Source organism: Zingiber officinale, chromosome 6A, assembly GCF_018446385.1.
Source record: "Zingiber officinale cultivar Zhangliang chromosome 6A, Zo_v1.1, whole genome shotgun sequence".
In the NCBI taxonomy this organism is placed as follows: domain Eukaryota; kingdom Viridiplantae; phylum Streptophyta; class Magnoliopsida; order Zingiberales; family Zingiberaceae; genus Zingiber; species Zingiber officinale.
In genome coordinates, this window is record NC_055997.1 from 67,569,729 (window position 1) to 67,641,817 (window position 72,089).

General features: G+C 39.7%; 3 protein-coding genes across 4 annotated transcripts; 1 reads left to right on the plus strand and 2 right to left on the minus strand.

The window, feature by feature from the left end:
• The first annotated feature begins 4,074 nt into the window (after nucleotides 1–4,074).
• On the plus strand, nucleotides 4,075–35,880 carry LOC121996482 (transcription termination factor MTERF8, chloroplastic-like). Of its 2 annotated transcripts, none has more exons than XM_042550469.1 (2): nucleotides 4,075–5,323; nucleotides 35,747–35,880. In XM_042550469.1, the coding sequence occupies exon 1, from the start codon at nucleotides 4,150–4,152 to the stop codon at nucleotides 5,320–5,322; it is 1,173 nt and encodes a 390-aa protein (XP_042406403.1). In that variant the 5' UTR covers nucleotides 4,075–4,149; the 3' UTR covers nucleotide 5,323; nucleotides 35,747–35,880. The 2 variants fall into 2 exon arrangements, with proteins under 2 accessions (XP_042406403.1, XP_042406405.1); XM_042550471.1 differs by lacking the exon at nucleotides 35,747–35,880 and adding an exon at nucleotides 5,404–5,608.
• On the minus strand, nucleotides 35,686–38,706 carry LOC121996483 (RHOMBOID-like protein 10, chloroplastic). The gene is made up of 9 exons (XM_042550472.1): nucleotides 38,427–38,706; nucleotides 38,088–38,335; nucleotides 37,152–37,206; nucleotides 37,001–37,081; nucleotides 36,835–36,931; nucleotides 36,648–36,715; nucleotides 36,159–36,257; nucleotides 36,035–36,076; nucleotides 35,686–35,954 (listed from the first exon to the last, which is right to left on the minus strand). The coding sequence occupies exons 1-9, from the start codon at nucleotides 38,592–38,594 to the stop codon at nucleotides 35,814–35,816; spliced, it is 999 nt and encodes a 332-aa protein (XP_042406406.1). The 5' UTR covers nucleotides 38,595–38,706; the 3' UTR covers nucleotides 35,686–35,813.
• Nucleotides 38,707–38,987: 281 nt separating this feature from the next.
• LOC121994031 (probable E3 ubiquitin-protein ligase RHC1A) lies at nucleotides 38,988–40,042 on the minus strand. The gene has a single exon (XM_042548219.1). The coding sequence runs from the start codon at nucleotides 40,015–40,017 to the stop codon at nucleotides 39,073–39,075; it is 945 nt and encodes a 314-aa protein (XP_042404153.1). The 5' UTR covers nucleotides 40,018–40,042; the 3' UTR covers nucleotides 38,988–39,072.
• Between the last annotated feature and the right edge of the window lie 32,047 nt (nucleotides 40,043–72,089).

The following is a 72,089-nucleotide window of genomic DNA, read 5'->3' on the forward strand; positions in this document are numbered from 1 at the left end:
ATTTTAAATGTTCAGTAAAATTAACAAGTTGTTTTGATGTTGAAAATTATTATTTAGTATTTAATTTAAAAGATTGCTATTTCTATAAAGAAAAATATTTTCTAACAATAAGAAGACAGGTTTCCTATGAAACTTTTTTCTATGATAAGATTAATTATGTTTAACATTGATAAAAAAAAATTCAATATTTTTCAAAAGTTAAAAATAATTTTTAAATTATTTTTGAAAAATATGAAGTTTAATTCTTAAATATTATTTTATTTAAGAAATAATTACGATAAAAATACACAGACTTGCATCACTTATATACATCCCCTAGAAAAAATTTCAAATTTGTTTCTATTATTATTTTTAACCCATATTTTGATGTGATGAAAGGGGAGAATTAATAGGTGTTAAGTTAAGGGGATGACTTAATTGTAAATTTATGTTTCGATTGTAAAATTATTTTTCATATATAATTTCTTGTTTGATTTCTCGAACTTAACTCGGGTTGATGCATATCAAAAAGGAGAAGATTGTAAGTTCCTAGGGTTAATTTTGATGTTGATCAACCGAGTTAAATTAGACCATGTGCGTTTGATGCCTTGTGTCTGAGTGTGCAAGGAGTTAGGAATACAAGAAGTCGATCAGAAGACTTAGCGAGTGAGAAGGATGGCATGGGAAGGGAGCCAACAAGCTTGGTGCATCCGAGCGACTAGGAGCTACAAAAGATTACATCAATGGAGCGAGAAGGACACACGTGGTACATTTGAGGGACGAGAAGCCAAGAGAAAGACTGCACGAGGAGAAGGACGAAGTTGAGTTCGGGTGAGCTCAATTCTAGATGTCTGGAGCATCACTTGAGCTACCAGAATAAAGAATAGCCAACTTTTGAGTTCATCATTCTAAGCACTTGGAATGATTCCAGGTGTCGGGATTCCTAGCGTCTTGATCCATTCTAGGTGCCCTAAATGGACCACGTCACTGTGACCATTGCTAGTGGATGAGAGCAGGTTAAAGACTTGGCACCCGGATCAGTTCTAGGCACCCAGAATCACACTGAGTTAGCAGAGTTGTATGCAGTCTCTCGTATGATGTCACATCAGTAAAATGATCATATTCTACCAGTAGACTATAAATAAAGACTTTGTCCTCTAACTTTAGCAAACACACTTTGTATTTCAATTATGTAATTCAATTTTTAAGTCAGTACTCTCAATTATATAAGAGACTTCTCCACCACTGACCTTTGTCAATGAAGGAGGTTTTTAGTGAGTTGTCATTATCTTGGATTAACAACTTTCTCGATTATAAACCAAGTAAATTTCTGAGTCTTTACTTTATATTTTTATGTTATTTCTTTTTAACTAATGTGTGTATCCTTGCTAAGTTAGAAGTAAGAGAAGATAACATTGTTTGTAGATTATTCACCCTCTCTAACGGGTCCATCGATCCTAACACAGGTGACCATGCGCTGCCGCCTCGTGCTCACTGTGAGCAATGAGCAGACGCGCTCTCTCATGCTCGTTGTAAGCAGTAGATCATGTGTGTTTGATGCCTTGTGTCTGAATGTGCAAAGACTTAGAAACACAAGAAGTCGAGCAGAAGACTTAGCGAGTGAAAAGGATGGCACGGGAAGGGAGCCGACGAGCTCAGTGCATCCGAGCGATGAGGAGCTGCAGAAGAGTACATCAATGGAGCGAGAAGGACGCATGCGCACATTTGAGGGACGAGAAACCAAGAGGAAGACTGCACGAGGAGAAGGACAAAGTTGAGTTCGGGTAAGCTCAATTTTAGATGTCTGGAGCATCAGTTGAGCAACTAGAATGAAGAATAGTCAACTTTTGAGTTGATCATTCTAAGCGTCTGGAATGATTCCAGGTGTTTGGATTCCTGGTGCCTTGATCTATTCTAGGTGCCCTAAATGGGCTACCACGTCACTGTGACCATTGTTAGCGGATGAGAGCAGGTTGAGGACTAGGCACCCGGATCAATTCTAGGCACCTAGAATCGCACTGAGTTAGTAGAGCTGTTGGCAGAGATATTGCCAACGCGGATAGAGTTTGGTCAACTCCAAGCTCTCGTATGATGTCATATCAATAAAATAGTCATATTCGACCAGTAGATATAAATAAAGACTTTGCCCTCTAACTTCATAAAACACACTTTGTATTTCAATTATGTAATTCAGTTTTTAAGTCAGTACTCTCAATTGTATAAGAGACTTCTCCGCTTCCGACCTTTATCAATAAAGGAGGTCTTTAGTGAGTTGTCATTGTCTTGGATTAGCACTCCTCGATTATAAACTAAGTAAATCTTTGAGTCTTTACTTTCTATTTTTATGTTATTTCTTTTTAACTAATGTGTGTATCCTTACTAAGTTAGAAGCAAGAGAAGCTAACATTGTTAGTGGATTATTCACCCTCTCTAGTCGGTCCATCGATCCTAACACAGGCAACCGTGCGCTGTCGCCTCGTGCTCAACGTGAGCAACGGGCAGCCGCGCTCTCGCATGCTCGTTGCAAGTAGTAAAATAGTTTCCTATGGAGCTCTGTGTTGAATAACTGCTCCATCTCCTCGAAGTCCATCGTATAAAACCTTGGGGTCAGCGATGTCTCCTTGATCTCCATGGTCTTCCCGGACTTTTGCTTCTTTCTAGGGTCTTCTCGGACTTTCACTTCTTTGGCCTTGTGGTCAACGTGCCAACTCTGAAGGTCGAAGTAGAGATTTTGAAATGACGCTTAAAATTGTCAACTTCGGAGCTCGCCTTGCTGCGGAGCTTAGGCGAGGGGTGGAAGGGCTTTGCGAAGGTAAGTTCTGCTGCCACAACCATCGTTGTTGCTGGCAATTAGCTCCTTGATTGAGCACCAAGGGGGAAGATTTTGGAGGAAGTGGAAGAACGAGAGAGCGAGTTGGCGAAGAAGAGTGAACTTATATTTTTTCCTCATCCTAGCTCATATTTCTCTTCCATTCCATCTTCCTATTCCTCCTTCTCATTATTTTCCCTAGGGCTATAAATGAACCAAGCGTTCGTGAACAAGTTTGGTGTTCGTCTTGGTAAGAGTTTGTTTATGTTCGTTCAATATACATACGATTAATTAAACAAACAAGCTTGAACAACTCGTTAAGCTAAATAAACAAGCTTGAACACATATGTGTTCAGCTCGTTAATGTTCGTGAAAAATGTTTGTGAACAACGCTCGTGAACAATGTTCGTGAACAACATTCGTGAATTATATTCGTGAACAATGTTCACGAACCATATTTATTAATAAAACCCTTTTCAATATGATAAATAAACAATAAAATAAAAAAAATAAATAAATTTAAATTATCAATCTTAATAACCAATCAAATAATTAAAAGTTTCAAACAAACTTGAATCAAAAGCTTGATAACATCTAAACAAATCATACTCAAGGCAAGCTCAAGCCAAGCTTGCATTGAGAGCTTGATAACATCTAAACGAACCAAGCTGAAGCCAAGTTTTAAACAAGCTCAAGCTCATAAAAAATAAACCAAGCCAAGCGTGAACACTTATTTCAAAAGTTTGGTTCATTTTAAACTCGACTTGGTTCGGCTCGGCTATCTTATTAAACAAGCTTAAACACCCCAAAGTTCAGCTCGGCTCGGCCTGTTTACGACCCTAATTTTCCCTAATTTTTGATTTCGCTTTTGTTTCCACATGATTATTTTTTTTTCTCTTTAAGTTATTTCATTCTTCAATCTGTCAAATTTATATCTGATAAATTTTGATTTATACTAATTTAAATATGTAAAGAAATTACGAGTGTGATCTAAGTAACAATTATAATGGTTTTAAAATAATTTTAACCAATTTAAAATAATTTTAATAAAATTTAAATAATTTTAATTAAGTTGATAAAAAATATTTTGATATAATAGTATTCTTTGTATACTAATTGTGATAGTTGATTTTTTTTTATATTACATAGAGCGTTCTTTTATTTTTATTTTTTAAATATCATTTTCCTGATTTTCATAATTTATTTGATTTTTGCTTAACTTTCTTAACAATTTCACTGGTGGGTAAATGTAAATTATCAAACTATGAGTATAAATGACAACATTTGAAACATTTCACGGAACAATATAAACACGCTAGGGTTTTTGGGAAGAGAAGATCGAAATCTCCGAAGGAGAGACGATGAAGAGGCTATATCATGTCTCCATCTTCTGCAAAACCGTGTCTTCCACTCGTTCTCCTCTCTCCCACGATGCTGCCCTCCTCTTTGCCGTCTTCCCTTACTCGGCCTCTGCCACCGCCGCCGGCACCGCATCCACCACTGGGAATCACATGTTCATGGCCCAATACCTCATCGACTCATGTGGTTTCAACCAGGAGAAGGCCACTGAGGCCTCGAAGCTTCTCAACGGCATCCAATCCAGGCAGCAGCCCGACTCCGTCCTTGCTTTCCTCAAAAGTTACGGCTTCGATGACGCATCAGTAAAAAGGCTCCTACTTTACTTCCCCAAATGTCTTCTTTTGGACGTAGAGAAGGCACTTGCACCAAAATTCCGAGCTTTCGAAGATCTGGGTCTCTCCCCATCAGACATCGTCCACCTCGTCTGGTCGAATCCCTCCACTGTCAAATGCAAACACGAACGCACTGTATCTAAGATCGAATTTTGGCAAGGCCTTCTCAGGTCCAAGGCTGCGCTGGTGAAGTTGTTCAAGGAAAACCGAGGGATTCTTTCATGCAATATTGAGAAGAAGATCCAGCCCAACCTTGATTTGCTTCGGGAATGCGGCTTGGACGGCCCAAAGCTTGCCTCTATCTTGTGGCATCGCCCACTGATGGTGGCACAGAATGCTGATTTCTTGAAGTCGTTGATCAGTCGCGCTGAGGATTTGGGAGTGCCACGGACATCGGGGATGTTCCATCGCACTCTCTGTGCACTCTTCACGGTCAGTCCAGAGAAGTTCAAGAGGCAAATGGAATTGTTCCGGAGCTTTGGGTGGTCAGAGGATGATTTTGTTGTGGCATTCCGGAAATGTCCTACCTTCCTACAGAAGTCTTTGATGACTTTGCAGAGAAAAATGGAGTTCTTGATAAATGAGGCTGGATATGCCTCTTCTTACATAGCTATACGTCCAATTCTATTGGAGAGAAGGTTGATTCCGAGACATCGGATCTTGGCAACCTTGAAGTCTAGGGGGCACTGTGAAAGTGATTACAAAGTTGCAACATACATGGTGATTTCAGAGGCCAAATTCATAGAGAAGTACATTATGGTCTACAAGGACAGGTATCCAGATCTGAGTGAACTCTATGCAAGCTTAAAGCACTCTAATGCTTCTGATTCTGGACTTCAATGAGGTAAGTCATTTTTCCCGCTATGAGTTATAGTTCATGTTGTCATTTTTCACTGAATGGCTTCTCCTCTGTCAAACTGTAAGCTAATATTTATGCCAACAAGCATGAAGATAAGAAGTATTCACAGAATCATGATCTTGATTTTGCTTGTCAACATGCACGAAGATAAGAACAATTCATAGGATCATGATCTTGATTTTATGTGTCAATTGAGCCAAAAGCTCTCAGATTCATCACTTGCTATGTTAGACAATTGTTACTGCAAGAGACATCCTTCCTTTATGAACATTGAGTCATCTCTCCTTGTTTGAGTTGTGGTTACTCATTGATAGGCTCTGTTGAATGTTGCATGGTTGTCTCCTAACATAATTTTATTAAAGGGAGAGAAACCACTGCCACATTGATGAAATGATTCGAACAAGAATCGACACATTGGTTCTTTTTTCTCCATTTCATTTTGAATTTGAACTGTATTCATCCAAAGGTGCATGTACGGTTCCTAATGGACTAAAGAATAGGAATTTGGCCTAATCAACCGACTTTATTGAGAAAGATTATCTTTTTTAGGACAAGAGGTCAACGAGGAGATCTCGAATACTATTGTTGGTGTCATGGTATATCTGAGTAAAGAAGATTAGACTAGGGATCCTTATTTATTTATAAACTCTCCGATGAGTAATATTAGGAATAGCTATTTTTATATGTTTGATACTGAATAGCTCTAATCTTTTAGAACACTACACTACTTGTGAGTTTGTGACTTAACAATCCTAGATTAATAAAAGGCGACTTGGAACCCTTGGGAACACTACCCTACTTGCAATATGGATTAACTTAGTCAAATTACTGTTATAAATTCTAATGATGTTTTATGTTACCTAGCTGACCTTTTTTAGAAGGTTTTACTATTTTAACTCATTTAAAATTATTTAAAAATATATAATTGATAGTAATCAGATGATCTCCTGAGCACCCAACCTTGGTGCTCAGGTTTCAGGTTCCACCGAGCACCCAACCTGCACCCAACCTTGGTGCTCAGGTTTCAGGTTCAACCGAGCACCCAACCTTGGTGCTCAGGTTCCAAGATAGACTGAGCACCCAACCCTTATGCTAAGATTTCAGGTTCCACTTAACACTCAACGCCAGTGCACAGATTTTGAGTTCCACTTAACACCCAGCCTCGGTGCTCATATTCTAGGTTCCACTAAGAATCCAGTGTTAAGATTCTAAGTTAAACCAAACACCCGTATTATAGGAAAATGGTCTTTCTTCGTACAAGCAGAGGCGGCTCTTCTCTAAGAAGCTCTTATTTTCCAATCTTTTGCTTCTTATTCTTCTTCCCGTAAAATCTAGATTTCTCTCTTATCGATGATTAACTTGAGCATCGGAATGATCTTACTGATTGAGTCGGTTAATCCCTAATCTGTGTTATCTCTCACACTACCGGATTTCATCGGCAATCTCACTTCTCGAAGAGGAGCCCGAGCAATCAAGAAAGAGACACCATTAATAATTATTTTATATTAGAATTTATTGGCCTAAATGTGATATCATACCGTTACTTTGGATTTATAAGGTTTTTTTTCTCTCTTAATTGTTTATATATGTAGGGGATTTTTAAGTTCTCATATAATGAAAAAAAATGATACTTTTTCAAAGGTTAAATTGCAAAATGTAGTAAATTTGGAGAAAGCAAGGTAAGATGGAAGTTGGGACTTTGCTTTATAAGTTTTATAGACAATTAATTATAGATTTGTGGCCATAAATGTGAGTAATAATAATAATAATAATAATAATAATAATAATAATAATAATAATAATAGTAATAATAATAATAATTGATCCGGTGGTAAGGATGGAACCCGCCTTATAGAAGGTCATCGCCACATGGAGAGTCACAGTCAAAGTGGTCAACGTCCTGGGCACTCGTCCAATCGGGGGAACCAGCTTCTCGGTCGGCATGAAGAATAACCGATTTGACGCTTCGACAGCTCGTCCAAATATTGAGCTTCCGATGTTCAAAAAGCTCAAGCATGGAAGGACGAAGGTCGAGCGACCGTCTCGCTCGGTTAAACGGTAGACGCAACCCTGACCAAGCAGGCAGGGCTCCCTTCCTCGACAAGATGGAGCCGGACAGTAGACCATTGGCCGAGCGGACGCTCGGCCCGACCACGATATCGCCCGGACAACGGACTGGCCGAGCGACTCTCCCGCTCGACACAATAATGGACAAAAGGAGCAGTTGGGAATATCTTCCTAGGGTCCAGTGTCGCCGACAGACGGTATGGTTGACAGCATGGTCAGACAAAGAATCATACGGTGGAAGCTTCCATTGTCACGTCAGGGATATGCTTGGGCTGTTAAGGTATTGACGTCAGACACGTTTTTCTGACACATCTTTTCCAGGTATGCCCTGAGAAGCGTGCACGCTTAGGAAAGCATGCATGTGCCTATCGGGAGCCCTATATAAGGACTTCCGACTTCGACGGAGGTATGTTCACTTTGACTGTAGCTATAGTTACATTGCTGCTCTTTTTCATTCGCTTGTCGTTGGTGACTGACTTGAACGTTGGAGGGTCATCGCCGGGGAAGTCCTCCCAGGCTCGACACTAATGACTTGTGGTTGCAGGCTTAGCTCGTCGGAGGCCCACATCATTTTCAATCTACGTCCAGTCAACGTGAGCGCCATCTCCCCAACACCCGTCGAATCGACTCTCGGACAGGATTAAATTTGACATTGTCTGTGGGAAAGTGCCTGCATCCGAGTCCAGAAGATGGAAGAAGCTGGACAACTTCACACCGTGACGCTCACTCAGGAGGAGCTTGAAACACTCATACAAGCACGAGCGACAAAAATAGTCGAGCAGCGGTAGCAAAGAGCATTGGTCGATCGGCTAGTGCAATAGGCGATATCAGCCTCGGGAGGCCGAGCGGCGCAGGAAGACCGGTCGGAACAACTGTCCATCTGGGGACAGAATAAAGGGCCGACCGACACGCAAGGGGAGGCACCGCCCGCCCCGATTCCATTCCATCGGGCTTTGTTCCAGATACCCTCTGAGATCGCGCAAGCGAACCAAGAGCGAGGTTCTTCGTCAGATGAAGCGCCCGTTCGAGACGCGAGGAAAGGCAAAGCGCCGAAAGCTGATTTGTCCCCCGAGCGGATCAACCGTCAATTCTCCGAGGCGATACTGCAAGATCCGCTACCTAGACACTACGCTTCTCTGGCGTTTGGAGAGTATAACGGATCAACCGATCCAGACGACCATCTTGGTAAGTTCGACAACGCCGCTACTCTTTATTAATACACGGATGGAGTCAAATGTCGAGTCTTAATCACTACATTATCCGGCTCGACACAATGCTGGTTTCGGAGGTTGCCGGACGGGTCGATTCGGAGTTTTAGGAACTTCCGAACGACTTTCCTCCACCACTTTGCGAGCAGCAGGCGCTATCAGAAGACAAGCGTCAGTCTGTTCTCGATGAAGCAAGGGCCAAGAGTGACTCTTCGAGCCTACATCCAACACTTCAACCAGGTAGCGATGGATATTCCCTCAGTCTCGTCCGAGACCATGATGAATGCGTTCACGCAAGGGCTCGTGGGCGAGGACTTCTTCCGATCGCTCGTCAGGAAGCCGCCTCGAGACTATGACATATGTTGAAGAAGACCAACGAATATATAAACGTGGAGAAAGCCCAGACGATCAGAAGGAAGGAAATGCCATCAGAACCATCGGTGTCGGCCGAGCGAAGGCCGCCTACCAGCCACCAGTCGTCAAGAGGGCCTCGAGTCGAAAGAGCACTGCCACATCAGGAAGCAAGGCCACACGCCATCCAGCATGTGGCCTCTGAGTGGCTAAAGCCAAAGGGAAAGGTATGGACTCCTATGTTCTGTGCTTTCCATCAATCGGTAACCCACAACACCCGCGATTGTCGTGGATTCCCCTCGGTCGCTCAAACGACCCCTAGAAGTTATCATCGCCGATCGCCTTCCCCCGACTGACGACATAGGCGTCAGAGCACCAGACGGCGGGTGGAGACCAGATGATCACCCGAGCGGCAGCACCATCATCAACCAAGAGTGACGACCATCTCCGAGCATCACATGAACGAGGCAGATCATCTGCTCGGGAGGAGGAGAACAGAAACAATGCCGCTGGGGGGAGATCAACATCATAGTTGGTGGACCGACCAACGGAGATTCCAATCGAACCCGAAAATCATACACTTGGAGGCTGGAGATCCACGCCGTAGGTTGCTGTCAAGAGAGGGCAAGCGGACCCGAGATCAGCTTCGACCCCAGGGATCTCGAGGGAATTGAAGTGCCGCACGAAGACACCCTCGTTATCCGAGCAGTAATTTTCAACTATACTATTCACCACATATTCATTGACACAGGAAGCTCGGTCAACATCATTTTCAAGAAGGCGTTCAATCAGCTCTAGATCGACCGTGCCGAGTTGCTGCTGATGACGACCCCTCTGTACGGGTTCACCAGCAATGAGGTTCAGCTGATCGACCAAACAAGGTTGGCCATATCACTCGGAGAGGAGCCACTTCTGAGGACGCGTACTTCCAACTTCATCGTAGTAGACGCTCCCTCCGCCTACAATGTCATTCTGGGTTGATCGACCCTCAATGAGTTCCGAGCGGTAGTGTCAACCTACTGCTAGAAGATCAGGTTCCCAGTCGAAAACCAAGTCGGGGAAGTCAAAGGGGATCAGCTGGCTGCTCGACGCTGCTATGTGGAGATGGTCAAGACAGAAGCCAAGTCTGCTCGGAAGACACCCCGGCTAGAGGTATACGCCATAACTGAAAAACCTCCTAGTCTGGTTTATGAGGAAAAGGAAGAAGTGCAGATATATATTGGCCGAGCGGAGGCGACGACCATTATAGCGTCCGATCTGGGGGCCGAGCAAAAAGCCGAACTGATCAACTGCCTCAAGTAGAACCATGACGTTTTTGCATGGTCAACGCACGAGTTGCCCTGCATCTCTCCGAGCGTCGCGCAACATGAACTCCACGTTTGATCGGACGCTAGGCCGTTAAAGCAGAGAAAAAGAGACTTCAGTGCTGAACAGAACTTGATCATTCGGGCGGAAGTCGAGAAGCTCCTGGAGGTCGGCCACATACGAGATGTTCAGCTCCTGAGCTGGCTCGCGAATGTGGTGCTCGTCTCCAAGCCAGGCAACAAATGACAGGTTTGCATCGACTTCCGGGACTTAAACAAGGCATGCACGAAAGACTTCTATCCCTTGCCCTGGATCGATCAGATGGTAGACTCCACTGTCGGGTGCGAGCTGATATGTATATTGGACGCGTATCAGGGGTACCACCAAGTGCCGCTCGCCAAGGAGGATCAAGAGAAGATTAGCTTTATTATGGCTGATGGAACCTATTGTTATAACATGATGCCTTTCGGACTGAAGAACGCCGGAGCTACCTATCAGAGGCTGATGAACAAGGTGTTCTGGCGGCAGATCGGACGCAATATGGAGGTATATGTCGATGACATATTGATCAAATCCCTCTGTGCGGCTGACCTCTGCGTAGATATCAGGGAAACCTGCCAGACACTTAGGACTTACAGAATCAAGTTAAATTCGAACAAGTGTCTGTTCGGTGCAAGAAGCAGGCGTTTCTTGGGCTACATAGTCACCGAGCGGGACATTGAGACGAACCCTATCAAAGTAAATGCACTGCAAGATATGCCGCCTTCAAGAAATTTAAAGGAAGCTCAGCGTCTCATCGTTCTGATAACAACATTATCTCGGTTCATCTCCAAGTCATCCAATCGGAGCCTATCCTTCTTCAAGATATTACGTCGAGCCACCAAATTCCAGTGAAACGAAGAGTGCGACCGAGCCTTTGAGGAACTCAAGGCGTATCTGAACTCGCTGCCTGTACTGGCTAAGCCAACTGTCGGCGAGCCACTTCGAATCAATCTGTCCTCGACCGAGCATGCTGTTGGCTCGGCGTTGGTTCGGCAGAACGGCGAAGAACAATCAGTGTATTTCCTGAGTCATATTTTAAAAGATGTTGAATCCCGCTACACTGGTCTCGAGAATCTTGCCTTTGCGTTTGTTCTGGCCGCTCGAAGGCTCTGTCCATATTTCCTTGTGCACATAATCATCGTGATGACCAACAGTCCTCTGGGGAGAGTCCTCAATCCAGAAGCGTCAGGACAGCTGATCAAGTGGACAACAGAATTCAGCGAATTCGACATTCAGTATAAGACCCGAACGACCATTAAGGTGCAGTCCTTGGCGGACTTCGTTACTGAAGTACAGAATCCCGAGCCAGAAGCTACTTGGAGGATATATGTGGACGGATCGTCCACTCGGTAAGGAAGCGAGATTGATATACTACTGATCTCCCCCAGGAAGAGCGGATGCATTTGTTCGTTTGGCTGGATTATCGAGCGACCAACAAAGAGGCCGAATATGAAGCACTCATAGCAGGCTTGCAGGCCGCTCGACATGTTGGAGCCGTCAATGTTTTAATTCACTCGGATTCTCAATTAGCCGCTCAGCAGCTTATTGGGACATTCGAGATAAGTAACACTCGGCTCAAGCTCTACGTGGAGGCCTTCGAAAAGCTGAAGGCCAATTTCTGAGAGGTATTATACAAAAGATTCCCCGAGTAGAGAACCAAGCGGTGGACGAGCTGGCCAAACTAGCCAGCTCACTATCATCCATTGTTATCACAAAGCCGATCAAGCAGGTGTCTTTGGTGGCGCATATCGATCGGATGGAGGGACTTACTTTCCCAGGCGATTGGAGGACGACATTGATAGAGTTTTTGCGATCGGGAGCTACATCGTTCGATCAGGAGGAGGCCTGACTAAGAAAAAGGGTCGGTCGGTTCACACTGGTCGGGGACCAGCTCTACAAGAAGGCTTTTTCTAGGCCGCTGCTTAAGTGCGTTGGATCGGAAGACACCGATTACATACTACAAGAAGCACACCATGGCTCCTGTGGAGGACATCTGGGCGGTCGGTCGCTAGCGAGGAAGATCTTGCTGGTTGGATATTTCTGGCCGACCTTACAAGCAGACGCCGTTCGGACAGTGGTCACCTGCCCGTTCTGTCAGAAGTACCATAACCTTTCGCACCGACCTATTGAAGAAATGAAGGCTTCCAGTATTATGCCCGTTCGACTAATGAGGTATCGATATCGTGGGGCCCTTTCCCATGGCGATAGGGCAACGGAAGTTCTTGCTTGTCGCAGTGGATTATTTATCCAAATGGGTCGAAGTCGAGCCGCTGGCGAGAATAACCGAGCAGATGGTCCAGAAGTTTATTTGACATCACATCATCTGACGATTCGGGATTTCACATCGTCTCGTCTCAGATAATGGTAGACAGTTCGTCGGGCAGAAACTTAAAGAATGGTGCGAGGGGTATGACATTCAGCAGACCTTCACCTCCGTAGCATACCCTCAAAGCAACGAACATGCCGAAGTCGCCAATCGGGAGATCCTGCGGATCTTGCAGGTTCAGCTCGACCACGTCGGAGAAAGCTGGGTGGACGAGCTCCCCGATGTGCTATGGGCAATCCGCACGACTCCGAAGGAAGGTACGGGAGTAACCCCATTTCACTTGGTGTATGGAGGCAAAGCGGTCGTCCCCGTCGAGATCGGAGTCAAGTCCGACCGGATACAGAACTACAGCGAGGACAACGCCGAGCGGAGGCTATTGGAGCTGGACTTGGTGGATGAGGTGCGCGCTAAGGCCGTCGTTCGGTTGATAGCGTACAGGCAAAGAATGTGACAAAACTACAATAGGAGGGTGATTCTGAGGTCGTTCCAGGTCGGGGATCTTGTATGGAAGAAGGTAAAGTCGGTCGGCGATGCCACCAAACTGGAGGCTCCCTAGGCCGGGCCCTTCAAGGTCGTGGAAAAGCTCCGCTCGGGCGCATATTACCTAGAGGATGAGGGCGGGAGGCGACTTGAGCGTCTATGGAGCGCAAACCATCTTCAGTCGTACCGAGCCGGATGAGAGGTGCGCTGATGTAATTAATGTATTTTCCATATCCCTACGCCCTTTAAAATGTAGGGTTGAAATCAAAAGCAAATGCTTGCCAAAGTCTTTGTTGATCGGCAACACAAATCGTCGAGCGTCGACGTTAAACCCAGGTCTCCATCGACGGTCGAGCGGCGACCTTAAACTCCTACCTTAGAAGACCGTCGAGCGGCGACGTTAAATCTCAGAATCGAGCGGTGACTATAAACCCCAGAGGTGTGACCCTAATGAGTTCAATAATGGATATGTATCGTCCGTCCGGGATTGAAAAACCAAAAGCTTATGAGAAGGCAAGCAAATATGTGAAAAATCGCCAAACAACTTTATTGATAACGAGCAAAAAGCTGCCGAGTGGCAGTTAAACATGCAACACTTTGTTACAGAAGCCCTCCTCGAGTTACAGAAGCCCTCCTCACTCGATGTAATCAAAAGCTTCGTCAGGAATAGAGTTGAGGAGCTGGACGTGGTCGACAGCAAGGCTTCAGGGAGATGGTCGTTCGCCTTCAGCTGGGTGATCGTTGCGTCGATGGCCAGTTCAAACGATCAGACGATCCGTGTGGACGCCTTCACGAGGAACTGGTCTGAGCGGAGGTATCCCTGCTTCATGGCCGCGAAGCGGCTCAGCTCGACGTCCTGTTAAGTCTTCAGGGCCGCGCGGGAAGTCTCCAGAGAATCCTCAAGGGCCTTCACTTGCCCTTGTAGAGCGGTCTCCCGAGCTGAACGACTCTCTCGCTCGGCAGCCAAAAGGTTCTCTACCCTCTTGAGCTTCTCGGCTAAGTTTTGAACTTCCTGGTTCTTCAAATCCAGGTCAGCTATAACTCGATTTTTTTTGGTGGTGGCCAGCTTGATCTTCTGGTCATAGGATTTCACCTGGATCTCAAGCGACCCATCATGATCGCTCGGTCAGAGGAGATCTTTTGCTCGGCCTCTAGAAGCTTTTTGGTCTTGGCCAGATCGGGGCCTGCAGCTTGGCAATTGAAGGCCCTTAGGAGGAAGAAGTTCCACGAAAAATCTTGAGCTTCTTAAGCTCCTCCTCTACCAGCGCCAGGCGGTTGCACATCGCCACACTCTCCACCCAGTACTGCATTCGAACGGAAGAATGTTAGTGTTGAACGAAGGTAAATCATGAATAGATAGAAAACTTATGCCGGTGGCCATTTGCATGTGGCTGTTGCCAAGCAGCCCGGGAGGCATCGTCGCAGCACGCCTCCTGGCTTCCTCCCAGACCTTAGCGTGCGGCCCGTGGATGTGTATTTGATGTTCGGGAGTCTACGGTTAATCGCTGGTCGCTAGGAACTCCTCCGTTGGGAGGTGGAGAATGAACGTTACGGATCGGCGGCCACTCGGGGCTGACTGAGAAGAAACCGCGGGGCCAGAAGCTTGGGAGGTCGAGGCCGGAAGGATGCCGGATCGTAAGACCCTCCGTCGAGCCGGAGGAAGAGAGGAAAGTGGTTGGACTGCGATCGGTTCAGGCGGTAGATCGACAAACAAGGGGGTCCGATCGAAGGAAATGACCTCGACTGTCTCAGGAACGATTGGAGAGGAGGTGCCACCTCGCTCGGGAGAGCGCACCACCGAAGTAGCCGATCGGGATGGGGTGGTCGTGCGGCGTCTCTTGCGCCCAATCAAGGGAACATCGCCAGAAGACCCCAACCCTTCTTCCCGAGCGGCAGGCTGGGACTCAAAAGGAAGCGGAGCCTCGACTGGTTCTGTGTGGGGCGTCTGACCGGCGACACCCTCTTCTTCAGTTTGCGCTACCTCGCTCTCACCCTCGTGAGAGCCGACCGAAGTCAGACTGAGGCTTGCCATCTCTTTTGCTGTTGCTGCCTCGTTCTCGACCTGCTTGACCTTCATAATCTCGACGGCTAAGGAGCGCATCATGATATCGACTGCAAAAGAAAGAAAGAATCAGTTAGACTCGAAAGAAGAAAGAAGAGAAAATTTCATACCTAGGCTGCTCGGGGGTTTTGTCCGGATTGGACTCAGCCCGAATGTATACATCACCCCCTCTGGCAGCAACTAATGGATGTTGAATTTCTGGCCGACCAGCAGGTTGGCTGCATGGAGATAGTCTTGTAGGCTCTTATACTTCGGTAGTTTTGGTTGAGGCGGGAGCCCGACCTGTCACTTGGTCCGGAAGCTCAGCCGCTCAGGGAGACACATATAAAAAAAGTAATCTTTCCAATGTTTATTGGAAGATGACATTTTGTCGAAGAAGACCAAGCCGACCCGATATTGGAAGAGATAGGTGTCCATCTCGGACTGGTTAGGGTAATAGAAGTAGTGGAATACCTGAGGTGTGAGGGGAATACCATGCACCTTGAACTGTACGTCACCACACAAGAGGCGAAAAGAATTAGGGATGAGCTGCGCCAAAGGGACACGAAAATAATTGTAGACTTCGGTTATGAAAGGATGGATTAGGAAGCGCAGACCGACCACGAATTGGTCGTGGAAAAAACAGACAGTGCCGATCGGCGGGTCATTGGGCGATTGGATGGGGAGACTAGGATTATTTCATGGTCAGAAGGAATGTCAAAGGCGTTAACGAGGCTCGTAGCGTCGTCTGCGTTGAACAGAGTCTCCATGGTGTTGTATCAGAGATCGGTAGCGGGGTCGGACGACCGCGATGAACTAGCCATCGTCGGAAAACAAAAAAACAGGAAGATGGAAGGAAAAAGGGGGCGGGAAAACTCCAAAGCTGGAGCAAGGAAGCAACTGATGGAGCAAGAAAAAGAATCAGGCAGGAGCAAGGTCGAAGAGCTTACAGACGGGGATCACTAGGGGAAGAAGCCGAGGTTTGCCGGAGCACTGGACACGCGCAGTATCACCGGAGCACACGGGAAAGACGCCAACGATCGAGCACACAATCCAAAGTACAGATCCGACCGTTGAATTTGAAGTGTTGAACGTCACATCACCCCTGTCGCTTCGATCGTGCGGTGATGGCGGCAATACCACATGGCACCCACTTACAGGAAGGCTTTAATGGCGGGATTTGCATGAATTCCGAGGAGATTTGGACGACGTTAGCATTGACCGCGCGGGTCGCGCCCATCCGAAGACGCCGAAGGAGAAGTTTCCCAAGTGTAAATCCTCAGGGTGTCGAATGACCTAGGAGATCAGCCCTACGTGGGCCGATCGGGACGCAACCAACCCTTGGCCGATCGGGACGCAACCAACCCTTGGCCGATCGGCCAATCGACCACCAGACTACTTGTCCAGTCAGTCGGACTTACAACCTCCTTCGATTAGACTTGAGAGGGAGACACATGATCCGGTGGTAAGGGTGGGGTCTGCCTTGTAGAAGGTCATCGCCATATGGAGGGTCATAGTCAAAGTGGTCAACGTCCTGGGCACTCGTCCAATCGGGTGAACCACCTTCTCGGTCGGTATGAAGAATAGCCGATTCGACGCTTCGATAGCTCGACCAAATACCGAGCTTCCGACGCTCAAAAAGCTCAAGCATGGAAGGATGAAGGCCGAGCGACCGTCTCGCTCGGTTAAACGGTGGACGCAACCCTGACCATGCAGGCAGGGCTCCATTGGCCAAGCGGACGCTCGACCCGACCACGATATCGCCCGGACAACGGACTGGCCGAGCGGCTCTCCCGCTTGGTCCAATAACGGAGAAAAGGAGCAGTTGAGAATATCTTCCTAGGGACCAGTGTCGCCGACAGGCGGCATGGTCAGACAGAGAATCGTACGGTAGAAGCTTCTACTGTCACGTCAGGTATATGCTCGGGCTGATAAGGTATGACGTCAGACACGCTTTTATGACACATCCTTTTTAGGTATGCTTGAGAAGCGTGCATGCTTGGGGAAGCGTGTATGCCCCTCTCGGGAGCCCTTTATAAGGACCCCCAGACTTCGATGGAGGTATGTTCACTTTGACTGTAGCTATAGTTACATTGCTGTTCTTTTTCATTCGCTTACCGCCGGTGACTGACTTGAGCGTCGGAGGACCATCGTCAGGGAACCCTTCTCTGGCTCGGCATTAACGACTTGTGGTTCCAGGCTTAGCTCGTCGGAGGTTCACGTCATCTTCAGTCTATGCCCAGTTAACATGAGCGTCATCTTCTCAACATCCGTCGACTCGACTCTCGGACATGATCAATAATAATGAATAATTTTAAAGGGAGTTGTTATCAAAATTATCATTATTATTAGATAATCTTCCTCTGACTCGTTTAAATCTTGATTCTCATGGGCATAAAATATTAATTTTGACAGGGAAGAAATTGGAAATAAAAAATTACTACCTCCGTTTCGTCGAGATAAAGAAATAAACATAATTTTTATTTATGTAAAGGTGTAAGTAAGATTAAAGAAAAATAATTTCATCTTTGACCTCAACCCGCAGCATGCCAACCTAGGGTTTTGGAAGAATAAATCGAACTATGGAAATGGTAAATATTGATGGAGAAATATTAAAATAGTAAATATTGTAAATATTGATGGAGAAGCTGTATTACTTCTCCCTCTTCTCCGCAACCCTCGCTCCATCGTTCCACCAGCAGCGGCATCGCATCCTCCACCGCGAAGCACATGCAATATGACAGAAACTCATGCTATCTCGTGGACAATCTGCGAAAAGATGAGAATGAGAGGATAGGATGATCATTATGAGAGGATCAACTTCCAATAAAAATAGAATTGATTAACTAATGATATTACTTAATCATAAGAGTATGTTTAGTTCAAGGATATCACATGTAATCTAAGATATCCGTGTTTGTTTCGAGATTTTTCTTGATTTCAAATTTTTTTTCGAATTTGAAACGTTAGCAAAAATCATCGATTTTGGCATCAAATCTGGGATTAGAAAACCATGGGTCATCTAAAGTTTTTCTCGACTTGGAGGTTAAGTAATTTTTTTTTTTCTAAAATTACCCTCGGAAGGATTGGAGCACAACAAGACAGTGCGGTGCGAAGATTCGCTCCGAAGCTTCATGTGGCATGCGGTGGAGTGGTGGCCGGAGGTGGCGGTGGCGGGCGGCAGCAGTGGGTGGTGGGCTGTGTCAGATCGACAACGGGGTGGTGTGGAGGTGGCAGCAGGTAGCGGCGCTGCATTCCTTACGCGTGCAGATCGTTGCAAAGCTTTGTGGGGTCGGAGGTGGCAGCAACGGCAGTGGGCGGTAGGCGGTGGACGGTAGTGGCCCGTGGAAGTGGCAGGGGGCAACTGTGGGTAGCGACGGGCTGGCGGTGGGCAGTGGCAGCACAATGGCCGGAGGTGGCAACGGCGGACGATGGTGGGTGGCGAGCGACGGGCGACAGCAGGCGACGGGCAATAAGTGGGTGGTGAAGGGGCAGCGGAAGGGGAGGAAAATGACGATGATATTTTTTGTTTTTTTTTTATTTTTAAACTTAGGCATTTAATTAAAATTTTAGTTAATTAAATCAATCAACTTCTATCTATAATTGGTGATATGGGTTACGATAGGTCGACCTGTTAGATGACGTAGAGGTCACAATTGAGAGAGAAAGGAGAGACCCATAGTTGGGTGAATGTATGATTAATAGGATAATGACCGACCAAATAAAACGTTTTCCGCAGGTACTTGGTCGGACAAAGCCCGACCGAGCATAAAGACACTTAGCCTTATACAGCTTTTAATATATTACCGGTCGAGTAAAGATCGAGTGAGCATCAGTATACTTATATGCGCTCGATCGGATAAAGCTAGACTGAGCGTAAAGACACTTAGCCTTATACAACTTTTAGTATATTATCGGTCAAGTGAAGGTCAAGCAAGCACCAGTGTGCTTATATACGCTCGATCGGATAAAGCCAGATCGAGCGTAAAGCCACTTAGCCTTATACAGCTTTTAATATATTACTGGCCGAGTGAAGGACGAGCGAGCACCAGTGCGCTTATATGTGCTTGGCCGAGCAAACCCCGACTGAGCGTAAAGACACTTAGCCTTATATAACTTTTAGTATATTACCAATCGAAGACCGAGTGAGCACCAGTGTGCTTATATGCGCTCGACCGGACAAAACTTGACCAAGCACAAAAGCACTTAGCCTTATACAGATTTTAGTATATTACTGGCCAAGTGAAAGCTGAGCGAGTACTAATGTGCTTATATGTGCTCGGCCGAGCAAAGCTTGACTGAGTTTAAAGGCGCTCAGCCTTATAAAGCTTATAGTACATTCTCGGCCGAAACATGCTTAGCAGAATGTATTCTTAATATATACATGACTGGCTTGAATGACCGGCCGAAACATGATCAACAGAAGGTATTCTCAATATATACACGACCAACTTGAATGACCGGCCGAAACATGATCAACAGAAGGTATTTTCAATATATACACGATCGACTTGAATGATCGACCGAGACATGTTTAACAAAAGATAACATACAAGTACGACAGATTGACAAATTTGGCGGAAAATATTCTCTAGAAGTTTCTTCAGTTATAGTGGCGTGTTCCTATGCATACTTCATGAGGAATATGAATCATAAATGATAAAAGAGGTATATCTGGGGTAAAAAAAAGATTCTTTGAGGGATTATTGCATGAAGCCTAAAGTGGTACTTCATCTTCTAACAAACTCTAACAAATCGGGGGCCGTCTCATGACTACGGAGGTTATATGAGGTAGTATAAAAAGGGGGGTGCTCTCCATTGGCAAGGTATACAAACCCTAACATCCAAAACTCTGCTTCCAAGTACTTTCATTACTGTACTTCTTCTTCAACTTCGACCTTTGAGAGGAGAACTGACTTGAGCGTCGGATGGCCTAGCCAGGGATTCCCATCTCGGTCTTAGGTTGTTAACGCCTTGTTAGCTCGTCTCATTGTGCTCAGGATCATTGAGGAGCTCTTACAAATCTCCTGGAGTTCATGCTCTTACAAAACTCTCATTCATCGGAGGCAACACGACTTTTCGTAGATTTCAGACAGGATTAATTGGAATAGATTAATTAGATATAATCTAAAATCCAATAAAATTATCTAAAAAATTCTAAAATAATAAAAAATATATCCAATTATATTTATTTATATATGACTAATAATAATAATAATAATATTATTATTATTATTAAATCAAAGATAATACAGTGAAATATCACATTAAATTATGTACTACAACTTCCAAATAAATAAGATTTTATTACATTACCTAAATTGAACAAAATATTCTCTGGTTATGTTTCATTCCACATAATTTTGGTTATGTGATTATTAGATAATCACATAACTAACATTATACGTGATAACTTAAACTAAACACACAGTAAAAGATTATATAACGTCTCTTTAAATAGGTCCGTAAAGGTACCTTTTCAAAAAAAAAAAAAAACTAACAAATTATTCTAATAGAAAAGGGGAAAAAAAAATCAAATAACTTATTATGGAAAATTAAATATAAACCTATCCTAAAAAATGATAAAGATAAGGTTTTGAAAGATTTATTTGAATGGATTCCTTAAAGGATGATATTATTCCACCGTACTTCAAAATAACCTTATACTTATTTGGCAATAAGCTCTAAACAAATTCTTGAAGTGACATATGACTCTCATGTTGCATCATTAATAGGTAAGTTGTTCCACTGAATTAATACTTCTATTGTCGCTTGATTGTTTTTCTTCACATGTCTTCTTTCTAAAATAGCATGATGTTGAAACCTAATTTCACCATCAAAATTCACTTTAGGAAGATATTGTTGAGGAGTAGATTTGTCGTCTAATTTATTCTTTAAACAAGACACATAAATATAGGATGATTTTAGAATCTTGTGGACGCTTCAAGCGATAAGTAATAAGTCTAATATGCTCTAGCACCTTAAAAGGACCGTAAAATTTTGGTGACAACTTCATAGAGGATGGAAGTATGGATTGAAATCTACTTGTATAGTTGAATTCTTAGAAAAAAAATTCAATCTTTTATTGCAAATTCTATTTCAGAGCAATGTTTGTTTGTCAATTACTTCATTTTTGCTTATGCATTGCATAAGTTATTTTTCAAAATTACAATATTTGGTCCCTTGCACGTAAGCAAATATTTTTTAAAATTGTAATATTTGGTCCCTTGCATGTAGGTTTTGCTTGACTTGATGTATGTTTGTTAATCCATGTGTGTATGAGTTGATTAAGGGTGCTACACATTCATAAATGACCTCAAATTGTATAAACTTAGTAGTTAAGTGGTAGGTCATATTGTACAATCATTCTACCCATGGAAGCCATCGAATCCATTCCTTTGGTTTACCACCAGTTAAGCAACACAAACAATTCTCTAAACATTGAATAACCATCTTTATTTGTCCATTTGACTATAGGTGGTAGAATATGCTAAAATTAAGTTTAGTGCCCTGCAATTGAAATAATTCTTTCTAAAATTTATTCGTAAATACCGAATCTCTATTATTGATAAAAGATTTTGATAGCCCATGTAGTTTGATTATATGGTCAACAAATGCTAAAACAATATGGGCAGCTATATAAGGATGTGGTAACAAATAAAAATGAGATATTTTGTGAGGTGATCAATGACCACCGTGATAGTGGTTTGTCCTTGTGATGTTGGCAACCCATCTACAAAATCGATAGAAATGTTTGTTCAGGTACGAGGAGGGGTTGAAGAAGACCTAATCTTGCTATATTTTCTCCTTTATTTCTTTGACATACATCACATTTATCAACAAATTTTTTGATGTCTTTTTTTTTCATTCTTTTTCAATAGAAAACTCTTGAAATTCATTTATACGTGTATAGGAAGCCAGAATGTCCAACAATTATTGAATAATAAAATTCTTGTAATATTACTCTCTTTTTCACTGAGTTTGATGGAAAGAAGATTTTGTTATCTTTATATCGTAAAATTTCTCCATCTTAAGAATAGTGAGGCTCTTATCATGAATTTTGTAGTATGCTCTAAATGAGATCTTGGGCAGATGATTTTTCCTTTAGCTCTCTTTTATGTTGTCCAAGTTCTTGCAAATTATTAAAGATATAGCAACAAACTCCATTTGGTTAGAAAGCCAAGATCAAACATTAGCTACTGTATTATTCGTTCATATCTTCTAAATGATTTCATAATCATATCCCATGAACCTCTTGCTCCATTTCTATTAACCTATGCTTAAGATATATATATATCCAAGAGAAACTTAAGGTTGTTATGGTCAATTCATATTTTAAAGTGTCAGTTAAGAAGATAAAGTCTCAATTTTGTAATAAAATGCATGATAGCCAATATTTTTTTTTTGTCATAAATAGACATCTTTTGATGTAGAAGGCAATGCCTTGCTAGTAGAAGCTAATGGTCGTCCTTCTTGCATAAGAATTGCTCTGATTTCAACTATGAAGGAATCAACTTAAAAATGTAATTTTTAAGATAAATTTAGTATTTCAGTAGAATAGATGTAAATTATTAAATTCTTCAGATAAAATGATAAATTTTATCAAAGGAATGCCTCAATCCATTGCCTACAGCACCACTACTAGGGGGTTTGGAAGAAGAACAAATCAAAATTTGAAAAGAATAGATATTGAAGAAGCTACATTACTTCTCCCTCTTCTTCAAAACCCTCACTTCCAATCATTCTCCTCGCCCCCATGATGTTGCCTTTCTCTTCGCCATCTTTCCTTACTCTGTGTAGCCTAATAGCTGGGGCGCTGCATCCTCCACTAGGAAGCACATGTTCATGGTCCACTACCTCATTGACTCCTATGACTTTGATTAGATGAAGGTTGTGTAGGATTGATGTGCGCTATAGGAGAGGGGGGAGGGGGGAGGGGGGTGAATAACGCTCGTGACTTTTTCATACTTTTCAAAAAACATGATCGAAGATAAATGCAACGGAAGTAGAAAAATAGAGGAAGAAAAATAATTTCTAACATAATTTATTTTTACTTGTCTCGAAGTCTATGACGACTCCTATTCCAAGGCCCGCGATCGTTGATCGTTTTAGTTGGGAGTTCACCATTAGTCTGGGAAATATTTACAAAGACGAGTAGATTTATAATTTAAGTATTGTAATTTAAAGTATACCAACAACTTTTGAGGATCTAGAAGATTATGCTTTCGGTTGTTGGAGTCGTGTCACTTAGTCGTCGGAGTTGTGTTGCTCGGTCGTTGGAGCAATGCCACTTGGTCGTTGGAGTTGCGTCGTGGAGTCGCAGGAACATCTTTGGAGCAGCGCGTAAGAAAGTAATCGCGAATGAAAGTTTTGTTGTAGTCGAATGCTGCTTTTATAGGTTGTTCCGCCGCTTGGATTCCTTCCGAACGCCTGGACCGTAACGTAGGGCCGTCCAATCAGCATGCTCCAACGTGGCGAAGGGATGAACTTTGCGGTTTCGGGCGCTCAGACCGCGAAGGTGCTTGCCTAGGCGAATGGTCCCTAATCAAGTATCTCGGGCGCCCGGACCATCTTTGTTCAACCACTTAGTGTTCTGTAAAATAAAATGAGTCCAAGCAATAAATAGTATATAGAATATGAATTTGATAGCCTCTAACTGTCCGATTTTGACTTTGAGTTTCGTCGAAACTTTAGGTCGAACTGACGTCTACTGTTCCCTCTTCGGGGAACGCGTTCTCACCTACTCCTTTCAGGAGAGTTTACCTTTTGCCAGACCGGTCCTTCAGACCATCTAGACTTTTGCTCAGTGTCTGAAACTTCAGGTCTTCATACTGAATGCCCGCTTTATGACTCATCCAGACTTTCACCTCGTTTGCGACCACCAAGATTTTCACCTAGAGTTCCCAACTCTAGGATTTCGCCCAAAGTGTTCGACCCATCAAGACTTTGTCTTTGTCTAGCAGCAGTTAGGACTTTCAACCTGCCGAGAATCCACTAGGACTTTTGCCTAAGTACACTTAGGACTTTCCTGCAAGCTCATTCACACTTGGTAAATAACAAGTAACCTTAACTTTGGGCCATTTGTCATAATTAAAACTTAGGTTCAATCGTCTAGTACTCCCTACACCAATAATCTTTCCTTTTTTGATTATGACAACCTGCTTCAAAGTTAAATAAAATATACCAATAATTAATGTACTATAAGGAGTTTAAGTATGAGTATAAGTAGAAACAATTTGACATAATTTAAAGCATAAGTAGAAACAATTTGATATAGTTTAAACAAAACTACCCCTTTATGCTATCCTTTTAATAAAACTACCCCTTTATGCTCTCCTTTTAATAAAAATTACTATGTTTAACTTAACTCTAGCCTTTCTCTTCCCCTTTGACATAATAAAAAAGAATACTAAGAAAAAAAATTTAAATTTGAAAGACTATTTTAAGCTCTCCCTAAAAGTATCACTTTCTTTTTAAAAAGATGTTAAACTTAAAAAAATTACTTAGCTTTGAAAAGAATTTTTTGAAAAAAAATACTTACCTAAGAAAATGATTTATTTGAAAACACTTATACTTGGCCTTTTTGAAGGTATTCAAAAACTTAGTTAAAAAATACTTTTCTAAAATCTTATATTTCAGATAAAAAATATTTAAACATGCCCTTAAAAAATATTTTTCAAATAAAATATTTAAGGTTGGTTTTTCAAAAATAATTACACAAAAAAACTTCCTTTTAAAAATACTTCATACTTTGAAATTCTAAAAAATAATACTTTAACTTTTAGAAAAATATTTAATTCAGCTTAACTCCTGTCATTTTCCCTTGATTAATGTCAAAAAAAATTAATTAAGTGTTTTAATTTTAGGGTCCTAGAATCCAAACATGAAAAAAAGATTAAGAATCATTTATTTTTCTGATTTTCTATCTCACCATTTGTAAGTTATCAAACATGTTAGACTTATGAGTTTGTGTGAGATGGAGTTATTCTTAATTTTGAAGTTGATTTTGAAAATTAAAAATCTTTAACTTTAACTTTTGAATTTTCATATTGAATTTAATAAAAATATTTAAGTTTAGATTTTGAAAAATTTTTAAGTTTGAATTTCAAAAATACTTAAGTTTAAAAATTTTTAAATTTTAAAACTTTAAGATTTAAAAATTGTTAGGATTAATTAACATTATGAATTGAAAGTAATTAAGGGTGCGTTTGATTTGCCCCATTTTCATTTTCATTTTCTGAAAAACGCGCATTTTTCATTTTTTAGAAAATGACTTTTCCGCGTTTTTTATTTTCTTAGAAAACGCTCTCTCATTTTTTTAAAAATGAATGTGGAAAACGTAAACCAAACGCGTTTTTTATTTTCTCAGAAAATGAAAACAGAAAACATCGTGGAAAACGTAAACTGAACGTCCACTAAGATTTTAAAATTTAAAAATTAATTGAAAATAATTAAGATTTTGAATTTTGAAGATTAATTAAAAATAATTAAGATTTTGATTTTTGAAGATTAATTGAAATTTTGAATTTTGGAAATTAATTGAAAATAATTAAGATTTTGAATTTTGATAATTAATTGAAAATAATTAAGTTTTTGAATTTTGATTCGATTTAGTTAAGTTTAGGCTAAGTTTGATTAATTTAAATTATATTGCGTTGTTTTAAAGTGAAGTTTAAACTAATTTTGAAACTAAATCCATTTCACCCTTTTCTATATTATCAATCATCGAATCTTATAGATTTTGTGAGATGATTAATTTTATTCTTCAATTTAGAATTACATCTAAGGATTGATTTACATTTGAGTTAAGCTAAGGTTTTATAGGCGAGATCCTCTGGTCCGCAAATTGTGGACCAGAGGATGGTCCACTACTTGTGATTGGTGGATTATGATAGACCCCATCTATTTAAGTGATGGGGTCCATTGAAATAGACCAATCCACAAAGTGGACCATCCTCTGGTCTGCAAACTACGGATCAGAGGATCCGTGCTCAAGATTTTAACAGTTAGTCAATTAAATATTATTTTAATAATTAGCTTCCAAGCTGTGGCGAGGCATTAGACCTTTTTAAATATTGGAGCAACAATCACTTTCTAGACAAAAACTCTTAAAGAAATTAAATATTTAATTTTTTTTTCTGAAAATGCTAGGTCTAACAAGTCAAGTATGAATCAAGCCTAAGTTCTTATCTATCTTAATCTAAGCATATATAAAAAGAAAGCAATAAATCAAGCATCAATCAAGTTTATCTAATAAAAATGGTCTTTCTATTGGTTCTTCCTGGATTATAGCCTCGATAAGGTCCATCAAGGAAGTAAATTTGATCCTTGGGAATCCAATATTGATCAAGTCAAACTTGATTAGTCAAATTAGACTTGGGGACCCATGCTTGGACTAAGTTTCTATTTGATCGATTTAAAAGAGACAAGTAAGATCTAAATTTATGTTTAGCCATATACCCAAGTCCGGATCGACTGTATATGACTCCTTGTTGTCCAAGAATCAGATCAAGGTTCTTGGAACCCAAAGTGAATCATTTTAATGAGTCCTTGAGTTCTTTGACTTGATAGAGCCCGCTTAGACACCCCTTAAGAGAGCCCGCCTGGTCACCCCTTAAGGTCACCGATCGACTGAGAATGTTTAAAGTCTCTGGTCACCCCTTAAGGGAGCCCGCCTGGTTATCCCTTAAGGTCACCGATCGACTGAGAAGGTTTAAAGACTCCGGTCGCCTCTTAAGAGAGTTCACCTGACCATCCCTTAAGGTCACCGATCGACTGTTGAGGGAGAACCAATCCACTCACTCGGGAAAATGTGTATACTTTTTTAGATAACATTGCCTACACTTTTCATTAATTATATAAAAAAGTTGGACACAATGTATGAATGAGTTACAAGCGTACTTGCTGTTGGTGCCATCGACCTAAGTTTGATCGGTACGATTATGGTTTTGATGTGTGTGTCCAAGAGTTCAAGTTAGACTTTCATATTATTTCGATATGTGTTTAAGTCATGCAGGACTTGGTGTAACACATGAGGAACTTGGTGTGGCCAAGTTTGAGAATCTCATCCAAGGGCTTGGATCCTTGAGTTGGTGAAGGATGGTGTGGAAGATATTCGAGGGACTGTCGGACGAGGAGCAATGAAGTTGAACCGAGGAAAACAGACTTCAAGGCAACGTGAAGATGACACGGAGAGAAGCTGCGCGCTCGAGTGCATTTGAGGGACGAAGGCTGAGGAAGAGGGCTTCAAGGGTGACTCTGGAGAGGATGAGTGTTTAACCAGGACCAGTCGACTGATGGAAGTTGCAGTCGACTGGTCCAGTTGACTGTTCAGTCGACTGGGAGCAAACAAAAGCATTCTGTTCGCTCAACCAGCAATGACCAGTCGATTGGTACTTTCACCAGTCGACTGGTAAGTGACCATTGACGATCATTGGCAGAAACCTTGACTCTGCCAAGTAGTCGTTGGCTGTGTTCAACGGTTGCACCAGTCGACTGATGGAAGTGCCAGTCGACTGGTGTGCAGGAAATGAGTTGTCTTGTGATCAATTTTTTCCTCTCTATATATTGGAAGCTTAGGGTATTGAAAGAGATTACTGATCTTGTTGATAGACTCCTAGTCTTGGCCTCTAAGCTTCCAAAGTCTAATACTCTTCTTCTAATTCTTATTCTCAATTTTGTAAAGAAGAAGAGTGTCTTGTGAGAGGTTTGCTCTACCGAGAAGGAGAAAGCTTTAGATGGAGATTGCCGGGGACTAATCCATGGACGGATTAAGGGTTGGTCTACCTCAAGGACAAACTATAGAGTAGGAGCAAACAATCTTCGAACCACGTTATATCGATCGTGCATTAGAGTTTGTGTTATATTCTTATTGTTTTCTTTAGTTAGTAGTATTTCCACTTGCGCACTAATGACTTGTAGAGAACAAATCGATTTCGGAGGGGGGGGAGGTGCTGTCTATCCAATCCCCCTTCTAGCTGGCCATCCGATACCCAACACTTACTAGGTTTGATAAGGTTGTAAATGATTAACACTCCAAGGTCACTCAAGATCTCTCCCCTGTGTATCCTAGAGATAATAAGATTCTAGGTGAGTTTTCTCACCACCTTGTAAGGTCATTCCCATTGCGGTTCTAGTTTATTAACATCCCCAATCGGCTTGATGCGCTTCCAGACTAGATCACCCACTTAGAAGAATCTTGGTAAGACCTTTTTGTTATAATTTTGTCTTATTCTCTAGTGATATGATATGAGCCAAGTCGCCGCCTTGCCCCTCACTTCTTCTATCAGATCTAGTTCCATAAGACATCAACTAACATTATCTTCGTCATACAGACGTCTTCGATCGGATTCAACTCTAATTTCAATTGGGACCATTCCCTCACCATCATATACTAAATGAAAAGGAGTTATCCCTATTGCTTCTCGGGGAGTAGTACGATATGCCCATAATACGTTGTGTAACTCATCTACCCAACTATCACCAACATGATCTAATTTAGTTTTATGCCCTCTGATAATTTCTCAATTAGTTACTTCAGCTTGACCATTACTTTGTGGATATGCCACAGAGGTGAAAGCCTATGTAATATCATATTCTAAGCACCACTCTCTAATTTATATGAAATACCAAATCTATAGATAAAATGATGCCATAGAAACTTGATAACTGTCTATTCAGTAATCTTGACCAATGACTCAATTTCAAGGTTTCTGACTGCCTGTAGGTTTCTGATAATGGGAGGCAATTTCAAGACAGGAGGATAGAAGGGGGATTGGATAGACAACGCCCCCCCCCCCCCTAAATCGATTTGTTCTCTACAAGTAATTAGTGCGCAAGTGGAAATACTACTAACTAAAGAAAACAATAAGAATATAACACAAACTCTAACATGATCGATGTAACGTGGTTCGAAGATTGCTTGCTCCTACTCTACAGCTTGTTCTTGAGGTGGACCAACCCTTAATCCGTCTATGGATTAGTCCCCGACAATCTCCATCTAAAGCTTTCTCCTTCTCGGTAGAGCAAATCTCTCACAAGACACTCTTCTTCTTTACAAGTTTGAGAATAAGAATTGGAAGAAGAGTATTAGGCTTTGGAATCTAGGAGGCCAAGACTAGGAGTCTATCAACAAGATCAGTAATCTCCTTCAATGCCCCAAGCTTCCAATATATAGAGAGGAAAGAGTTGATCACAAGACAACTCATTTCCTGCGCACCAGTCGACTGGCACTTCCATCAGTCGACTGGTGCAACCGTTGAACACAACCAACGACTACTTGGCAGAGTCAAGGTTTCTGCCAATGATCGCCAATGGTCACTTACCAGTCGACTGGTGAAAGTACCAATCGACTGGTCGTTGTTGGTTGAGCGAACAGAATGCTTTTGTTTGCTCCCAGTCGATTGAACAGTCAACTGGACCAGTCGACTGGACCAGTCGACTGCAACTTCCATCAGTCGGCTGGTCCTGGTTACACACTCACACTCATCCTCTCCAGAGTCATCCTTGAAGCCCTCTTCCTCAGCCTTCGTCCCTTAAATGCACTCGAGCGCGCGACTTCTCTCCGTGTCATCCTTCACGTTGCCTTGAAGTCTGTTTTCCTCGGTTCAACTTCATTGCTCCTCGTCCGGCGGTCCCTCGAATATCTTCCACACCATCCTTCACCGACTCAAGGATCCAAGGTGTAGCCTTTTCCTGATCACCCTTATGGTCTGTTTGGGAGGAGGTGAGGGAAGGGGAAGGAAGGGGAAATAAGGGGAAGAGAAACTTTAAACCTTGTTTGGGAAGGAGTGAGGAAAGGGAAGGAAAGGTAAGGAAGGGTAAGCTTTAACCTTCGTTACCCATGGAAAGAGAGATTTTCTTACACCCCGAATTGGGGTGTAAGGAAGGGGAAGGGAAAACAAAAAAAAATTTATTCCAATTTTATCCCTGTTCTTAATAGTTTAAAAAATGTTCCAATTTCTAATTTTTCTATATCGTCGGGGTCCAATTTTCATGCCTTCTTCATAGCTCGCTTGCTTCCAGATCATTAGAGGGGATCTGACACGTCTTCTAACTGAATTGAAAGGAGAAATCATTTTTATCATTAAAATTTAATAGGATATTTACTATTTTTAAATTTTTCCATAAAAAATTAATAAGTTTTTAAAGAATAAGAATTCTCGTCGTTATCTTTCAAATTTTTTTATTTAAGATTTTTAAAATCATTATTTTCATTATTTCTCATTTAATTATTTGATTATCGATAATTCATTATTTTATTATAAATAGTATAAAAAGATTAATTTTTTATTAAAAAATAACTAATTTAAATGATAATATAAAAAAATTAATTTTATTATTAAAAATATCTAATTTATATTTATAAAAAAATATTAATATTATGAAAAATATCTAATTTAAAAAGTGAGGATATTTTTGTAACTTTATCTATTTAACCTTCATTCCCCTTCCTTTCCTCTCAAACAAAGTAACACATGTTACGTTAATGAACCTTCCCTTCCTCCCAAACAAGGAGAAGTTAAATACTTTACTTCCCCTCACTTCTCCTTCCTTCCCCTCCCTTCCCCTTCCGTTAATGAACCTTCCCTCACTCCATCCAAACAGAGGGTTAGTGAATTTCTCTTAGTGAATTTCTCAAGAATCTTGTTCACATAATGGGACTGACTAAGAACAAGTCCTTTTGTTGTTCTAAGAATTTTGATTCCTAGAATCACATCAACTAGACCCATGTCTTTCATGTCAAATCTTGAGTTCAATATATCTTTAGTGAATTTGATTATCTTATCATTACTCCTAATGATAAGTATGTCATCTACATATAGGTATAAGATGACGTAGTCATCTCCATGACTTTCATGTAGACACATTTATCACATTTATTAATCTTGAATCTATATTCCTTCATGGCATTATCAAATTTCTCATGCCGCTGCTTTTGGTTCTTATTTTAAGCCATATAATGATTTCACCAATCTACAAACCTTGTTTTCTGTCCTGCATAGAAAATCCCTCAGGTTGCTTCATGTAAATTTCCTCTTCTAAATTTCTATTTAAAAAGACAGTCTTTACATTCATTTGATGTATTTTGAGATTCCATAGAGCGATAATAGTCAACAGTACTCTAATGAAAGTTATTCTCGATATCAGAGAATACGTATCAAAGTAATCAAAGCCTTCTTGTTGTCAATATCCTTTGATTATCAATCTGGCCTTATACTTATCAATTGTGTCACTTAACTTCATTTTCTTCTTGAAGATCCATTTGCAACCTAGTGGCTTACTTCCCTGAGGAAGATCCACAAGTTCCCAAGTGTGATTTTGCAAGATAGAGTCTATCTCAGATGCAATTGCCTCTTTCTAGTGAGGTCCATCAGATGAGCTTACTGCTTCTGAGTAACTCAGGGGCTCACTTTCTAACATAAAAGTGATAAAATCTAATCCGTAAGATTTTTCTACCTGAGCTCTTTTTCTCCGTCTAAGCTCAACCTTGACTGGTTTATCATAATCTTCTTCGCATTGTGTTTCATATGCCCGTTTTGAGGAACTAACATCCTCTCGGGTTTTATACAGAAACACATGCTCGAAGAATGATGCATTTCTTGATTCTATTATCGAGTTCTTGTGTATCTTCGGTATCTGTGATTCATACACAACAAACTGATACACATTGCTATTTTGTGCATATCCAATAAATATACAATCAATAATCTTTGGTCCTTTCTTCATCTTTTTCAGATCAGACACCAACACTTTGGCAAGACACCACATTCGTAAATATTTATAGGACGATTGTCTTCCATTCCACAACTCATAAGGGCTCTTGTTTATTTTATTTCAGGGCACCTTATTTAAAAGGTAATTAGCTGTTAACACAACTTCCCCCCACATGAACTCTGGCAATCTAAAGCTCAATAGAAGAGCATTCATTATTTCCTTTAGAGTTTAATTTTTCTGCTCAACAACTCCATTTTAAGGAGCTGTTGTTTCATGTTTGATCTCATGTTCAACACACAACTCAGTAAATGGTGATACATATTCACCGTCTTGGTGACTTCGAACCACCTTAATCTTTCTACTAAGTTGGTTTTTAATCTCATTCATATAGAGAGCAAATTTTTCTATAGCTTCATCCTTACTTTTGAAAAGATACACATAATAGTATTTTGTGTTATCATCTATAAAAGTGATGAAGTATTTATTCCCATCACGTGTTGGTGTACCTTTGAGGTCGCACACATCAGTGTGAATTAGCCTGAGTGGTTCGTTGTTACTTTCAATATGTTGAAAGGATGACCTTGCTATTTTCGCTTCAACACAAATCTTATACTTGTGTTTTGGGTTAAGGTGGAATGTAGGTATGTTTTGCATGTTTATTAATCTATGTAACACATCGTAGTTAATATGTCCTGATCTACCATGTTACAAACATGAAGACTCAAGTATATAAGTGGAAGAACTTTCATTTTTATTTAGCTTAAGCCTAATAGTCATTACATTGAGCTTGAATAGTCCATCAGATACTAGCCCCTTCCTACAAACATTCAATTCTTGGACAATATAACTCTGTCCGACTCAAAAACAATACGAAAGCTATGCTTGCTTAACGGAGATCTGGACATTAGATTCTTTCGAATCTTCGGAACGTACAACACATTGTTCAGAGTAAGGTCCTTGCCCGATGCCATCTTCAACACCACTTTTCCTTGGCCCATGATGTCCGAAGTTGCTGAATTTCCCATGAATAGTTTGTCTCCAGTGATTTCTTCGAAGTTAAGGAGCAACTCCTTGTTGCAACACACATGTCTAGTGGCTCCAGTATCGATCCACCATTGTTGTGGGTTTGAACCCACTAGGTTCAACTTAGAGATCACACTGCAGAGATTGCCCATTTATGGTCTCTCTTTCAGGTTGGCCTTCTGCTTCTTCCTCGGCTTCCTATACTCTGAAGATTTGTTACCCACTCAGTTACAGTTGATGTACTTCCCAGAGAAATTCTTCTTGCTGATGCCTCCTCTGGGTCCCATCTTGGAAGACTTGGGGTTCTTCCGTTTCAAGATTTGACCATACTCGCCCATGTTGGCATTCACACTAGCCTGAGGAAACAACTTTCTCTCTGAACTCTTGTTATCTTCTTCAATGCGAAGTTTAACAATAAGTTTCTCCATATTCATCTCCTTCTACTTATGCTTTAGGCAGTTCTTGAAGTCCTTCCAGCTGGGAGGTAGCTTCTCAATGATAGGAGCCACCTGGAAGGTCTCACTCAGAACCATCCCTTCTGAGTGGATCTTGTGTAAGACCACCTGAAACTTATGGACTTGGATGATTATCATTTTGGAGTCAACCATCTTGTAGTTCAAGAATCAGCCCACGATGAACTTCTTGGCCCCTGCATCCTCCGTCTTGTACTTCTTGTCCAAGGACTCACACAACTCTTTAGCCATTCTCTTCATACTATACACAGCGTACAACGAGTCGACAAGACAGTTGAGGATGTAGTTTCGACAAAAGAACTCAGAATGAGTCCATGCCTCCACTGCACTGATGGTTTGCGCATCAATATCCTCAGCACGCTCGGGAGGGTCCTCGGTCAAGAACCGAGTCAGATTGAGCGTGGTCAAGTAGAAGAGCATCTTCTACTGCCACCTCTTGAAGTTCAGTCCGTTGAACTTCTCTGGCTTTTCCACATGATTGATTGGCACAGTTCCAATTGGGGTGGCGGGGCCTTCACGTGTTGAGTCTGTTGCGCCTCAACATTCCGTTCGGTGGCCATCTCAACAGAAGCGAATTTGTTTCAAGATTATTGGAGGAAACAATCTGCCGCCGGAGATTTACGGGGTATTAGCTAAATTTAAATACACTGAATTAAATTCACTTATTTGTTGAAATGACCCGAGCTCCGAGCAGCAAAGTCCAAGTGGACTTAATGACCGGGCGGGCAAGCAGTAGATTGGCCGATCGGGAAGAGTGCAGAGCGGCCGGCTGAGCAGTTAGGCCGAGCGGGTGAACAACCAACCCCGTGTCCGAGTCACACAGTAGAGAGGTCGACCGGGTAGTAAGGATGAGCAAGTTTGACTTGACAGAGAAGTCGACTGGGTTAGAGGCCGGTTGGGAGAGCAGAGAGGCTGAGCTATAGGTCGGTCGGGAAATAAAATAGGTCAAGCGAGAGGCCGGTCGAGCAATCAGACAGGCCGATCGTTAGGTCGGTAGGGCGAAGCAACCGAGAAAGTGATGCCGGTCGGGCGAGCTGGTGCCACCGGGCAAAGATGCCGAGCGGGCGAGCGGAGAGGCTAACCGGGCAGACGAAGAGGCCGACCGGGTGGACAAGGAGACCTACCGGGCGAGCAGACGTAGAGACCGAGCGAGCTGACAGAGGCTTGCGATTGACGCAGTTTCCTTAAAACATATTCGCCCTACCTCTGACTGTGTTTTGAGACTTTCTTGGGTGGTCTGTTTCCTAGGATACAACGGCTAACCGTGATTCCCACCAAGCACTGGTGGTCACGACGAACTGAGGGGTACCCGAACTATCACGGGAACTCCAGTCGAGCAAAAGTTGCACGATAGAGTAGGGAACGTATGTGGAGAGCTTCTGTTGCTTTTCTATGTGCGTAACTTTTTGTCTGTGGTCACAACCTCCTTATGTAGGAGCTCGTACCAATGAGCAATGTTAATGATCGTTTACTGATCATTATTTGCCAACTGTGTAACGCCAGCGTTTCACTCGGCTGCATTAGTCTTTCTTTAATGCATCCGTTACACAAGCAGCAAAAAGGTTTACGTGGCAAAATGTTGGTTGTTCCACTTGGGCAAAATAGTTTAGTACAATCCAGACCCTGAATTTGCACTCCCCCTGCGCACCCACGCATGAGAGAGAGTCTCTCCCTCTGCATTTGTTCACATCATCAATGCATGTGAATCAATATAAACCAACCAATATGTCATAAAACTCCCAATGTAGGACTAAAGTCCCATTCATAATGGAGCCTCTTTGCTCTTCCACCTCTTCTCCATTTACATCATTTATATCCAACATAGGCTAGGTGAGTTGAATGGGTTGATCAAGTCAAATGAGATAGACAAGAAGGGTGGGCCAACAAGCCTATTGGTCTCTTGAGCCAGTATAACAGGGTACATCTGTTAAGGCAAATTATACCCATGGTGCAAACTATAAGAGTCGGACAAAGTATTTTATATGGGATTTATTTCATTATTGTTATAATATTTATTCTCAATTTCCTAAAATATTCCTTCGAACCAACATATAAAAATACTTATTCATAACTATTTCATGAAATCGGATTAAGAACTATTATGGATTAAGAAATATTATTGTTTTACTGCTCTATTACGTTCTTTTGAAATGCAATTTCATTCCTTACAATTTTACTGCTCTATTACGTTCTTTAGGAATTCATGAACCAAATGTAATCAGCAAAAAAAGTCGGCTCAAATGAGTGACATTTTGGTTGGTGTTGAGTATAAGTCATCAGCACAAAGAAAGAAAAAAAGAATTATTACACATTTCTTCTGGAAAATAAATGAGGTCTTTTTCATATTTTTATTTATTTTGAACTATTTCTTTACAGATGGAAATGGCTATTACTGGATCCAGAATACAATCCTGTTATTTGTTCATGCAATCACAATCGTGTCCTATGACAACCTTCTCCTGTTGATGAACTGATAAATAGGAGCCCTGTCAGCAAGCACTACTTTTCCATCAGCCATTCGCGACATGTGCCATGCAGGGCCAAGAAACCATGATACCGCAGCCCCACCGAGCAATCCTCCCAGCTGAAACATGCAATATGGTTGTCTTATAATCGAGAATGATCAATTCAGACAGGATCGAAGAGTGCGATGCTGAAACATACATGACCCCAGTTGTCGATGCCCCGAGAAAGAAAACCAATAACCTGAGCAAATAGATAAGAAAAGGAAAAGGATATGTAGTATAAATCAAAGGGAAAGAATATGTGCTAGGAACTAATCAAGTACCATATTTAAGGCAATGACATGGGCAACATGAAGCAAATCCTCCTTTGCACCCCCGACAAGTTTTCTATGCCTCAAAACAAATACAGCATAGGAACCAACCTGTTCATATTCCCGGTGAAATGAGTTAGCAGACAGTAGAAGGTGTTCGGTCTGGCTTAAACAATGGTTGTTCATGGAGTAACTAATCCACTCATTGATATTTATTGCTATAGCTGCTAGCCTATAGTTGAACTTTTTTATTCCTGCAATATCATGTGAACCAAGAGTATCCATAGCAACTGTAGGTCAACTTAATCCATGATGCAATGAGGTGAAAAGATACTAGTTTACACTTTGATTAAGTTTTAAAGTTAGATTTAGTTAGATGCTGCAGTTTTATTATGACATACGAATGAGTCTTCTTTCACAAGTCATTTACAAAGAGAATGGTAAGTACCTTGTATTTGGTTATCTATGTAGAATATAAAACTACACATCAAAAATACTTACTAATCCAAATATAGCACCAGATGCACCAACAGAAGGTGATTGACTGAACCGGTAACTCATGACTGAACCTAGTTTCCTTGCCAAAAAGGGTCTAAAATTAAAAAATTTGCTAAAAAGGGAGTAAACTTAAAAAACCAAATGGGTGCTCAAAGATTTTGATATCAGAAGAGTGTAAAAGGATACTTACTTGCTATTGCTGAAGAGAAATATATCGCCAGAAATCGTCTAGAACCACTCATTTTCTCCACTGTAGGACCAACTGAGTTCAAAGAGTAACAATTAATCTGCACAACAATACTACTTAAGGACTTATCCATGAACTATGACGAGGAACAAAAGTTTTATGGACAAACCATAAGATGTCCAATGTTGGCATGAAGAAGAGCTGATGTTGCCAACCTCCATAGTTGTCCTTTATCAATCAAGCTATTCACCTATAAACATAATATATTGAACTTTAGGTATGTATTCCTCAATGTCTTAGGATTCTCTCAAGGTTCCAACCTTAGCTCCCCACAAAAGCAACTTCCCTTGTGTTGCAATTTGAGCTGCATAAACCCTAAAATGAAGATTTGAAACACTAAGTCGATCTCAAAAGTTGTATCACTATATTACACAGTAGATGAAAACAAATAACATCAAATAGACAATTACTCCTTTTAAATGCAAATCATACACAAGGGGACATTTTTCTACCGCACACTAGCAGCTCTGACATAGCAGTAAACAACAGTGAAATAAACAACATTTTTCTCGTAAGTCCTTGTCCCAGGAAAAAGTCTACAGTTTTCTTTACAAGAATGTACAGCCTGACAACTATCTCTTGTTGCAGAGATATATCTACCTTGTCTGATGTTCTCATATGAGGCTTAGCTTTCACGTAACTTTACCATTGCAACCCCTCGTTTGCCTTGAATAGATTAATTTAAGTTGTTAGCAAAATGACACCAGTTCTTTGTCATGGATACAAGTGAAACTCACTGTACAACTCAGATACTTTTTAATTCTGATCATAGCCTCTCAATCCCATTTTTTTTTTCAAAATTTTCACATCTAATTAGATAACTTTCAAGAAAATCATTGTACAAGCAAGTTCAGAAGAAAAACAGGTAGTATAGTGACTACAAAATAAAATAGAACAGGCAAAAACAATCAGACGACTCTTATCCGATGTAGGTCGAAAATGGAAAAGAACCACCCCTGGTATCAACAAATTGTATTAAAATGTATCTCATATTTAACATCAAAATGAATAAAACTAAAAGCAAGGCATCGAGTTTATACAATGCTAGAGTTGATCAAGGAATGTGCTCCATCAAAAACCATTGAATTCCTTATAAAAGAAATAGATTGTACGTTCGTTTATCTATGCAATTACTAAGATCATGAATTGAGACGTTCGAAACAGATACACTAAACAGAAATCGATATGGAACTCACAGCACGTTAACGACCAGAAGGACATTGGTCAGCATTCTTCCATTAACGGGCTTCCCTCCAGAATTCCTTATCTGCATTCTTCCTTCGTTCACATATCCCCTCCCAAATTCCTTTCCGGTAAAGAAAGAGAAGCATGATGAGCACGAGGCCGAAAAAGAATCAGAGAGTTTCTCGAGAAAGGAAAAACTCTTTGAGGAATATCTTTTCCTGCACGCAAAATCCCTTTTTTGGTCCAGACTATAGCCATCCTAGCGGCATAAAAGGCAGAAACAGTTAGGAATTCTATTCTAGCATAGAGAAAGGCGGCCGCTAACGGTCAGAAGCATAAGGAGATAGTACCGACGACGATGCGGGAGGATGAAAGACGACGTGGAGATTGGCGGAGTAGAGATCGCGGCAGTGCTTGCCCAAACGGAGAGAGGAGGCGACGACGAGGAGATGCGCCGGGGATGTGCTCCCGGAAGAATTGGAAGCTGGGAACCAGTGATGAGAAGAGTAGGCCGCCATAAAACGAAGATCGGAACCCAGCGCAACGCCGGCGAGTGGACGACGGACAATAAAAGAAGAAGACAGAGGTGTTCGAGATTAGGTTAGCTTTGGCCGCAAGAAATTGCGAGGAAAAATTTCATTTGAACCCCTCATACTTTGGCAAGTCATAGGGCAGGGCAGGGCCGGGTTCGGCTTGCAGACCTCGGTTTAGGCCGAACCCAACGTCTCAAATCGGCCGGATGAGCTCGAGATCAACCTTCCACGAACAATTAATCTCTCTAGCACATTTGAAAATTTATTGTATATAATGTCATAAATAATTATTACTTTTAGGTATTTTATACCCTTTAAACAAAGATTTTCTGGGTGGCTAAGCCAATGAATCCATTGGATGAACACATTATTGAATATATTTAATTACATATAAATATACAATCGGATAAACAATTGATCACAACGAGTTGAACCTTCCAACTTTTGAATCCATGTAGTTGTTTCAGAGAAAGAATGAGAAGAAGAGGAAACAGAGAGACACGAGAAAGAAAGCGGGAAGAACAGTGAAGTCGTTGCTCGTATTGTTGTCGTTCTCATCCCGTCTCCGATAAGGGAAGTTTCCCGCTCGCGATGGCTGCTCTCCGAAAGGCCACAGGGTGAAGAAGGTGTTCCAGTTCCATCTTCCCCCGGGATGTGAGCTGGCACCTCTGTTTGCGCCGGCGGCAGTTGCGTTGTTCTCTTGCTGCCGGCCGCCGGGAAGCTGAAACCGGCACACCGGGCAGGAGTTGTGTAGGTTAAGCCACGGCACGATGCAGTCGGAGTGGTAGACGTGCTTGCAGGGCATTTGCTTTGCCTCCTCGCCGAGGGAGAATTCTTCCTTGCAGACAGGGCATTGGGAGCCGTCGGTGAGGTGGGCGTCGGCGATGTTAACCGTCGGAAGGGCACTGATGGCGGTGGATGGCGCCGGCGGTGGCCCCGGGCGGTCGTTCTGGGTGAGATCCTCGATCAACTCGTTCAAATTAGGCCCGGTGTAGAAGTCCTCCGGTCGTGCAACTGGTACCGTAGTAGGTGGTCTGCGTGGATTAGGATGGACGGGCCTCGGAAGGGAGACCAGGTACGGGGGAGGATGGCCACCGCGGGCGGTGGGATCATTGGAGTTGAGGCGGGGGAGGCGGTCGAGGTCAGAGTAACCGCGTCGATTGGGCGGGGGGAAGAGGGGGTGGTGGTGGAAGTGGTGGGGCTGCTGAGGAGGGAAGGGGTGTACGGGTGTGAACTCGATGACTAGACGAGGGCGGGGGAGATCGATCTCGTGGAGGAAGCGGCCGTAGCAGCGGGGGCAAAGGATGTCAGAGGAAGGAGAGCAGATGAGGCGGACGGCGCGGTGGCACTGGTAGCACCAAAAGAGGCGGCAAGTCCGAGGGGCAGCGGAGGGATGGCGCAGAGACATGGAACTGGGACGGTCGATCGCCGACTTGTTTAGAAGAAAAAGAAGCAGTTGGATTTTATGGGATGGAGAGAGTTGAGAGGAGGAGGAGATGGGAAAGTATCGCTTAAGGAAGTGGCACGAAGCGATGCTGTTGGAGGTCGTTGCTTGTCAGCCGCCAAGAACAGGAAGCAGTTATTTTGAAGAAAAGCAAACCATTAATTATTATAAAAAGTAAGTTAATAAATTAAGAGACAATTTTTAAAAATAATCCTTACTATTTACTCTTTTTTTTTAAATACTCTGATCTTTTAATTTTAAGAAGACCCTTGGTTAAGACTAAAATATTTAGTTTACCCTTTTTTATGTTGTCAACAAACAATACTTCCTTTTTAACATAAAAAAAAATTAGGAACATTTTGATATTTACGTTCATGGATACTCAAATGTCTACGAATATACCGTAGCGTATAATGGTTTTTCTACCTTTAATGATGATCATCATATTTTGTCAGTGAACTCTTTAAATTTAAATCATTTTCTAATTCTTCCAACTTTGCTCTTAAAGTTTGATTACCTAATTATAGCTGACTTATTTAAAAGTTTTTCATGTTTACTTTATTAGGAATACAATTAAAATCTCATTAGAAATATATAAAAAAATTATAAGTTTAAAAGATAAAAATATTTTTATTGGTATAAAATTTTTAGGTAGAATTAAAAAATAAATTTATAAGAGGTTAAATTCAAAATGGATAATATAATATCATGTAAATTTTTTAATTCATAACATAATGCCCCTCAAAGTTTAGAAATTTTTTACTCCTTTTATCTTTATAATTTTTTATTAATTAAAATATCTAATTTGTTGAATCGATTAATCTAGGAGATAATTGATCTGATTATATAAAACTTTTCTACTGACCACTAGATAAATCATTCTACATTTCTACCGACCACTAGGTAAATCAATCAGAAAGTACCGATGAATCTTACCCTGTGTTTGGTTAATGAGAATGGAATCAAGATTTTGAAATGAAACCCAAAAATTTGGGTATGGATGAAACCCACCCCCCTCCCTTGAGTTTTGATGGAATGAGAATAAGAATTAAGTTTTGGACGAAAATACCCTTAGTATATTTGTTCAATTTTTCTTTCATTTCACTCTCTTTACTTATTCTCTCTCATCATACTTTCTCTCTCCTAATTCTATCATTACATTTTCTCTCCAACATACTTTCTCTCTCCTTATTCTCTCTCATCACACATTCTCTACCATTTTCTCTCTATATTCTCTCTCATCACACACACTCTCTCATTATTTTCTCTCTCTTCATTCTTTCCTCATTTTTTCATCATACTTTCTCTCTCATCATACTTTCTCTTTCCTCAATCTTTCTTACCATACTTTTTCTCCATATTTCATCTCATCACACTCACACTCTCTCTCCTCATTCTCTCTCATCACACATTCTCTACCATTTTCTCGCTGTATTTTCTCTCATCACACACTCTCTCTCATTATTTTCTCTCTCTCATTCTCTCTTATTTTTTCATCATACTTTCTCTCTCATCATATTTTCTCTCTCTTACCATACTCTCTCTCCATATTTTCTCTCATCACACTTTCTCTCTCTTATTCTCTTCCATCACACTCTCTCCTCATTTTCTCTCATCATCCTTTCTCTCTCTTCATTTTTTTCCATCACACTTTCTCTCTCATCACATTTTCTCATCATACTTTCTCTCCATCTCTCATTTTCTCTCATCAAACTTATCTCTCTTCATTTTTTGCCATCACTTTTTCTCTCTCAACACACTTTCTCTCTCATCATATTTTTTCTCTTCTCTCTCTCTCTTATCACGCTCTCTCTCTCCTATCATGCTCTCTCTCCTCAATTTCTCTTGACACTTTTCCTCTTTTTATTTTTTCTCATCACACTTTCTCTCTCATCATATATTTCTCTCACATTCAACCTTATCTTCCATTTAATGTTTTCTCTTATTTTCCTTTAAGGGTAAAAAAAGAAATTTAAGTTCATTCTGATTGAAAATATTCAACTAACCAAACATTATTTTTAGGAATGATACCCAAGCTCATACCCATTTTTATTCCATAATACTATGATATCCATTCCGATTCCGATTCCTAGGAGAAAATCAAACGTCACCTTAGTGAGTAACCCAATAACATGATTGATTCGAGCACTAAAAACATTCAAGAATATCAACATGAAAATTAAACCACAATGCATGCATATACCATCCTACCGCTTTACCATCGTATCATTGGCTCGAGAATTCCATATCTTTTTCTTGATAAGTGGGCACTTGTTATTGCTGTATCCTTTTTAATTACACTCAAAACACAATGTGCTCTTGATCTTTTTACTTGAATTGATGGTGCTGGTGGAATTTCTTACCAGAGCGCCACTTTAATTGATTTGGGCATTTATTTATAATTAGTATTTAATATTTAATTTTTTAAATTGATTAATTCCAAAAATGATCAATTTGATCATATAAATTTTTTTTATTAATTATCAGGATAAATTAAAAGATGTTCATAGTGATTTATTTATATAGTCCACTTTTTCATATCTAATACCCGTTAGATGAAAAATCTTCTATAATTTACAGTAACTAAGTCTTACCTTGAGATTTTTAGGATCTGTACTTGGAAGTCTAATTACTTGATCGTAACCTCAGGTCGGGCTGTTTCTTCTCACTCCTTCCAGAGATGGATGATTCCCTACTTGGCTCATCTAACAACGGTCATGTATCCTCATTGATTATCATGATGGAGTGAGCATCAAAATTTCTCCTCGTGTCAACTTGTAGAATTTTAAAATGGATTAAGGAGGATTGCACGTTAGCAAACGAAATTTTTAATTATGGTTAGGTAAAGGAAAGTCCAAGTGAGTCAAGGAATACCACACGCTTGCAAAAGGGAATTTCTAATTGTGGTTAGCCAAAGGAAAGTCCAAGTGGGTTAAGGAGGACCACATATTGACAAGAGAAGAGTTCTAAATGTGGTTAGAAAGAAGAAAATCCAAGTGAATCAAGGAGGACCGTACTTGGTGATCGAAAGCCCAATGGGAAGTTGACGGAGCCCAAATGGGTCAAAAGTTGACCAGACACTTAGTGAGTAAGTCCTAATAAGTCACGACTGACCAAATATTGGGCAAGGGAACCCTAGACTTGGATCAAGTAAGTTAGGGTTAGGCAATCAATTAGGGCAATCGATTGAGCCAAGTATAATCGATTGGGCTAATCGATTAGGGTCACCCCAATCGATTAGGATGGATTCCTAATTGATTGGGAGTTTTCGCGAAGGGAAATTATGAAAATAATGGTTAAATTGATTGACCTAATCGATTAGGCAGTGTTTTGTCGCAAGAAGAGAGAATTGATTGAGGCAATAGATTAAGAAGGTTTAATCGATTGGGCTAATCGATTAAAGCCTTTTCACAAGAGTATACCGAGTTTGAGAATCAATTGGGCAATTAATTAAGGCTCTCTGAATCGATTGGGATGACTCACCAATCGATTAGTGTTCAAAAAAGAGTTGTCTGCAGATGCATGAACGGTCGACTAATGTGATAATAAATTAGGGAAAAGCCTAATCGATTAGAGCTGTCAAGTGAACCCTAGAAAAGGGTATTCACTGAAATTGGAAGAAAATCGCTCACACTACTCTTCACTGCCGATTCTTGGGTGTTTAGGTGAACAAGTGTTGCTGTATTTTCCACCACCAAGAGGCTATTCAAAGTAAGAAGAAAGCAAGCTAAGAAAATGTTCATGTTGTAAATCATTTTCGATTTCTTTATAACCTAGGTTGCGGTTCTTGTTTGTATTTCTTGTATTTGAGCTTATAGTAGGTTTCTCCACCTCCGGTTTAATTTCGAGAATGCGTATTTTTCATAATGGAGTGTGTGTGTGGATCTTTGGATTAGTCACCTCAGGAGGTGGTTATCAATTAAAATTCAAGTGATGGAATTGGTGAGTCTTTGCTTCAAGATATTTGCTGTAAATCATCATTGACAAAGCGATCAAAGCTATTCACCCCCTCTAGCTCCCAAAATGCCCTAACAAGTGGTATCAGAGCGAGGTTACTCTTAATTGGACTAATTACCAAGAGAGCAATGAACTAGAGGAAGAAGAAGAAGTTTGAAGCTTAAAACCCTAATTTCAAAGTCAAGAAATTATCATTCAAGAAGCTTAAGTTCAAAATGGAGTGTCAAGATGGTTTCAAATATGATATCCGAGCACCTCCACCATTCAGATTGGAAAACATCAATCTTTGGAAATCAAGAGTCAAAAACTACTTCATGATAGAGATAGAGCAATGGTTTGCTCTAATGGAGGGTTTTGAAGTTCCAATAGGCTCAAAGAGAAAATGGATCCAAGAGCAAATCAAGAAGTGTGAGGCAAATGACAAGGTGACCAAAATTTTGGTTATTTTATTGCCTAGCTCTATTTTATGCAAAATCAGAGAATACAAAGATGCAAATTTTAACACCCCAAATTTCATGATTTGGAGTCCTAAAATTTCATGATTTGGAGTCCTAAAAGACCTTATTAAAATCTCGAAATGCTTTAGAAAAATTCTAGAGATTTTTAGGAATTTATAGAATATTTTTATGTAATTTTTGGAGGTCGTTTGGTATTTTTACTAAACGAATGAAGTTTCGACAAAAATATCAAAGCCGAGGTTTGAACGGAAAATCTTGGGTTAAGCAGAAATTCGCTTAACCAACAGACCAGCTGAATATTTCTTAGAAAAACTTGAATCGAATAATATTTGAGTTATAATTTGAAACCCTAGTTATAAGAAAAAGAGAACTTAGGTATTTGGGGAACCCGAACCTTTCTCTCCTTTCCTCACCTCACGCGAGCGTCGGCATTTCTCCTCTCGGGCGAAGACGCGGCTAGAAGCTAGGGTTCCTTCGGCGGCCAGCGAGGGTTTCTCCGAGGGGCTCTTCACGCAGTGGTGATCCTCTCGTCGAGGAGGGTCGGTGAGCACAAGAGGAGGCCAGAAATCTCAAGCTGCCCGAACCCTAGAAGCACTAGAAGGTTCCTCCTTCGGTTGTGAGTCAAGGAAACGAAGGTAAGACGCTACTCACCTGCAGTAGGATAGTTTCGGGTCCTTGTTCCTTTTTGTTTCAAATTTTCTGTGAAGATTTTGGTTTAGGGCTTGTTGCCGTGAGATTCAAAGGAAGAACATGGAAGGGTTAAGTATGTGGAGTAGTTTCTCCCTTACTGTTTGATTAGAGCCGCTGTGGTCAGATTGGGTAGTTGTGTATGCTTTTAATGCTAAAATCAGAGCTTTTGTTGTTCATTATGTCGGTGATTGGTGAAAAGATGTTAGTTTGAACATTCATAGGTTACCGCTGGTGTAGTTGGGATTAACATGAAAGTAATTAGTTTAATTTTCTCATTGGTCAAAATTAATAAGGATGATTATATGAGAACATAGACCACCTGACAACAAAATTCGGAGACTAATGATAGCACTGGGTTTGTGCCACATGTCTTCTATGTATGTGCCTTCTTTTATGCATTGATTCCCTGTTTAGTATGAACTATTTACTTATGGTGCTACACAGACGGAAACTTGAAAGTTTTTTTAGTTTCCACCAGAACAGGTTGAATGGAGACCACTAATATATTGTGCATGTTGTTATATTCAAAGCAGTGGAAACCCACCCCACTATATTACCATGCAAGTCATTTATGAAGGCCTACATTTTTGCAAGCTAAAGTGCACCTTACCTTCTGTAAATGATATATCTAAGAGCACAAATTCCTAATGTCTATGGGCAATCCCTCTAAGATCAGAGGCATGTTTCTCATAGTTATGCTTAACTACTTTCATGTTGTATAATACATTCCATGCTAAACCCTTGCATTCCGTGTGGAAGCTAAGGACAGTGGACAAACAAATCTAATTAATGGAGGCAAGGTAACATATGATAGCAATTCAAATATATAGGCACTGTAGTTGAAGTTCCAAACTGAAATGAATCATAAATTATCCTTGGATTTTGCTAGCTAATGCTTGAAGTTAGTCACCCATATATAAAATATATTACCTGTGTTATTCACTGCCATAGCCAAATTGGATTTGCATATGTGCCTGCTGGTACCCTTGAATTTCAGATTGTTGCTTCTTGATGTTCATAGATTGGTCATGAGTCATGCTCGTAATAAAAATCATTGGATTAGTTGGTCTATGTGACATTTCAAGTGCAGAATTTAGTTAACATTCAAGTGCAGTTTCGTTAAACTCATAGTGCAATTTTGTTTAGCACAATATGCAGATTTCTGTTAGCTAAATATGCATAATTTTGATTAGCATAGTATGTAGTTTTATTGAGCATTTCAGTACAATTTCATTAAGTATTTTCATAAAATTCTGTTAAGCATTCAGTGCAATGTTAATAAACATTTTAGTGCAGTTTTGTATGAGACATTCTATTATTAGAGGTATTAACAAGTATAAGAAAGATAAAGAGAAGAAAGAAAAAGGCCAAGGCCTTAAGTAGATCCCAAAGTCAAGACTTTAGGAATTTTGGCACACAAGGTGCTAAAGAAAATGCCGAGGCATTATATAGAAGTATTAAAAGATAACAAGTATTTTACTTTTATCAGTGGCACTGTGCTGGACTCTCAGTTGTCCTTGGGTTGGGCTCCCATAGTCATCCCTAGATTTAGATAACCTAGTAGTAACGACACGGCCGACGGTCGACGACCCGAAGGTCGCCAAATGGGCCGCCGAATGGGTCGGGTCGTTACAAAAATAAAAGCACAGTTGCCGGGCCTAAGAAGAAGTTGATTATTATTTTAAAATATTATAAGTATAAGTCTTTGAACAAGTAAAACGAGTTTTACATAAACATAAAGTATTCAAGATTAAGTTAGAACAAATGAAATAAAGTTTCATATAGTTCTAAAAATCAGTAAGTTTAGTTCTTTATTCTACCATGTTTATCTAGTAGATGAGTAGTTTTTTTTCATGTTTACCTATTAGATGAGCAGCATGATTAGCTATTAGAATTATATGAGTAGATTCCTTAGCTTTTCTTTGCTATTAGTTTGACATGAGCAGTTATGTTTATACTTTATTTCTTTTTAGAGCATATAGTTTCTAGTTCTTTTCGTATACATGCACATTCATGATTTTGTGAGTTAGATAGCGCTTACTAAGCAAATTTTGCTTATAGATTGCACTTCCTCTTACTGCAGATACAGGAAAGGAAAAGATATAGAAAGGAAGGCGACAAGGAGGTGTTCAAAGGATGTGTGATGCCAGGACTATGGAAGCCTTGGGACTAGGAAAGAAGTTTTAATTTTAGTTTCCGCATTTTAGTTATTGTAAACATTTGAGTTGTATTTTAAGTTCATGTCACTTGAGATTATTCTATTTAGATTGCATGTAGGATGAGTTCAGTTTAGTAAGTAGATATTTGTGTGTTTGATACTTATTTAACTGCGTGGTTGATTGATATGTGTTCCAGCCGCTTGTGGCTGAGTATATATTGCATGTATTGTTGAATATGGTCACCGGTACAGGAGAGACTTTGCCGAAATTTTTCGGTAGGGTTTCCATGTGATTTTTAATCATACCGGTTAAGTAAAGTTAGTAGTCAAGTAACGGTCATCCTTAAAGTGTAGTAGTAGTAGTAAGAAGGGTGGTCGTTACACAAATGAGTTATGGAGAAAATTGGTCAAGCTCTATGAAGATCCCTCCACTTTGCAAAATCAAGACAAATTCAAAGAGGGAGAATCATTGGATCAAGAGGAAGAGGATTCGGAAGTTGAAAGATGTTCAACATTTGAAGAAGAAGTTGAAGAGGCATCCACCTCAAGGATTGAGGGGGAGCGTCAATCATTGACACCGGAGCAAGAAAAAGCTTCTACTTCTAGGTCACATGAAGAAGAGTCTTATGTCATTCCTGCAAGCAAAGAAAGTATAACAATTTTAATTTATAAAAATAAAAAACAGATTATTTGCATTGAGTGTAGGAAAAATAGACACTACAAGAGTAAGTGTCTAAAATTAGCCAAGAAGAAGTGTCAAGTGCCACTCCAGGTAAAAGGAAACATCAAAGGATGCCAAACCCATGATACACAAGGGCAAGGAGCACATCATGTGTTTCTTGTGAAATAAAAAGGGGCACTACTGGAATCAATGCCCAAGGGAGAAGCATCAAAGAAAAGTTAAAGAAAGCTCAAATCAAGGGGGAGCTTCCAAGGGCAAGCCTAAGGTACCATTAGGAAATGGTATTTGTTTAAATAATGATAAAAAACATGCTATAAATAATTTCTTTCATTTTAATTCTATTTATCATGAAAATAAGAAGCATGAAAAATCTAGGAAAAATTATAAGTCATTTCATGTTAGAACGACCTTACTTATGGACAGGAAGGTAGAAAATAATTTATATAAGATATCAAAACAAGTTAAATATGTGTCTAAAAAGAAAAGTGTTCAAGGCAATAATAGAAAATCAAAATATGAGGATTTAAAGATGGAAAATCAAGTTGTGAGGTTAACACATGAGAAATTAGAAAAATCCCTTAAAAAAATGGAAAATTTGCTTAGGGGATCAAAAGAACAAAACCAAGGTTTAGGAAAGCTAGAGACATCCAAGCGCAAGAAGGGCTTGAGGCACAAGCCTAAGTCCAAGGAAAAGGTGGTCTCTTATCATAGAGTTCTATATAGTTTTGGAACTATTATGACCAAAAGAATAAAGATATCTTTACAATAGTATGATATTGTCCACTTTGAGCTTAAGCCCTTATAGTTTTATTTTTTGGCTCAACCCAAAAAGCCCCATATCAATGAAGAAATCTTTCTCTTATAAACCCATGATCTTCCCATATATTTTTAATGTGAGATTACGTTTACAACCTTGCAACCTCAATAATACCCCCCCCCCCCTTTTTTTTTTTTCTTAAACGAATTAGCACAGGATCCCCTCTTTAAGAGAAAAGCCTATCTGCTTGATGTCCAATTCTTGACCCACTAGGTCTTCTTGCCTCTTAGTCTAACCGACGTACTAGGACTTCCTTGCCTAGACACAACTAGGACTTCCTTCCCCTCGGTCCAACTGACCTACTAGGACTTTCTTGCCTAGCCGCAATTAGGAGTTCCTGCCCCTCGGTTCAACCAACCTACTAAGACTTCCTTATCTAGCCGCAACTAGGATTTCCTACTTGGTGTCTGGTTCTCTTAATCTAGACATGGGAGCCCCCACTTCCTTCGTTAGAGGTAAATATTTCATCCACATGGTTCGATTGGACCATGACTCTTGTGCACAGTTGATGGTTATTCCTTCTTGCAGTCCGAGCTCTGATATCAATTGTTAGGATCAAAAGAATTAAGATATCTCTATAATAGTATGATATTATTCACTTTACGCCTAAGCCCTCATGGTTTTATTTTTATGCTCTACCCAAAAGGCCTCATACCAATGGAAAAATCTTTCTCTTATAATGCCATGATCTTTCCCATATATTTTCAATATTGGATTATGTTTGTAACCTTTCAAACCTAATAGGAACTAATCCTAGTTCTAGGAGTCAAGACAAGGTTACAAAAGAAGTTATCCCTAGAGTTGATCTTGAAGAGACTAGTGTGACCAAGGCTTTTAAGAAGCCTAGGAAGGTCTTTAGAAAGGTATCAAGAGAAGTTATCTTTAGTGAATACTTAGAACACTCAAGGAGTATCAATAGATTTTGAGTTCATAAGAGTGTGTTCTCTATACCTTAGATGAGTTTCGAGTGTGTCAATTAACCCAACCATGATAAAGTTAGCACTTTAGGATATTTTCAAGATAATGTTACACCTTCAAAATGGAGGTTTAGATTTTTTTACTCTTTGAAAGAGTAATAATGTGCCAATAAAATATTAAGAATTGAGCTTGATCAAATTGGCACAATTAAGATAGAAGTTAAAGAGATGTCAAGTTGAGATTTTGACATTTTTTAAGGAGATAAGGACAAACTTAGGTTTATTTTTAAATTTAGTGAATAGTTAATTATACTTAGATAGAAAATCTAAGTATTTTTATTTATGATAAAATTATTATATTTTATGTTCCCTATCATATGTCACGACATCATATTTGACATTCATATTTGTTGTGAAAAATGTCATATGCCATGTCATACATGAATCATTATTTATGATAGTTTTTCTTTCAAAAAATATTCATTTTGATTTATGCCATAATCATTTTCATGCATTATTTTAATTTCTTAAAATTAAGAGCAATGCCATCAATTGACGTCCTAGGTTGGATAATCAAAATTTAATTGCCTAGTTAAATATGCATGATACCTTAGTTTAGGGAAAACCTAATTTATATCTCATAAAAACCATAAGGTTGACTTGTTTGTGTATTGAGACACATTAGATATAAGTGAGATGTTAGAAAAATGAATAAAACTATGATTTACTGCATCTTTTTGGAGTTATATTATCATCAAAACATAAGATTATGTGAAGTCCAATCATTGGAAAAGTAAGTATACAAGTCATGTGTATTTAGTTCAAAAAATATGGTTAGAAATGTGGTTTGAAAATCATTTTAAAATCATTTTGAAAAACCTTGGTAAAGTCTATCTTTTGATAGGAATTATTATTGATTAGTTGGATATAAAGTAGAATGAAACATTGAAGTTTTTCAATGATTTTTAATTTTATATCAATCTTTGAAAATAAGAGTTACTTTTATAGACAATATTTTTTCTTGATAGTATATAACATAAGTAATATCTACCCAAAGTTTCATGAATTTTAGAATTTTGAAGAATTATTTATGTATTTCTAAAATTCAATCTGAAATCGAAATAAAAAATTCACTTATGATAATTGATTGAGTCAATCGATTACCACATCCCAATCAATTAGGGAAATCAATTGGAGTGAATTTTTGCAAGCACAAAGGCTCACGAAATTGATCAAGTTATCGATTAAAAGGTATGAATCGATTAGGGAAATCGATTAGAATATGTCCCAACTTCAATCAATTAAGAGAGGCTGTAATCGATTTGTAGTTGAAACAATCGATTAAGAATGCTAATTTTGGTTTAATTGGTTTGATTTTACTCCATTAAACCCCATTTAGTGGAGTTTACCATCCCTAATCCTCTAAAGTGCTTTGATAGCATTTAAGGGTAATTTTCTTGATGAAAATAAGTAAAGATGGGTTAAAGGGGACTAATTTGGAGTTTAGGAGGAGGTTTAGATTTAAAGTTAAACTTTTAACCTCACGACTTTAATTTTGGATTTCCTAAAGGTTTAGAAACTCTAAGTCATTGTTGGTGCAATAATAGAAATTTGGAGCATGTTTTGAAGGGGAGGTCTTCCTTAAAGACATTATTTAAATTATTTTTTTAATGAAGAAACAATGAAAGGTTGGGAACCTTCATTGTTATGAATGCTCGAGGATGGGTATTGGAAATAATGGAAGATTGGAAATCTTCATTATGATGAAGTTATTCTCAAGGGTGAGCATAGGATACAATAAAAGGTATGAGATTTTCATTGGGATCCTTTGACAAAATTGACTCTTAAGGTGAATAGTTTTTGATGTGTGTCAAAGGAAGAGAAAATGTGAGATTTAAGTTAGAAGCCCACATTCATGCTTTGGCATGGGATGAAGAATGACGTTGGGTTAATATGGGTTAACTTAACTTAAATATATTATCAAATATTAAAAAGGGGGAGATTGTTGGGAGATTATTGGTACAATCATTCTCAGGTCAAGGTTGACCAGTTTGACTAAGTTCGAGTGGATTCAAGCTTGAGTTTCAATGTTTGAACAATATATGAGAAGAGATCAAATAGGTCAAGGTTGACCGGATATTTGACAATATGTGAGATAAGAGTCAAGTAAGTCGTGGATGACCAAATACTTAACTAGCAAAGTCCTAACTGGAGGTTAGGTAACGATAAAGTCTTAACTTGGAGGTTAGATAAAGAAAAGTCTAAGTGGGTTAAGGAGGACCACATATTGGCAAAGGAAAGTCCTAATTGTGGTTAAGAAAAGGAAAGTCCAAGTGGATCAAGGAGGATTGTATATTGGCAAAGGAAAGTCCTAACTGTGATTAGGAAAAGGAAAGTCCAAGTGGGTTAAGGAGGACCACACATTGGTAAAAGAAAATTTCTAACTGTGGTTAGACAAAGGAAAGTCTAAGTGGGTCAAGGAGGACCACACGTTGGTAAGATGAAAGTTCTAACTGCTGTGAGGCAAGAAGAAAATCTAGGTGGGTCAAGGAGGACCACACTTGGTGAGCGAAAGTCCAATGAGAAGTTGGCGAAGCCCAAGTGGGTCAAAGGTTGATCGGACACTTGGTGAGGAAGTGCTAACAAGTTACGGTTGACCAGATGTTGGGCAAGAGAACCCTACACTTGGATTAAACAAGTTAGAGTTAGGCAATCGATTAGGGCAATCAATTAGCTTGAGCCTAATTGATTGGGCTAATCGATTTGGGATGCCCCAATCGATTAGGAAGTATTCCTAATCAATTAGGAGTTTTGTGAAGAAAACTTGTGAAAATAATGACTGAATCGATTGGCCCAAAAGATTCATCCATTGCTAATCGATTGGGTCAATCGATTTGATAATGTTTTGTCACGAGAAGAGGGTATTGATTGAGGCAATCAATTAAGAAGGCTTAATCGATTAAGGCCTTTCCGCGATAGCACAAAGAGTTTGGGAATTAATTGGACAATCGATTAAGGTTCTCTAAATTGATTGGGATGACTCACCAATCGATTAGAATTTGAAAAAGAGCCATTTTGCAGGTGCGTGAATGGTTGGTTGACGTGATAATCGATTAGGGAAAAACTTAATCTATTAGAGGCGTCGAGTGAACCCTAGAAAATGGTGTTTGCCGAGATTGGAAGAAAATTACTCATACTACTCTTCACCATCGGTTCATGATGTTGGTTAATCCTAGGAAAACGTACCGGTTCCACTGTACAAAAATTTTTGAACAAGTGTCGAACCTTTCCTTAAATAACCTATTGTGTTCTTTAAAAGTTAAATTAGGAATCGCAGACGGAACTTAACATCATTGATTCCAAATTTAATTTATCTATTCTTAATGGTTTAGATTTGAATCGCAAGCGGAACTTAACACTATTGATTCAAATCTACCTAGATTATTAATTTCATAAATATTAATTTCCAAAATTGGCTTCCAGGATTGCATGGCGAGGTACATGACCTTCTTGGATATGAGAGCAACCACCACCGCATAGGCAAAGCCTTTTAAGGAAAGCTAATATTTATTTCCTTAAATAACTCTAGGTTAACCAAAAGGAACAATCGAAACACAAGTTCGAAAAAGAAGAAAACACAAACTCGAAAAACTATTTCGAAAAACTAGATCTAATTGCCTCTTGTATTTAGAATTCTTACAAAGAGAAAAACTAGCATGATGCGGAAAACAATTGCTAATTATACCTTCTCTTTGTATGCTAATGACCTCGAGATCTTCTGTCGTATTCCTCGCCTCGCCTTGGACGTCGTGTGGGCGACAATCTTCCAAGATGAATACCACCCAAAAGAGCTTCTTCTCTTCTTCTAAAATCCGGCCACCACCACCAAGGAGAGAGAGCAAAAGGGAAAAGAGAAGGGAGAGAAAAGAGGGCCGGCACTTGAGATCTCCAAGCCAAAGAATAAGAGTTGTGTCTCATGAAGCCCCCTCACCCCTTCTTTTATATTACTTGCCCAAGGCAAATAAGGAAAAACCTTTTACAAAAAATAAAATCATCCAAGAGTTTTTCCTTTTTATTTTTCCTTTTTTTTCCTCTTGATTGAATCAATCATCAATCAATGGTTGTGATCAATCCTATTTGGTTTAGGATTGGGATTGGTTTAATCCTATTGGCCGGCCCTTGCTTGGGCACCAAGCAAGGTTGCCGGCCACAATTAAAAGGAAAGGAAAAATAATTTTTTTAAAAATTTTATAAGAAGAAACTCTTATAAAATTTTACAAGCTCTCTTTCCTAAAGTAGGAGTTAAAAAAGGAAAGTTTCTAAAAATTAAAACCATGTTTTAAATTTAAAAATTCTCTTATAAAATTTCCTTTTTAACATGATGATAGAAAATTTTAATTTTAAAACTTATCTCCCTTTTTTTCTTAAACCATAAGGATGGTTAAAAAAGGAAAGTTTTAAAACTTTTAAAACTCTCTATTAAAACATGTGGCCTAATTCAAATTAGGAAAGTTTTAAAAATTAAAATCTCTCTTTTAAAACTTATAGTTTTCTACAAAGAGAAGTTTTAAAAAATTCAAAACACCCCTCCTATTTGAATTTATCTTGGCCGGCCCCTACAAGCTTGGTCACCAAGCTATAGGGCCGGCCCCTATAAGAGGATGTGGCCGGCCATTGCTTGGTCACCAAGCAATGGTCCGTCCCCCTTCTTGGACACCAAGAAGAGCCTTACATTTGAATGGACTTGATGCTATAATGAGGCTACGACAGGGACCTAGAGGAGAAATTGGTTTTGGCCTTCCAATGAGCTTGAATATCCCGTGCTCGCCCCGAACACACAACTCAAGTTCATCGATAACAACTCATTCCACTAAAGAGTTATTACCGCACTACCGCACCAATCCCAAATTACATTATGGGCTCCTTCTTATCATGAGTGTGTTAGTCTCCCTGTGTTTAAGATTACGAATGTCCACTAATTAAGTAAATTACTGACAACTCACTTAATTAATATCTAGCTCCAAGAGTAGTACCACTCAACTTTATTGTCATGTCGGACTAGGTCCACCTGCAGAGTTTAACATGGCAATTCTTATGAGCTCCTCTTGGGGACATTCTCAACCTAGATTACTAGGACACAGATTCCTCCTATAATCAACAATACATACTATAAGTAATATCATTTCCCAACTTATCGGGCATATTGATTTATCGAGCTAAATCTCACCCTTTGATAAATCAAAGAAATAAATATTAAATATATGTGCTTGTTATTATATTAGGATTAAGAGCACACACTTCCATAATAACTAAGGTTTAGTTCTTTTACTAAGTTAGTACAAAAAGAACATACCTAAATGATCCTACTCAATACACTTAAAGTGTATTAGTGTAATTTATTAGTCAAGATAAACTAATACTTAATTACACTATGACTATACTGATAGTTTGTTCCTTTCTATCTTAGTCGCGAGCAACTGTTTATAATTTATAGAGAGGCGACAACATGATCTTCTGAGTGTGACACCACACTCCATGTTATCTACTATATAAATTAATTGAACAATTACATTTAACAAATAAATGCAGATATTGACCAATGTGATTCTTTTATTTTAAGAAATAAATGTTTTCAAAAGCTAGACTTTTAGTATACACTCTAACAATCTCCCACTTATACTAAAAGACTAAGCTGCCATATCTGTTGCCTTACATCTGATTCCCATCCCCTCCACATGCCGATCAAAAGCTTTCGCTGGAAGGGCCTTTGTGAAAGGATCTGCTAGGTTATCTTCTGATGCAATCTTGGCGACTACAACTTCTCCTCGCTTGACAATGTCTCGTATCAGGTGGTACTTGCGCTCAATATGTTTACTTGCCTTATGAGCTCGTGGTTCCTTCGAGTTTGTAACTGCACTGCTATTATCACAATAAATTGTGATGATCTTGGGCAAACCAGGAATCACATCTAAGTCCATTAGAAAGTTCCTGAGTCATACAACTTCTTTGGTTGCTTCAGAGGCTGCTACATACTCAGCTTCCATGGTAGAGTCCGAGACGTATTTTTGCTTAACACTCCTCCATGCAATGGCTCCACCTCCTAGAGTAAATACATAGCCTGATGTTGACTTACTATTGTCCCTATCTGATTGGAAGTCCGAATCCGTGTAACCCACATGGAGCAAATCGTCTGCTTGGTAGACTAGCATATAATCTCTTGTCCTTCTCAGGTACTTTAATATATGCTTTACAGCAGTCCAATGTCCTTGTCTAGGGTTACTTTGATATCTGCTAACTATGCCCACGGCAAAACAGATATCAGGTCTCATACACAGCATTGCATACATAAGGCTTCCTATAGCCGAAGCATAAGGAATTGCCTTCATGTCCTCAATCTCCTTTGATGTCTTTGGGGACATCTCTTTAGATAAGGCTACTCCATGTCTAAAAGGTAAGAAACCTTTCTTGGAGTTTTGCATGCTAAAACAAGCAAGGATTGTATCTATATAAAGCTTGGGATAGGCACAACATTCTTTTCTTGCGATCCCTTATTACTTTGATCCCAAGAATGTGTGCACATTCTCCTAAGTCCTTCATATCAAATTGTTTGGACAACTAGACCCTTACGTCTGATAATACCTTGACATTGTTGTCAATTAACAAAATATCATCTATGTATAGTACAAGAAATACCACCACGTTTCCGTTACACTTCTTGTATACACAAGACTCATCCGGACACTGAATAAATCCATATGTTAACTGAATTACTTCGTTAAAACGGATGTTCCAAGACCTTGAAGCTTGCTTTAATCCATAAATGGATCGATTAAGCTTGCACACTAGTTGCTCTTTGCCTTTTTCAATGAACCTTTTTGGTTGCTTCATATGGATATTTTCTTCAAGACTTCCGTCAAGGAAAGATGTCTTGACATCCATTTGCCAAATCTCATAATCCATATGAGCAGCAATAGACAAGTGTATCCGGATAGACTTAAGCATGGCTACCGGCGAAAAAGTTTCCTCATAGTCAATTCCCTCTTTGTGAGTATACCCTTTCGCAACAAGCCTTGCTTTGAAGGTTTCTACCTTCCCATCTGTCCCTCTTTTCCTTTTGTAGATCCACTTGCATCCAATGACTTTTACACCATCAGGTGGTTCTACAAGCTCCCAGACCTTATTAGAATACATAGATTCTATTTCGGAATTCATTGGCTTTTGCCAAGATACTGCATCTATATATTGGAGTGCTTCGTCATATGTTCGGGGATCTGGTTCATGTTTACCTGGGATGAAGTCTGAAGACTCACCCAAAAACATGAATCTCTCAGGTTGCCTCACAACCCTCCCACTACGACGAGGCACCGTCTGTGGTTGTGTATCATGTGTGACACGTGTTGCAGTCTCTTGTGGTACTTTATCTTGTACTGTTGGTATTAAAGTAGACGTGTCCTCTCTAATTTCTTCCAGAACTATTTCACTCATGGGCTTATGGTTTATTACATAATCTTCTTCTAAAAATTGAGCATTGGTGCTAACAATGATCTTCTAATTTTTAGGATTATAAAACAAACCACCTTTCGTTCCCTTTGGATATCCCATAAACAGACAAACTTCTGTACGTGATTCCAACTTGTCAGTATCTCCCTTCAGCACATGTGCTGGACTACCCCATATCCAGATATGATTCAGACTAGGCTTACGCCCATTCCATAATTCCATGGGAGTAGAAGGAACTGTTTTAGAAGGTACCATATTCAGAATGTACACTACTGTTTCTAAAGCATATCCCCAAAACGAATTTGGTAATTCTGAATAACTCATCATCGATCTAACCATTTCCATAAGAGTTCTATTCCTTCGTTCTGCCACACCATTCTACTGGGGTGTACCAGGTGCAGTCAATTGGGATTGAATCCCGACTTCTGATAAGTAATTCCTAAACTCTCCAAAGAGGTATTCGCCACCATGGTCAGACCGTAGTGTCTTGATACTTTTACCAAGACGTTTCTCCACATCAACCCTATATTCTTTGAACTTGTCAAAGCATTCAGACTTGCGGCGCATCAGGTAAATGTATCCGTATCTTGAATAATCGTCTATAAAGGAGACGAAGTATTCATAACCACCTCTTGCCTGGATAGACATAGGACCACACAAATCAGAATGAACCAATTCTAACGCATCTTTGGCTCTATACCCCTTGGCCTTAAAAGGTCTCTTGGTCATTTTACCTTCCAAGCAAGATTCGCATGTTGGAAAGTTTCTAACTCTAAAGAACCCAAGAGTCCATCGGCTACAAGCCTTTGAATCCTACTTAAGTTAATATATCTAAGCCTTAGATGCCAAAGATATGTTTGGTTCATTTCTGAAGGTTCTTTCCTCTTATTAGAGTTAGAAGATGTGTTATTAATTTCTATATTTTGCTTTGTGGGAGAAATTGGATTTAAAGTGTATAAATTGTCAACCAATGCACCAGAACAGATAATCACCTTATTTCTCTTTATAACGACATTGTTACTAAAAGAGACTGAATATCCATCCAAATACAGTTTAGAAACTGAAATTAAATTCTTTCTAAAACTGGGTACATAAAGACAATTTCTTAAAATCAAATTTCTATTCCTATCAAAAGATAAGTAGACGTCTCCCACTGCACACAGCCGCCACCTTAGTAGCATTGCCCATGTAGACAGTTATCTCTCCATCAAATAGTCGCCGGGTTTCCTGGAACCCCTGCAAAGAATTGCAGACATGATCAGTGGCTCCCGTATCTACACACCAGGTGCTGGTAGATAACACCGCTAAACATGTTTCAACTACTAGAATATGAGATATACCTTTATTGTTCTAGTTCCTACGAGGACAGTCCGCTTTCCAATGTCTAGACTACTTGCAGATGAAGCACTTGCCCTTCGGCTTCTTCATTCCAGCTTTCTGTCCTGTACTCTGAGGTTTATTCACCTTCTTTGCTGAAAAGACCTGTTTCTTCTTCTTCTTGCCTTTCAACTTTGAAGTAGAACCATTTTCAGCATAGTGAATCTGAGAACTGTGTCGAAATATTCTTTCTGCTGCTTGTAGTTCTGTCAGAAGTTCTGCCAATGTATACTCTCTTTTGTTCATGTTATAGTTCAGGCGGAACTGCTCAAAACTTCTGGGCAGTGTTTGGAGAATTATATTGACCTGGGTTTCCCCATCGATTTCTCCTCCAAGGACTTGTATTTCATTCAGATAGGCCATCATTTTGAGGATATGATCCCTTACGGGTGTCCCCTCAGACATGGTGGCTGTCATTAGCTTCCTTATCGCCTCTTGCCTAGCAGTCCGACTCTGGTGCCCAAAGAGTTCTTTGAGATTGTTTATTATATCATAAGCTGTTGGTAAATCTTGATGCTGATGTTGCAATACATTTGACATAAATGCCAAAATGTAACACCGCGCCATCTCATTAGCTTTTACCCATTTCTTATGATACTCAATCTCCTCTGGTGTAGAGTCACCGTCAGGTGCATCAGGGCAAGCCTCAGTCAGTACAAACTTATAGCTTTCAGCAGTAAGAACAATGTCTAGGTTTCTTTTCCAATCAATATAGTTGGGACCAGTAAGTTTGTTTTCTTTCAGTATAATGGCTAGTGGGATGAAAGTCATCCTAAGAATCACAAAAATAAACTTTGGTCAAGACTCTAAATTTAGAATAATATTGATTCCTCAAACAATACTATTTTAAATTAACCAACACCTCAAATCACCGTGAATATTGCATGCCACGTTAGTGTGGACGTATACAAATTCAACATTTGTAAGAGGAGGGTGTGACCCATTAATTTTATTATCTTGTCATCCTAACTTTATGACAAATAAAATTAATAGTTGATTTTACTTTGGTCACACAATACAATAGCAGTGACTCCGTTGGGGAGGATACTATTGAATGCGTCTAAGTGTATACCATTACTTGATACTAAGTCCATTAAATAGGATTGTGCCCCTTCAGTTGGAGAAGATCACACGCTCCTAAATAATTTCCTATAACCATCCATAAAAGGAAATTTGATCTAGTGATCCGTAACAAACCCATCCGTTGTGGAGGGAGGCACTCAGAGCCAACACGCAAGCTTGTTGCATCACTTACAAACCAGTAATGGAGACCATGGGATTTATTAAAATCCATCTCCCACTTAGTTATTTAAAATTGAGGATTTTAACCTATGCTAGCATACATCACATGCATAAAAATATCACAGTAAATAAAAGCAATAAACCTGGAAATTAATTTTCCAACTATTATGGCTTTTTTCCTTTCACTGTCTTCAGTATGCTCCAACCCTAGTTGCTGCCATCTTTAGCCACCACCACCGGGTCGAGTTGTTGCATCCATCTTGCTTCTTATTCCGCTGCGCCTTCGGTGCTCCAAATGTACCACGCCTCGCAAGAATCTGATTCGCGACAGGAAAAGAATTCTACATATATCGATCCTATATTCCTCGAGGGAATGTACATGTAATCTAGATCGAAAAAATAAAATTCTAAAAATAATACAGCTCCTGTTGTATTTTATACATACAATCATATACACAAATAATGCCCTTGACATGTCCAAGGATCCAATCACACATAATAACAATAAGCCATAATAGTTGGAGCCTGCAACCAAAGAGTTAGCACATCCTACTATTTTCCTGCCTAAATTATGCATGACATGTGCATAACCTATTTGAATTCTAAAAATACACAGAGGCAAACCCTAGCTCTGATACCAATTGTTGGTTAATCCTAGGAAAACGTACCGGTTCCACTGTACAAAAATTTTTGTACAAGTGTCGAACTTTTCCTTAAATAACCTATTGTGTTCTTTAGAAGTTAAATTAGGAATCGCAGACGGAACTTAACATCATTGATTCCAAATTTAACTTATCTGTTCTTAATGGTTTAGATTTGAATCGCAAGTGGAACTTAACACTATTGATTCAAATTTACCTAGATTATTAATTCCATAAATATTAATTTCCAAAATTAGCTTCCAGGACTGCATGGCGAGGCACATGGCCTTCTTGGATATGGGAGCAACCACCACCGCCTAGGCAAAGCCTTTTAAGGAAAGCTAATATTTATTTCCTTAAATAACTCTAGGTTAACCAAAAGGAACAATCGAAACACAAGTTCGAAAAAGAAGAAAACACAAACTCGAAAAACTATTTCGAAAAACTAGATCTAATTGCCTCTTGTATTTAGAATTCTTACAAAGAGAAAAACTAGCATGATGCGGAAAACAATTGCTAATTATACCTTCTCTTTGTATGCTAATGACCTCGAGATCTTCTGTCGTATTCCTCGCCTCACCTTGGACGTCATGTGGGCGACGATCTTCCAAGATGAATACCACCCAAAAGAGCTTCTTCTCTTCTTCTAAAATCCAGCCACCACCACCAAGGAGAGAGAGCAAAAGGGAAAAGAGAAGGGAGAGAAAAGAGGGCCGGCCACTTGAGATCTCCAAGCCAAAGAATAAGAGTTGTGTCTCATGAAGCCCCTCACCCCTTCTTTTATATTACTTGCCCAAGGCAAATAAGGAAAAACCTTTTACAAAAAATAAAATCATCCAAGAGTTTTTCCTTTTCCCTTTTTATTTTCCCATTTTTTTCCTCTTGATTGAATCAATCACCAATCAATGGTTGTGATCAATCCTATTTGGTTTAGGATTGGGATTGGTTTAATCCTATTGGCTGGCCCTTGCTTGGGCACCAAGCAAGGTGGCCGACCACAATTAAAAGGAAAGAAAAAATATTTTTTTTTTAAAAATTTTACAAGAAGAAACTCTTATAAAATTTTAGAAGCTCTCTTTCCTAAAGTAGGAGTTAAAAAAGGAAAGTTTCTAAAAATTAAAACCATGTTTTAAATTTAAAAACTCTCTTATAAAATTTCCTTTTTAACATGATGATAGAAAATTTTAATTTTAAAACTTATCTCCCTTTTTTTCTTAAACCATAAGGATGGTTAAAAAAGGAAAGTTTTAAAACTTTTAAAACTCTCTATTAAAACATGTGACCTAATTCAAATTAGAAAAGTTTTAAAAATTAAAATCTCTCTTTTAAAACTTATAGTTTTCTACAAAGAGAAGTTTTAAAAAATTCAAAACACCCCTCTTATTTAAATTTATCTTGGCCGACCCCTACAAGCTTGGTCACCAAGCTATAGGGCCGGCTGTAACGACCACCCTTCTTACTACTACTACTAGTCTCTAAGAGTGACCGTTACTTATCTACTACTCTACTTAACCGGTTTATTAAAAATCTCTAGGAAAACCCTACCGAAAAATTTCGGCAGAGTCTCCCCTGTACCGGTGACCATTTCCCATAATACAAGCATAATATACTCAGCCACAGGCGGCTGGAACATATATCTTCACAACCACGCAGTATAATATCACAAATAAAAGAAAGAAACTACCCTATCAATAGCAAACATCAATATCACTCCATCAATAGAACCCAACTACAAACGCGGAATAAACTTAAATACAATATTGACTCATAATAGCATTAAAAGAAAACTAAAGAACTCTAAACAGAAATGTCTTAATAATTCCTTAGCAAACACTTGATCTCCCCATAGTCCAGCCATCACACACCTTCATCACCACCACCTTGTCGCCTTCCTTGCTAAATCTTTTCCTTTCCTTTATCTGCAGTAGGAGGAAGTGCAGTCTATAAGCATAAAGCTTAGTGAGCGCTATCTACTCACAAAAACTCGATATGCATGTATATAAATAAAAACATGCTGAAACTGAATACTAACATATAAAACTACTCATGCTCATATATAGCAAAGGAATCATGCTAACTGAAATACTAAACATGTATAGCTAATCATGCTCATAAGAATGAAACTATAAAAGAAGCATACTAAACATGTAAAGCTACTAAACATGTAAAGCTACTAAACATGTAAAACTTCTAAACATGTAAAACTACTAAACATGTAAAACTACTAAACATGTAAAACTTCTAAACATGTAAAACTACTAAACATGTAAAACTTCTAAACATGTAAAACTACTAAACATGTAAAACTTCTAAACATGTAAAACTAAACATGCTCATAAGACTAAAACTATAACAGCATGCTGAAAGCAAATAAAACTAAACATGCTGAATAATCTAGTAGCAAGAAACAAATAAAACTACTACTGAATGCTTCAAACATCAAGAACTAAACTTTCTAATTCTAAACATATTTGAAGCTTGTTTCATTTGTTTCAAAACTTATACTTTAATACTTCAAAATAATAATCAACTTCTCTTGGGCCCGGCATTGTACCACTTTGCGCGCATTCTTAGTAAGAATCGAGGTAGCTAATCCCGAAACTACTAAGATACTTCTAGGCCTTGTGCCTAGGGGCAACTTGGAGCCCATCCCTTGGACCTTGTGTCCGGTACATGCCCTTTAAAAGTAAAATACTTTTTATCTTTAAATACTTCTTATAATAAAATGCATTGCCATTTATTTAAGCACCTTGTGTGCCAAAATCCCTAAAGTCTCGCCTTTAGGATCTACTTAAGGCCTTGGCCTTTTCTTTCTTTTCTTTAGCTTTCTTATACTTGTTAATACTTCTAAAAGAATACTTCTTTTAAAAGAAACTGAAATGTTTAAGCAAATTCTAACTTTGAAATGCTTAAACCAAAAATCTGCATACTATGCTAATAAAATTCTGCAATATTAATGCTCAACAGAAATCTGCACTAATACTTAATAAAAAAAAATCTGCACACTAATGATTAATAAAATCTGCACACTAATGCTTAATAAAAATCTGCACACTAATGCTTAATAAAATTCTGCATATTAAGCTTAATAAAAATCTGTTCTAAGATTGAGGTTCCGCATGCAATACTTATCAAAATCTGCAAGCAGTACTTATGAAAATCTGCTTATTAAAATCTGCATACTACACTTATAAAAATCTGCACATGCTCACATTACAGCAATTAAAAAAAAACTGCTCGTGCTTATAAAATAAACAAGAAAACTAAATTTTCAATGCTACTAAACAGGGCTGATCATGTTTATTAAATAGCAAGAAAGCTAATACTATGTTCCTGGATTTAGGGCTGTTCGTGCCCACTAAATAGCACAATTCAAACTAAAACCTGCTGGAATTCAAAAGCTTATGTAAAACTTGTTACATTTCTTCAAAACTAACACGTGATATACTAAACACATGCTAAATCCATTTAAATCCCTTCTCCTCTTCTTAATCAAACTCACGGCAGCAAAAAGGGAAATTAACCCAAGCTAAGGCAGCAAAAAGGGAAATTAACCAGCAAAAGAGAATTATCATTGATAACCTAGATTCGAATCTGTTCTTCATGCTTACTGCCTAAAACAACAAAAGACCGAAACTAGAATCTGCTGAAGTTTTAAACCTATGTAAAGTTTGGTATGGCAGCAAAGGAAATTACATCTAACTTATCAGTCATCTTAATCCATAGTTTAGGAAGAACAAATCCAGAATCAACTAAATTAGTTATTGGTACAATCAGTGACCAAGTTTAGTATATATATTAATCAAACAATGTAATATTTTCAATATTTCTTTTATCTGTTATAGAAATTGTTGTTAATTCCTCATCATGATCAGTAATATCCATTCTACAGTTGAATAAGATCAGAAGATCAATGATATCAAGATGATGAAAGGTTAGTATATTAGAAAGGCATCCCTGTCATGGTCAAGAGTTCCAACTAGCCTATCCACATGGATATACAATTTTGCATCAGCTTCATAGTTCTAAATATTCAATACTAATTACAAGGCTTGGAAGGAAAACTACTCCACCTGCTTGAACCGAACTAACCCTTCCCTTTCTTTCTTTAGGGTTCATAGCAGCAAGCAAGAAAAATAAGAGCTTCATGAAACATGCTCCGAATTCAACATAATAACTAACATAAATCCGAAACAAAAGACATGCTGCGGATGATAAGGAATGAAATCGAATTCCGAAATCAAAAGGAAAAGAAGATCGATGTCGCGGAACTACTCCTACTGCAGGTGAGAAGCAACTCACCGACGATTCTTGGACTTACAACCGAGAAAGAGAGGTGCTAGGGTTTCGGATAGGTGAAGATTCCCGTGATCCCTTGCGGCAACACCTTCTCCTCGATGAAGGGGACTCGCGATTGTGAAGATCTCACCGGGAAAAAAAACTCGCCGGCCGCCGGAGACGAAGCTAAAGCTTCGTATTTCCTTCCCTGGGCAGAAGCGGCGCCGTCGCACGCAAGGAGAAGAGGAAAAGAATTTTGAGAGAAAATTTTAGGTTTTTCGAAATCAGATTTAAATCTTATACCTTAGGTTATTTTTATTCTAACTTTACCTTATATACTTGTCGCTGCATATCTGATCAGCAAAGACCGCTGGCGCAGTTGGTCCGTTGAGTTTTGCTCGAAGCCACAGGTCTGGGCTTCGATTCTCAGCCGCGCCCCTTTTATTTCCAATTTATTTTACTGTTCCAACTATAGCTTATATATTTGCCGCTGCCTATTTAATTAGCAACGATCGCTAGCCCAGTTGGTTCGTTGGGCTTTGCTCGAAGCCAGAGATCTGTGCTTCGATTCTCAGCCGCGCCCCTTTTTCTCCAATTTATTTCAAACGTTCCAGCTACTGCATATATATATTTCGCTCCATATAAGGTTAACAAAAATCGTGTAGCTCAGCTGGTTGGGCTGGTTTCGGCTGAGGTTCAGCTCGGGTCGAGGTTGTGGGTTCAAAATCTGGCTTCAACATATTTCTTCTTTTTTTTTAAAACTTCTTTCTCTTGGTAAAAATACCAAACGAACTCCAAAAATTACGTAAAAATACTCTAAAAATTTCTAAAAATCTCTAGAATATTTTAAAGGTATTTCCAAATATTTTTATGAACTTTTAGAACTTGAAATAGGGAAAATTGGGTCGTTACACCGGCCCCTATAAGAGGATGTGGCCGACCATTGCTTGGTCACAAAGCAATGGTCCGACCCCCTTCTTGGACACCAAGAAGAGCCTTACATTTGAATGAACTTGAGGCTATAATGAGGCTACGACAGGGACCTAGAGGAGAAATTGGTTTTTGCCTTCCAATGAGCTTGAGTATCCTGTGCTCGCCCCGAACACACAACTCAAGTTCATCGATAACAACTCATTCCACTAAAGAGTTATTACCGCACTACCGCACCAATCCCAAATTACATTATGGGCTCCTTCTTATCATGAGTGTGTTAGTCTCTCTGTGTTTAAGATTACGAATGTCCACTTATTAAGTAAATTACTGACAACTCACTTAATTAATATCTAGCTACAAGAGTAGTACCACTCAACTTTATTGTCATGTCGGACTAGGTCCACCTGCAGGGTTTAACATGACAATCCTTATGAGCTCCTCTTGGGGACATTCTCAACCTAGATTACTAGGACACAAATTTCTTCTATAATCAACAATACACACTATAAGTAATATCATTTCCCAACTTATTGGGCATATTGATTTATCGAGCTAAACCTCACCCTTTGATAAATCAAAGAAATAAATATTAAATATATGTGCTTGTTATTATATTAGGATTAAGAGCACACACTTCCATAATAACTAAGGTTTAGTTCTTTTACTAAGTCAGTACAAAAAGAACATATCTAAATGATCCTACTCAATATACTTAAAGTGTATTAGTGTAATTTATTAGTCAAGATAAACTAATACTTAATTACACTACGACTATACTGATAGTTTGTTCCTTTCTATCTTAGTCGCGAGCAACTGTTTATAATTTATAGAGAACCGACAACATGATCTTCTGAGTGTGACACCACACTCCATGTTATCTACTATATAAATTAATTGAACAATTACATTTAACAAATAAATGCAGATATTGACCAATGTGATTCTTTTATTTCAACAAATAAATGTTTACAAAAGCTAGACTTTTAGTATACACTCTAACACTTGAGTGTTTGGGAGAACAAGTGCTGTTGCATTTTCCACCACTAAGAGTCTATTCAAAGAAGAAGAAAGCAAACTAAGCAAAGGTTCATGTTGTCAATTATTTTTAATTTATTTGTAACCTATGTTGTGGTTCTTGTTTGTATTTCTTGTATTTGAGCTTGCACGAGGTTTCTCTACCTTCGAATTATTTACAAGAATGAGTCTTTTCATAATGGAGTTTGTGCACTATGTGGATCCTCTGATTAGTCACCTCAAAGAGGTTGATATCAAGTAAAATCTAAGTGTTAGCATTGGTGAAGTTTAGCTTCATGATATTCGCTACAAATTATCATTAAGGAAGCGATTGAAGCTATTCATCCCCCTCTAGCTCCCAAAGTATCCTAATACTATTGAGTATATTGTCTTGGCTATTGATCCTATCTGAAAGCTAGAGAGATAGTACGCTGGGTAGGTGGCTGCGAGATTGACTGAACGAAAACTTTAGATTGGAGCAGGGGTTGCGAATGAGAATGACAATTCTTCCTGTGCACACTTGAGAGAGCAAACAAACGTTAGTGCCAAAAAATTAGGGAAGGGGTCCCTAGTGAACGCTCTCCAACCCATAAGTTAGTGTGATGCCTGAGCAGGAAATTGAATAGTAGATATGTACCAGAGCGTGTCAAGGCATATTAAAAAGCATCTCAAAAGTGTACCTTGCTATTGGAGAGGACCCCCTTTATATACACCTCTCATAACCTCTGTAATCATGAGATGACAGAGAATGTCGGGTGTTAGAAGTTATTGAGTATGAAAATATGTATTCTGGGAGGTGCATAGTGACAGTCCGAGGAATCTTTCGTTACCCGTGTGCACTTTTCTTGTAACTAACACCATAAATGAGACAGTTGAAGGAATATACTGTCATAAAGTGTCAACTAATGGAAAATGTAGAGTCACCTTCAAGGAAGGTTTTATTGAATTCCTATGTAATATCAGAAAAATATTTTCTGACAAACGATTATTATTCTCTAGCAAATTATTATCATTCTCTGGTAATGTGGTCCTCGAAGATATCCTGGCTAGATACTTAGTCAACCGGGTGTATATATAAGAGCAGAGTACTGAGTATAGCAGGATGTTCATCCCTTAAGACCACTCGGATATATGTTGTGTAATGCTAGAGATTTGACTATGAAGTAATGGGAAGCTAAGTCCCCTAGGTTCGGACGGTTCTTGAGATTGATCGACCATATGTAGGGATACTTGTTTTTATGAAGAATGGAGAATTGAGCCCTCTAAAGGCCCGATTGGAACTTTCAGCCGATCGTCCTTGTACTAGGAGGCTTGTCCTAGAAGTGATATTTGAGCTCTGGAAATCCAATCAGGTTTCTTCTGAGATTTTCCTTATATGTTTACCTAGTGAAAATGAAGATACTGAGCCTTGTAACTCCTGTCAGTTGTTTATCCGATCGCCCATATACAAGAGGATGGGAGAATGAATAATCAAGGCCCCTATGTTCTACCGGTTGCCAGATTACCCCATTGTATACTAGGCACCTAGAGTGGGATGCTAGGTCTCGGGTCTTGTACGAATATTATTCTCAGTCGGTCTTGTGGTTGGTCAAGACTCTCTTGAACCTGAACGAATGATGGATGGTTGAGTATATGCTAAGCATCTTACTATAGATGGGGAGCGCTAGGATCCTTTGGTCTAACCGACCTATTATCTGGGCGTCTTTGTACTGAGGGCCTTAGGGATGGGCAAGGAACCAAGCCTTATTGCAAGTGGCCACCTTACTGCCACCTCCTCTTGACTTTGATTGCCATGTCATACTTGGGTTAGTTCATAACAACCCATATTACTAGCCTCCCATTCAAGTCTAGTCGAAGGAGGCTTGGTGATAGATTGACTGAACCCAAGTCTTGTGTTTGCCTGATCATCACCTTTATTGGTCTAACCGGGTGAATATATCTCTAACCTGGTCTCTAAGCCAGGTTCCCGCTTGCCCTTTATTCAACACTTAGTCGTATTTTTTTTGAAAGAATGCCTAATTGATATGTGCAATGGTGTACTATTGATACATAGGAAGGCACATTTCAACATAATGATTCAGATGCCTCATCCATCATAAATATCCATTTATAGGTAAGTGTCACGTGCCCCGCCAACACATTCTCTGAAGTGATAGCTGATGTATGTCTTTTCGTATAGACCAACGACGTATTTTTCCTTGCAAATCAACAGTCACCAATGGACATACTATTTTAATCAAAAAACTATAGTGGGGCTTTATCTTATGACTGTGTTTAAAAACCCTAAGTGATGCATATGCCAGTCACTTTACACTTCGTCTTCTTCTATCTTCCCTCCGACGATTTTCTTCGACCACCTTGCCCTTTTCTTAATCTAAACCAGTAAGTTCTTCCATAGACTCTGTTGTTTTTCTCGCATTCTCTCATGATCTAGGAATCTTTTGCTCCCCAGTACACCTTCACCCATTCAGACTTCGATAACGTCGATCGACAAGCCATTCATTTACAATACAAAATCCCCACAACCTACCGTATTCGCCTGTCTTCTTCCAAGATCACCCTCATCACCCTCTTGTAGGATGTGTCACCTTCTTTAAGGAGCAACTCAAAATGGATTTGTGCTTTTCGATCCCCAGTTTCTTTGCTGAGATAAGTCATTATTTCAACATTCCCCTTTCCCAGTTTGCTCCGAATGCATTCCACGACATGTGCAAGATGTTCATTTTGTTTTGCCTCTATGGCATCCCCTTGGTTCCTCATAATTTTCATCTATTTTTTATACCCAAAAAAATTAGAGTCAGGGGTCTTTTTGTTTCAATCTCGACCCAAGATAATGTTCTTCAAGGACTTGCCTTCTTCCAATAAGGGTTGGAAAACTTATTTCTTCTTCTTTAACTGCCCGATCTTACTTCCTGGCTAACCACCTGACAGTCTATCTTGCCCTCTCTCTCTGACCTTGTGAACTTTAAGGCTGACCTGACCTTTATCACCTTCTTGAAAAAACTAGGGGGTGTGCAGTTTAAAGCTCCCAAGTTGTTACGCGAGTGCCTCATTTACCTATTCGGATTAAAGCCTATTCGAATGAAGCTTCAGTGCTTGTTTGGTAAGTCTTATTAACCTATTCATTAAGTTGGCACTAACTAAAGTATTTCTTATTTCATATAGTGGAGGTCTTCTTCGAGTCCGTAGCTTTTGACTGCAAGGGAAGGAGTATTAGCTGACCCCCTTCTGGCCTCTGAAGATTCTCCATTTGAGGAGGTGGAGGCACTGCTGAAGAGGAGCCGCAAGCGGCGCTGACTTATTCCTGCCGCCCAAGTCCTTGAGGGGCTAACACCCCTACAATAATCTCTTCACCACACCTCACACCCGTTCGGGAAGAAACCCCTGCACAATCCTCCAAACAGACTTTGTCTGCTTGTCCTTTAGTGTCAGCTCCCCTTTTGAGTAGTCCAATTCAGGAAGTTACCTCCCAGCCGATTGTCTCTCCCAGTCATTCGACCCAACAACCTACCGCTCTCCCAGTTACCCCTCTGGCTCAACTCCTCCAATCACAACTAGGATCAAGCCCAAGAAGCTTTACAAATTTTCCACTATCTACAATCTTCCATCTGCCTTGAGGATAGCCTCCTTATCATCTGCCCCACTAGTCAGCTACTGCATTTTGTTGAGGGGCTCATTAATGGAGGCCTGAGAGGAGGCTATGAATCAATTGGCTGACTTTACGCCAACCAAGATGATGGATGAATATTCTTTTGATTTGATTATGGTTTTCACCCTTCAATTATATTTTACTTTGAGCATTTTTCATGATGTTCATTCTATAATAATGGGCATTCAGAATGGACATGCTACAAAAATTTACAACTTTGACCCAAGAAAATGAGACTTTGAAGAAATGCCTAATGGAGGTCAGCTCCCTACATACTCCCGCCCTGCCCCCACAAGACCATCAAGCGCAACTTGAGCGACTAAGCCAACTAGAAAAAGAACTTCAAGAGGCTCAAACATCGAGTAAAATGAGGTAGAGTGGGTAAAAACATCAAAGGCTACCCTGAAAATCATAGAGCTAGATGGGAAGATATCAGAAGTCCAATGCCTCTCTGCTCAAATATAAGAAATGAATGCCACACTCACAGCAAAGTTGGTGACCCAAGTTCAATTGGCATCCGAGCGGCAACAAAGCCTGGACGTCCAAAAGGCGGAGTTAGAGTCCCTCTGAGAAAACTTATAGGCCGACCAAAATACTTTAAAGGCCTCAAAATATGAATCGGTCGATCTCTCTTTAGAGCTGACAACAACCCGGGCGGAGCTAGCAACTTATTGGGTGGGAGAGGATGAGTGGTTTGAGGCGAGGAAGACAACCCCCTTCCAATCACGTGACTTTGTTGTGCCCATCGTTGACTCCATTAATAAAGCTCTCATCCATGTGGCCGATGATGCAATGGCACAACTTAGGGAGGGGGTTACTTAACATCCGAACCTCTGGCTTGTTTGCTCGACTATCAAAGGCTAATCAAGGAGCGTCTGCTCGACTTCTTTCTCGTTCTGAAGTAGTCCTTTTTCTTCTCTTATAGAGAACTATGTAAATAAGTTGCTTTCCATTATATCTGTTGGTGCAAGGAGCACCAGACGATCAAATCTGAGTTTTGATTATGGTAAAAGGTTTAAAAGTTAAGTTGTCTTATTATCTAACAAGTGTGAATGAGCTTGCAGGAAAGTTCTAAGTGCTATTAGGCAAAAGTCCTAGTGGATTCTAAGTAGGTGAAAAATCTTAGGGGGAGGTAACCTTAGGTCCTAGGGGGTGGTAACCCTAGGTTATGAAAAATCTAGGGGGAGGTAACCCTAGGTCCTAGGGGGTGGTAACCCTAGGTCATCGAAGTCTTGGTGAGTCGAGCACTTTGGGTGAAATTCTAGAGTTAGAGACTCTAGGTGAAAATCTTGGTCGTCATGGACCAGGTGAAAGTCTATGGGTTGTGGAGCGAACGTCCAGCATGAAGACTTGAAGTCTCGGACACTGAGCAAAAGTCCAGTCAGTTTGGAGGACTGATTTGGTAAAAGGTAACTCTCCTGAGAAGAGTAGGTGAGGACGCACTCCCCGTTAAGGGAATAATAGGCATCGGTTCAACCTAGGGTTTCTAGAAGAAATCTGAAAGTCAGAACCAAATAGTCCGAAGGTTGTCAAAAGTTATATTACTTTACTATTATTTGCTATTTGTCTAACTCTGTTTTGTAGGGAAACTAACATTTTACATGTTGAAGTTTTGGCCTTGATCGGTTGACTGAACTGGGGATCGGTTGACTGAACCTCCAAGCAAGCAGAGTAGAATTCCATCCAATTGATCGGGTTCGACTGAATGAATGGTCGACCAAAC

Excerpts from the sequence above, each read along its gene's own strand:
- LOC121996482 (XM_042550469.1), top strand. The coding sequence starts at position 4,150 with ATGAAGAGGCTATATCATGTCTCCATCTTCTGCAAAACCGTGTCTTCC.
- LOC121996483 (XM_042550472.1), bottom strand. The coding sequence starts at position 38,594 with ATGGCGGCCTACTCTTCTCATCACTGGTTCCCAGCTTCCAATTCTTCC. Across the intron at positions 37,082-37,151 it reads TGCTTTTGTGGGGAGCTAAG|GTGAATAGCTTGATTGATAA; the intron begins GTTGGAACCTTG and ends TTATGTTTATAG. Across the intron at positions 36,716-36,834 it reads TTTCTCTTCAGCAATAGCAA|GTTCAGTCATGAGTTACCGG; the intron begins GTAAGTATCCTT and ends CAAGGAAACTAG.
- LOC121994031 (XM_042548219.1), bottom strand. The coding sequence starts at position 40,017 with ATGTCTCTGCGCCATCCCTCCGCTGCCCCTCGGACTTGCCGCCTCTTT.